This window comes from Aquarana catesbeiana, linkage group LG10 (assembly GCF_042186555.1).
Source record: "Aquarana catesbeiana isolate 2022-GZ linkage group LG10, ASM4218655v1, whole genome shotgun sequence".
NCBI classification, from domain to species: domain Eukaryota; kingdom Metazoa; phylum Chordata; class Amphibia; order Anura; family Ranidae; genus Aquarana; species Aquarana catesbeiana.
This window is the reverse complement of record NC_133333.1, coordinates 226,655,575-226,727,663: the sequence shown is the minus strand read 5'-3', so window position 1 is coordinate 226,727,663 and position 72,089 is coordinate 226,655,575. Positions and strand designations below refer to the sequence as shown.

Here is a 72,089-nt window from a genome sequence, read left to right as displayed (position 1 = left end):
GGGATATCTAGCATATATAAGATGTTGATTTTCCCACCTGATCATCAGGCTTTGTGGAGAGTTGGGAATGTGAATGTAAAATTAAACAGTGTAGAAACGTGCTAAATCACATCACAGGGTAGAGCTGATGTGTTTTGGGGCGCACAGCCTAGGCCTCAGCCTAGCTCTAAGGAAAGGGGTGAGCCCTTGAAACACATCAACTCTACCCTGTGATGTGATTTAGCACATGTTTCTACACTGTTTAATTTTATGGCTCATAAGAGTTGCTGTTTGTGAGTACCCACTTTTTATGAATTTTATCATCTATTAAATGAACTAGGTGTGTGCACCTTCCATTTTTGTCTTTTCAGTAACACATTCTGTACTAGGGTGACAATGCCCACTCAGGCCTGGTTCCCACTAGGGTGATTTCAGATGTGACTTGAGTCACACAGAATCTCATGACAAGGGAAATCACATTGTTTTCTATGGTGTCCATTCACATCAATGTGCCTTGGGGTAGAGTGATTTTGGAACAAGTTTCTGTACTACTTTGGTGCAATTCCAGTGCAGTTTTGACCCCATAGAATATGCAGAATTTATCCAAGTAGTACTACATAATCGCACTGAAATTCTAAGTCAGCGTTGTGATCCTAACCTCACTGTAACACATTGTTTCTCAACCAAGAGGCCCCCAGGGGTTCCACCATGATCTACTTGTTCATCACAAGCAAATGAACGTTGGATCACATCCCCACATAGCTGACAGGCTGCCGAGCGCAGAGATAAACAACTTGCATCACTGCCATGCACAGATCAGGACCTCCCCTTCTGTCTATCCTAGGTACCTACGTGTAACGTCACACGTACGAGATATGATTCAGCAGCTTCCCTGAGTTACTCTGCATAAGAAAGCCAGTACAAATCCCAGTATTGTGCCCTCCAGTTTCCTCCTGACCCTCCTGTGCTATACTGTTCCCTCCTGGCTCCCCTAGCCTGTTCTCTCCTGGGCCCCCCCTGTGCTATATTGTTCCCTCCTTGCCTCCCTGTGCTAAACTGTCCCCTCCTTGGTCCCCATATCCTGTTCTCTCCTGCCCCCCCTTGTGCTATATGGTTCCCTCTTTGCCCCCCCTGTGCTATACTGTTCCCTCCTGCCCCTATCATGTTCTCCCCTGGCCTCCTTGTGCTATACTGTTCCCTCCTGACCCTCCATGCTATACTTGTTCCCTCATGGCCCCCATGTGCTATATTTTTTGCCTATTGCCCCCCCAACTGTTCTCTCCTGGTCCCTCCATACTGTTTCCTCTGGGCCCCCTGTGCTATACTGTTCCCTCCTGACCCCCCATGCTATACTGTTCCCTCATGCCCCCCCCCCGTGCTATATTTTATGCCTATTGGCCCCCCTATATTGTTCTCTCCTGGTCCCTTCATACTGTTTGCCTCTGGGCCCCCCTGTGCTATACTATTCCCTCCAGTCCCCCTGGACTGTTCTCTCCTGCCCCCTGTACTGTTCCCTCCTGGTCCCCTTGTGCTATACTGTTCCCTCCTGGCCCCCTATACTGTTTCATTCTGGCTCCCTACACTATTCCTTCCTGCTCCCCTGTACTGTGCTCTACTGCCCCCCTGCCAATGGCTGAGAGCACTGACCGGTGTGCTCTGGCGGGGGTTAGTCCCCCTGTCAGAACACAATAGCTCAGGGAGATTGCTGTACTAACATCGGATAGTTATTGCAGAGGCTTCCCAACCCGCTGGGTTGAACGAAGAAAAAAAACTGCTATGTATGTACTAGTCTTAAAGTATCCTCCCAGTAGCCCTCATCAGGTGGGAGACTGATTACTGGAACCTGCTGCCTGGATGGGAGACACCCGCTGGTGGACAATGGAACTACAACTCTTCACTTCTGGGAAGCACAGTGCCACCAGCAGAGTGTGAACCAGGTCCTGAAAGGAATTTTTCCTATTATGGGAGTTGTCACCACAAGGTGCCTCTATTGGAAGATGTACTCTAACCAGGTCAAACAGAGTGGGGGGGAAACTACAAAGACATCAATAAAAACTTATGAGTCCCACTCTATCCAAACCTAAAAAAAGGTTTTGGCTTTACAGTAAACTCACAAAAGTGAGTACACCCTGCACATTTTTAAATATTTTATTATATCTTTTCAATGTGACAACACTGATAGAAATGACACTTTGCTACAATGTAAAGTAGTGAGTGTACAGCTTGCATAACAGTGTAAAATTTGCTGTCCCCTCAAAATAACTCAGCACACAGCCATTAATATCTAAACTGCTGGCAACAAAAGTGAGTACACCCTTACGTGAAAATGTGCAAATTGGGCCCAATTAGCCATTTCCCTCCTCGGTGTCATGTGACTTGTTACTCATCTTGCAAGGTCTCAGGTGTGAATGGGGAGCAGGTGTGTTAAATTTGGTGTTATCACTCTCACTCTCTCATACTGGTCACTGGAACATGGCACCTCATGGCAAAGAATTCTCTGAGGATCTGAAAAAAAGAATTGTTGCTCTGCATAAAGATGGCCTAGGCTATAAGAAGATTGCCAAGACCCTGAAACTGAGCTGCAGGAGTGGCCAAGACCATACAGCGGTTTAACAGGACAGGTTCCACTCAGAACAGACCTCACCATTACATAGTAGGTGAGGTTGAAAAAAGACACAAGTCCATCAAGTTCAACCTATGTGTGTGATTATGTGTCAGTATTACATTACATATCCCTGTATATTGCGGTCATTCAGGTGATTATCTAATAGTTTCTTGAAGCTATCAATGCTCCCCGCTGAGACCACCGCCTGTGGAAGGGAATTCCACATCCTTGCCGCTCTTACAGTAAAGAACCCTCTACGTAGTTTAAGGTTAAACCTCTTTTCTTCTAATTGTAATGAGTGGCCACGAGTCTTCTTAAACTCTCTTCTGCGAAAAAGTTTTATCCCTATTGTGGGGTCACCAGTACAGTATTTGTAAATTGAAATCATATCCCCTCTCAAGCGTCTCTTCTCCAGAGAGAATAAGTTCAGTGCTCGCAACCTTTCCTCATAACTAAGATCCTCCAGACCCTTTATTAGCTTTGTTGCCCTTCTTTGTACTCGCTCCATTTCCAGTACGTCCCTCCTGAGGACTGGTGCCCAGAACTGGACAGCATACTCCAGGTGCGGGCGGACCAGAGTCTTGTAGAGCGGGAGAATTATCGTTTTATCTCTGCAGTTGATCCCCCTTTTAATGCATGCCAATATTCTGTTTGCTTTATTAGCAGCAGCTTGGCATTGCATGCCATTGCTGAGCCTATCATCCACTAGGACCCCCAGGTCCTTTTCCATCCTAGATTCCCCCAGAGGTTCTCCCCCCAGTGTATAGATTGCATTCATATTTTTGCCACCCAAATGCATTATTTTACATTTTTCTACATTGAACCTCATTTGCCATGTAGTCGCCCACCCCATTAATTTGTTCAGGTCTTTTTGCAAGATTTCCACATCCTGCGGAGAAGTTATTGCCCTGCTTAGCTTAGTATCGTCTGCAAATACAGAGATTGAACTGTTTATCCCATCCTCCAGGTCGTTTATGAACAAATTAAATAGGATTGGTCCCAGCACAGAACCCTGGGGAACCCCACTACCCACCCCTGACCATTCTGAGTACTCCCCATTTATCACCACACTCTGAACACGCCCTTGTAGCCAGTTTTCAATCCATGTACTCACCCTATGGTCCATGCCAACGCACCTTATTTTGTACAGTAAACGTTTATGGGGAACTGTGTCAAATGCTTTTTCAAAATCCAGATACACCACGTCTACGGGCCTTCCTTTAGTTAGACGGCAACTCACCTCCTCATAGAAGGTTAATAGATTGGTTTGGCAAGAACAATTCTTCATGAATCCATGCTGATTACTGCTAATGATATCATTCTTATTACTAAAATCTTGTATATAGTCCCTTATCATCCCCTCCAAGAGTTTACATACTATTGATGTTAGGCTAACTGGTCTGTAATTCCCAGGGATGTTTTTTGGGCCCTTTTTAAATATTGGTGCTACATTGGCTTTTCTCCAATCAGCTGGTACCATTCCAGTCAATAGACTGTCTGTAAAAATTAGGAACAACGGTCTGGCAATCACCTGACTGAGTTCCCTAAGTACCCTCGGATGCAAGCCATCTGGTCCCGGTGATTTATTAATGTTAAGTTTCTCAAGTCTAATTTTAATTCCGTCCTCTGTTAACCATGTAGGTGCTTCCTGTGTTGTGTCATGAGGATAAACACTGCAGTTTTGGTTACTGAAGCCCCCCGATTCACTCGTGAAGACTGAGGAGAAGAATAAATTCAATACCTTTGCCATCTCCCCATCCTTTGTAACCAGATGTCCTTCCTCATTCTTTATGGGGCCAATATGGTCTGTCCTCCCTTTTTTACTGTTTACATACTTAAAGAATTTCTTGGGATTTTTTTTGCTCTCCTCCGCTATGTGTCTTTCATGTTCTATCTTAGCCATCCTAATTGCAACCCATGGTTGACCAAAGAAGATAAGTGCACGTGCTCAGCGTCATATTCCAGAGGTTGCCTTTGGGAACTAGATGTATGAGTGCTGCCAGCATTGCTGAAGAGGTTGAAGGGGTGGGGGGTCAGCCTGTCAGTGCTCAGACCATACGCCACACAATGCATCCAATTTGTCTGTGTGGCTGTCACCCCATAAGGAAACCTCTTCTAAAGATGATACACAAGAAAGCCTGCAAACAGTTTGCTAAAGACAAGCAGTCTAAGGACCTGGATTACTGGAACCATGTCCTGTGGTCTGATGAGACCAAGATAAACTTATTTGGTTCAGATGGTGTAAAGTATGTGTTGCGGCAACCAGGGGAGGAGTACAAAGACAAGTGTGTCTTGCCTACAGTCAAGCATGGTGGTGGGAGTGTCATTGTCTGGGGATGCATGAGTGCTGCCGACACTGGGGATCTACAGTTCATTGAGGGAACCATGAATGCCAGCATGTACTGGGACATACTGAAGCAGAGCATGATCCCCTCCCTTCGGAGACTGGGCCACAGGGCAGTATTCCAACATGATAACGACCCCAAACACACCTCCAAGACAACCACTGCCTTGCTAAAGAAGCTGAGGGTAAAGGTGATGGATTGGCCAAGCATGTCTCCAGACCTAAACCCCATTGAGCGTCTGTGGGGCATCCTCAAATGGAAGGTGGAGGAGTGCAAGGTCTCTAACATCCACCAGCTCTATGATGTCGTCATGGGGGAGTGGAAGAGGACTCCAGTGGCAACCTGTGAAGCTCTGGTGAACTCCATGCCCAAGAGGGTTAAGGTTCAGCTGGAAAATAATGGTGACCACAAAAAAATATTGACACTTTGGGTCCAATTTGGACATTTTCACTTAGGGGTGTACTCACTTTTGTGAGTACACCCCTTTTGCCAGCGGTTTAGAAATTAATGGCTGTGTGTTGAGTTATTTTGAGGGGACAGCAAATTTACACTGTTATACAAGCTGTACACTCACTACTTTACATTGCAGCAAAGTGTAATTTCTTCAGTGTTGTCACATAAAAAGATATAATAAAATATTTACAAAAATGTGAGGGGTGTACTCACTTTTGTGAGATACTGTATATACACTTCCATGTAACTAATTGCATTTTGTCTCTAAAAAATATTAACCTTCTATGAAGTTTTTACCTTTGCAGATTAAATGATGGAACCCTGGAATAAAAGTAGTGTCTCTGAGTTCATCCTCGTTGGGTTTCCAACTCTACATAGATATGGTCCATACCTTTTTGTATGTCTTCTTCTCATTTACCTTCTTACTATTGCTGGAAATGTGATTATTTTCTCCACTGTACAGCTGGACTCACAGCTCCATAGCCCAATGTTCTTCTTCATTAGCGTGCTGTCTTTCCTGGAGATTTGGTACACTGCAGTTACAATTCCAAAGATGTTGATCAATCTTCTAGTGCCAAGAAAAAGCATATCTTTTAAGGGCTGCCTCTTACAGACTTATTTTTTTCATTCTCTTGGAGCCAGTGAGTGCTATCTTCTGACTACTATGGCCTATGATAGATACTTAGCTATTTGCCAACCACTGCATTATGCTTCTATCATGACCTCCGAGTTGACTGTAAAGTTAGTAGCCCTCTGTTTTACTATTGGGTTTTTATGTCCAATAACTGAAGTAATCCTAATATCTAAGCTTCCTTTTTGTGGGAGCAATGAAATTCAACATATCTTCTGTGACTTTCCACCACTGCTCAGCTTGGCTTGCACAGACACCTCCATCAATGTCCTGGCTGATTTCATAATCAATAGTTTTATTATCCTGGTGACATTCTTCTTCATAATGATTTCATATATTAGGATCATTTTTGCGGTCTTCAAAATAAAAACATCGGTTGGGCGAGTGAAGGCTTTCTCTACCTGTATATCTCATCTGACTGTAGTATTGTTATTTTTTACCTGTATTATGTTTATGTATGTTCGGCTTACCACTAGTTACTCTTTGTACTATGATCGTGTATTGGCAGTCATTTATTCTGTGCTAACCCCTATCCTGAACCCTATTATATACAGCCTACGGAACAAAGAGATCAGAGAGGCTTTCAAACGTAAACTGTGCTCCAGAAGAGACTACAGCTCCAAATAAAGAACAGATTGGCGGCTAATTTTAGCCACTTCTGGCAAAAAAAACAAAAAAAACTCACTCTGTGGACTGTTAAATTGCAGGCTAATAGCTAAATTCCATTTTGAAATGCATATATGGGAACTGTGAAACCCATCAAAAGATTTACAATTTGTTTTCTGATCCAGATACCTCTGTTAGACAACATAGACAGTTTGATGATTGCACTTTTCTCAAATGGACATTAACCACTTGCATACTAAGCACTTTTACCCCCTCCCTGCCCAGGCCAATTTTCAGCTTTCAGCACTTTCGCATTTTGAATGACAATTGTATCGTCATGCAACACTGTACCCATATGAAATGTTATCATTTTTTTTGTTCCACACAAATAGAGCTTTCTTTTGGTGGTATTTGATCACCATTGGGTTTTTTATTTTTGCTAAACAAATGAAAAAAGACCAAAGAAAGATTTTTCTTAGTTTCTGTTATAAAATTTAGCAAATAGGTAATTTGTCTCCTTTACTGGTGTGCGCTGATGATGCTGCACAATGGGCACTAATAGCCAGCATTGATAGGTTTCACTGATGGGCACTGATGAGGCGTCACTGGTGGGCACTGATGAAGAGGCACAGATGAGGCTGCACTGATATGCGGCAATAATGAGCACTGATGGGCACTGATTGGCAGCACTGATTGGCAGCACTGATGGGCACTGATTGGGAGAAATGATGAGCACTAGTTGGCACTGATAGACAGCACTGATGGGCTCTGTTGGGGCTGCACTGATAATCAGGACACTGATGTTCAGTGCCCTGATTATCTGTGCAGCTGTCCCCTTTCACAATAGCCAGTTACCGTCTCTCTCCTCTCCTCGTGCTGTGACAGCGTGAGGAAAGGAATGCTGTTAATCGGCAAGTGTGTTTACATCGTGATCAGTGATTGCACACAGCTGATTGTGTGGTAAAGAGCTGCTGTCATTGGCTTTTTACCCCGATCGGTAATGCCCTGTGTCCTAGGGAGACAGCTCATCACCGATCGCCGCGCAGCGTCCCCGGGGGGCACACATGCCTGGCAAGAAAGGGAGGACGTTATACAGTTGTGCTCATAAGTTTACATACCCTGGCAGAATTTATGATTTCTTGGCCATTTTTCAGAGAATATGAATGATAACACAAAAACTTGTCTTTCACTCATGGTTAGTGTTTGTCTGAAGCCATTTATTATCAATCAACTGTGTTTACTCTTTTTAAATCATAATGACAACAGAAACTACCCAAATGACCCTGATCAAAAGTTTACATACCCTGGTGATTTTGGCCTGATAACATGCACACAAGTTGACACAAAGGGGTTTGAATAGCTATTAAAGGTAACCATCCTCACCTGTGATCTGTTTGCTTGTAATTAGTGTGTATAAAAGGTCAATGAGTTTCTGGATTCCTGACAGACCCTTGCATCTTTCATCCAGTGCTGCACTGATGTTTCTGGATTCTGAGTCATGGGGAAAGCAAAAGAATTGTCAAAGGATCTGCGGGAAAAGGTAGTTGAACTGTATAAAACAGGAAAGGGATATAAAAAGATATCTAAGAAATGGAGAATGCCAATCAGCAGTGTTCAAACTCTAATCAAGAAGTGGAAAATGAGGGGTTCTGTTGAAACCAAACCACGGCCAGGTAGACCAACTAAAATTTCAGCCACAGCTGCCAGGAAAATTGTTCGAGATGCAAAGAAAAATCCACAAATAACTTCAGGTGCAATACAGGACTCTCTGAATATATGTGGTGTGGCTGTTTCAAGAAGCACAATACGGAGGCACTTGAAGAAAGATGGGCTACATGGTCAAGTCGCCAGAAGAAAACCATTACTATGCAAATGTCACATAGTTACATAGTTACATATAGTTACATAGTAGGTGAGGTTAAAAAAAGACACAAGTCCATCAAGTCCAACCCATGTGTGATTATGTGTCAGTATTACATTATATATCCCTGTATGTTGCGGTCATTCAGGTGCTTATCTAATAGTTTCTTGAAGCTATCAATGCTCCCCGCTGAGACCACCGCCTGTGGAAGGGAATTCCACATCCTTGCCGCTCTTACAGTAAAGAACCCTCTACATAGTTTAAGGTTAAACCTCTTTTCTTCTAATTTTAATGAGTGGCCACGAGTCTTGTTAAACTCTCTTCTGCAAAAAAGTTTTATCCCTATTGTGGGGTCACCAGTACAGTATTTGTAAATTGAAATCATATCCCCTCTCAAGTGTCTCTTCTCCAGAGAGAATAAGTTCAGTGCTCGCAACCTTTCCTCATAACTAAGATCCTCCAGACCCTTTATTAGCTTTGTTGCCCTTCTTTGTACTCGCTCCATTTCCAGTACATCCTTCCTGAGGACTGGTGCCCAGAACTGGACAGCATACTCTAGGCGCGGCCGAACCAGAGTCTTGTAGAGTAGGAGAATTATCGTTTTATCTCTGGAGTTGATCCCCCTTTTAATGCATGCCAATATTCAGTTTGCTTTGTTAGCAGCAGCTTGGCATTGCCTGCCATTGCTGAGCCTATCATCTACTAGGACCCCCAGGTCCTTTTTCCATCCTAGATTCCCCCAGAGGTTCTCCCCTCAGTGTATAGATTGCTTTCATATTTTTGCCACCCAAATGCATTATTTTACATTTTTCTACATTGAACCTCATTTGCCATGTAGTCGCCCACCCCATGAATTTGTTCAGGTCTTTTTGCAAAGTTTCCACGTCCTGCGGAGAAGTTATTGCCCTGTTTAGCTTAGTATCGTCTGCAAATACAGAGATTGAACTGTTTATCCCATCCTCCAGATCGTTTATGAACAAATTAAATAGGATTGGTCCCAGCACAGAGCCCTGGGGGACCCCACTACCCACCCCTGACCATTCCGAGTACTCCCCATTTATCACCACCCTCTGAACTCGCCCTTGTAGCCAGTTTTCAATCCATGTACTCACCCTATGGTCCATGCCAACGGACCTTATCTTGTACAGTAAACGTTTATAGGGAACTGTGTCAAATGCTTTTGCAAAATCCAGCCACAAAGTATCCCGCTTACAATATGCCAAACAGCACAGAGACAAGCCTCAAACCTTCAGTTACAAAGTCATTTGGAGTGATGAGACCAAAATTTAGCTTTTTGGCCACAACCATAAATGCTACATTTGGAGAGCAGTCAACAAGGCATATGATGAAAGGTACACCATTCCTACTGTGTAACACGGAGGTGGATCGCTGATGTTTTGGGGATGTGTGAGCTACAAAGGCACAGAAATTTGGTCAAAATTGTTGGCAAGATGAATGCAGCATGTTATCAAAAAATGCTAGTGGAACATTTGCATTCATCAGCCGGGAAGCTGTGCATGGGACATACCTGGACATTCCAACATGACAATGATCCAAAACACAAGGCCAAGTCGACCTGTCATTGGCTACAGCAGAATAAAGTAAAGGTTCTGGAGTGGCCATCTCAGGCTCCTGACCTCAATATCATTGAGCCGCTCAGGGGAGATCTCAAACATGCAGTTAATGCAAGAATGGGCAGCTTAACCATCTGAGAAGATAAAGAGCCTCATCCACAATTACCACAAAAGACTTCAAACTGTCATTGATGTTAAAGGGGGCAATACACAGTATTAAGAACTGGGGTATGTAAGCTTTTGATCAGGATCATTTTGGTAGTTTCTGTTGTCATTATGATTTAAAAAGAGTAAACACAGTTGACTGATAATAAATGGCTTCAGCCAAACACTAACCATGAGTGAAAGAAAAGTTTTTGTGTTATCATTCATATTCTCTGAAAAATGGCCAAAAAATCATAAATTCTGCCAGGGTATGTAAACCTATAAGCACAAGTGTATGATGTCCACCCAGAGTTAGAGTGGTCCCGTCCAACCATCATTTGACTATACGGCAGGCGGAACTGTTTAAGCAATGCAGCTTGGTCACTGACCTGCCTGCTGATTAGGGATGAGCTTCATGTTCGAGTCGAACCCATGTTCGACTCGAACATCGTCTGTTCGCCCGTTCGCTGAATTGCGAACGATATGGGCCGTTCGCGCCAAATTCGTGTGGCGCGTCACGGCCCATAATTCACTGCGGCATCGCAGTGCATTGCTGGCTGATGATTGGCCAAGCATGCACTATGACCCGCATGCTTGGCCAATCACAGCGCCGTCTGAACAGAGAGCCGTAATTGGCCAAAGCCAAGGAGGCTTTGGCCAATTATGGCTCAGGGGATTTAGTACACGCCCCACACTATATAAGGCCGCCTGCACGGCGGACCTGTGTAGTGTGTGTTCCGGCGTTCATAGATAGAGAGAGAGACAGACAGTGTCATTTGATTTGAGTTAGATAGATTAGGCAGAACAGTCAGTCAGTTAGCTGCACTTACAGTGTATTGTGTATATATATATATATATGCATCCCAGGTGTTGCATATATATATATACACTGTATTCAGTTTAGCTAGATCTGTTCCTGTTATCTTCTTACTGACAGGCAGGCTTGTCTTGTTACAGTAATTACAGCTACCTGAAGAAAATTACTGGTGTTCTTTTGATCCTATTAGTACCACAGTCAGGCAGCTAGACTATTTACAGTTAGTGGGGTGCGTCCTGCTCACAATGTTCAGCTAAAACTACAAGTTAGTGGGGTGCGTCCTGCTCACAGTGTTCAGCTAAACCTACAAGTTAGTGGGGTGCGTCCTGCTCACAGTGTTCAGCTAAACCTACAAGTTAGTGGGGTGCGTCCTGCTCACAGTGTTCAGCTAAACCTACAAGTTAGTGCGGTGCGTCCTGCTCACAGTGTTCAGCTAATAACTACAAGTTAATGCAGTGCGTCCTGCTCACAGTGTTCAGCTAAAACTACAAGTTAGTGTGGTGCGTCCACCCCACAGTGTTCAGCTAAACCTACAAGTTAGTGCGGTGCATCCTGCTCACAGTGTTCAGCTAAAACTACAAGTTAGTGCAGTGCGTCCACCTCACAGTGTTCATCTAAAGCTACAAGTTAGTGCGGTGCGTCCTCCTCACAGTGTTCAGCTAGATCTGTTCCTGTTATCTTCTTACTGACAGGCAGGCTTGTCTTGTTACAGTATTTACAGCTACCTGAAGAAAATTGCTGGTGTTCTTTTGATCCTATTAGTACCACAGTCAGGCAGCTAGACTATTTACAGTTAGTGCAGTGCGTCCTGCTCACAGTGTTCAGCTAAAACTACAAGTTAGTGGGGTGCGTCCTGCTCACAGTGTTCAGCTAAACCTACAAGTTAGTGGGGTGCGTCCACCTCACAGTGTTCAGCTAAACCTACAAGTTAGTGTGGTGCGTCCTGCTTACAGTGTTCAGCTAAAACTACAAGTTAGTGCTGTGCGTCCTGCTCACAGTGTTCAGCTAAACCTACAAGTTAGTGCGGTGCGTCCTGCTCACAGCGTTCAGCTAAAACTACAAGTTAGTGTGGTGCGTCCACCTCACAATGTTCAGCTAAAACTACAAGTTAGTGCGGTGCGTCCACCTCACAGTGTTCAGCTAAACCTACAAGTTAGTGCGGTGCGTCCTGCTCACAGTGTTCAGCTAAAACTACAAGTTAGTGTGGTGCGTCCTCCTCACAGTGTCCAGCTAAACCTACAAGTTATTTTTTTGCGAGCCCTGCACAGTGTTCAGCTAAAGCTACCTGTAGAAGGTTGGTGGTGTTTTCCTGATCCTATCACTACCGCAGGCAGCTAAAAAAGCTACAAGTTAGTTTTTTGCGAGATCTGCACAGTGTTCAGTAGGGATGAGCCGAACACCCCCCGGTTCAGTTCGCACCAGAACCCGCGAACGGACCGAAAGTTCGCACGAACGTTAGAACCCCATTGACGTCTATGGGACTCGAACGTTCGAAATCAAAAGTGCTCATTTTAAAGGCTAATTTGCATGGTATTGTCCTAAAAAGGGTTTGGGGACCCGGGTCCTACCCCAGGGGACATGTATCAATGCAAAAAAAACTTTTAAAAACGGCCGTTTTTTCGGGAGCAGTGATTTTAATGATGCTTAAAGTAAAAAAAAAAAAAAGTGAAATATTCCTTTAAATATCGTACCTGGGGGGTGTCTATAGTATGCCTGTAAAGTGACGCGTGTTTCCCATGTTTAGAACAGTCCCTGCACCAAATGTCATTTTTAAAGGAAAAAATCTCATTTAAAACTGCTTGCGGGTTTAATGTCATGTCGGGTCATGGCAATATGGATGAAAATCAGTGAGACAAACGGCATGGGTACCCCCCAGTCCATTACCAGGCCCTTTGGGTCTTGTATGGATATTAAGGGGAACCCCGCACCCAAATTAAAATAAGGAAAGGTGTGGGGCCACCAGGCCCTATATACTCTGAACAGCAGTATACAGGCGGTGCAAACAAGACAGGGACTGTAGGTTTGTTGTTAAGTAGAATCTGTTTGTAATTTTGAACATTTTTAACGTGTTTAGCTCCAGCCAAAAAATCTTTTCTAAGCTTTTTGGAAAACATAGGGAAGGGTTATCACCCCTGTGACATTTGTTTTGCTGTCTTTCCTCCTCTTCAGAAGATTTCACCTCACTTTTTTGTCCCAATGAAAAATGTTTTTTGAAAATTTGGGTTTTTTTGTGGAACAAGGATTGGAAAGCATCAGTGGAAAGGAGAAATTGTTTTCCCATATTAACTCTTACAGGAGAGAATTTCCCTTCCTAGGGGTAGATTTCATCTCACTTCCTGTTGTCTCCTTCCGTTTGCAAGTAGGAGTCGTTTGTAAGTTAGATGTTTGAAAGTAGGGTCCTGCCCTATATACTCAGCAGAAATTTGGGCCTTAGGTGTTGCTGTGGCCACAACACTGTAAGCCCTCACAGGGCCCTGCTGTGAAATATTAGATCAAGAATTGTAATTACATGCCCCTGTTGAACAGGAGCTGAAAAATTAGGCCTTAGGCACTGGTGCTGGTGCCACAACACTGCAACCCCTCACAGACACTCTAGTTGGAACGCAGGAACGAGCCCTGCTGCAAAGTATTGCTTCAAAAATTGTAATTACACGCCCCTGTTAGACAGGGGCAGAAAAATTGGGCCTTAGGCACTGGTGCTGGTGCCACAACACTGCAACCCCTCACAGACACTCTAGTTGGAACGCAGGAACGAGCCCTGCTGCAAAGTATTGCATCAAAAATTGTAATTACACGCCCCTGTTAGACAGGGGCAGAAAAATTGGGCCTTAGGCACTGGTGCTGGTGCCACAACACTGCAACCCCTCACAGACACTCTAGTTGGAATGCAGGAACGAGCCCTGCTGCAAAGTATTACATCAAAAATTGTAATTACACGCCCCTGTTAAACAGGGGCTGAAAAATTGTGCCTTAGGCACTGGTGGTGGCGCCCAGAACCAAAAATGTTCTTACAACCTATCAGCGTGATGATTGAGGAGGAAGAGGATAATTACTCAGGGATAGTCACTCAGCATCAGCATAGGCAGTCTTTGAAGGGATCTGAGATTTCAAAAAAAATTATTCGGTTACATCAGCATCAGGTGCTTGGTAGCTGGTGGTGATCCAAGACTCATTCATTTTTATGAAGGTCAGCCGATCGACCGAGTCGGTGGACAGACGCACCCTGTGATCGGTTACCATGCCTCCAGCAGCACTGAATGTGCGTTCCGAAAGAACGCTGGATGCAGGACAGGCCAGTAGCTCAATTGCATACTGTGCAAGCTCTGGCCAGTGATCCATCCTCAAGACCCAGTAACCCAGAGGATTTTCGGTGGGAAAGGTGTCCAAGTCTGATCTTGCCCCTAGGTATTCCTGCACCATGTAAAACAGACGCTGGCGATGGTTGCTGGAACCGATCATACCTTGGGGCTGCGGACCAAAAAATTGTCTGAACGCATCGGTCAGACGGCCACCTTCTCCACCGCTCCTTCTTTGACTGACCGAAGCCTCAGCAACACGTTGTCCAGAAACAGGAGTTTGTAACCTCCCAGTCTCTGGGAACGCGTTGCACAGACCTTTCTGCAAGGCCTCCCGAAGATGTTTCATCCTCTGCTCCCTCTGCGATGGCAAGATAAGGTCCGCAACCTTACCCTTGTAACGTGGATCAAGGAGGGTTGCCAGCCAGTATTGGTCCTTCTCCTTGATACCACGAATACGAGGATCCTTACGCAGGCTTTGCAGGATCAGGGAGGCCATGCAGCGTAGGTTTGCTGAGGCATTCGGTCCGGAGTCCTCTGGGTCACTAAGAACGACATGGTCCGCAGCCACCTCCTCCCAGCCACGTACAAGTCCATGTGTTTCTTGGGACTGATCCCTTAAAGACTGCTGCTGATGCTGAGTGCCAGGCTCCACCTCCATACTGACACAATCTTCCTCCTCCTCCTCTTCCTCCTCCTCCTCTTCCTGTGTGATCGGCGGGCACGCAGGAACACTGTCTGGATAAAGGGGGCCTTGAGAGCTAAGGAAGTCCTCCTCTTCCTGCCTCTGTTCTGCCTCAAGTGCCCTGTCCATTATTCCACGCAGCGTGTGCTCCAACAGGTGGACAAGGGGGACAGTGTCACTGATGCATGCACTGTCAGTGCTCACCATCCTCGTGGCCTCCTCGAATGGTGACAGGACAGTGCATGCATCCCTGATCATGGCCCACTGGCGTGGGGAAAAAAAACCAAGCTCCCCTGACCCTGTCCTGGTGCCATAGTCGCACAGGTACTCATTGATGGCCCTCTGCTGCGTGTGCAGCTGCTGCAGCATGGCCAACGTTGAGTTCCACCTGGTGGGCATGTCACAGATTAGGCGGTTCTTGGGCAGGTTAAACTCCTTTTGGAGGTCCGTCAGCCGAGCACTGGCATTATATGACCGGCGGAAATGCACACAGACTTTCCTGGCCTGCCTCAGGACATCCTGTAAGCCCGGGTACCTGCCCAAGAACCGCTGCACCACCAAGTTAAGGACGTGAGCCAAACAGGGCACATAGGTCATTTGTCCCTGTCGGAGGGCAGAGAGGAGGTTGGTGCCATTGTCGCAAACCACCATTCCTGCCTTAAGTTGGCGTGGCGTCAACCACCTCTGAACCTGCCCCTGCAGAGCTGACAGAACCTCTGCCCCAGTGTGGCTCCTGTCCCCCAAGCACACCAGCTCAAGCACCGCATGGCATCTTTTGGCCTGCGTACTTGCGTAGCCCCTTGAACACCTACGGAGCACCGCTGGTTCCGAGGAAGAGGCCATGGAGGAAGAAGAAGAGGAGGGGGTGGAGGAGAGAGGTGTGTCACAATCAGCATTTTGGAGGCGTGGTGGCGGAACAACCTCCAACACTACTGCACCTTGTCCTGCATCCTTCCCAGCTGCCAGCAGAGTCACCCAATGCGCCGTGAAACTTAGGTAACGTCCCTGTCCATGCCTGCTGGACCATGAGTCAGCGGTAATATGCACCTTACCGCTGACCGCCCTGTCCAGCGAGGCATGGACATTGCCTTCCACATGCCGGTAGAGAGCCGGAATCGCCTTCCGTGAGAAAAAGTGGCGTTTGGGTACCTGCCACTGAGGAACCGCACATTCCACAAACTCACGGAAGGGGGCAGAGTCTACCAACTGAAAAGGCAGCAGTTGAAGTGCTAGCAATTTTGCCAAGCTAGCATTCAACCGCTGGGCATGTGGATGGCTGGGAGCAAACTTCTTTCGGCGGTGCAGCAGCTGGGGCAGGGAAATTTGCCTGGTACAATCTGACGTCGGTGTACCAAAAGCAGATTGCCCACAAGTACTTGGCTGTGACACACCTAATTCTACACCTTCATTCCTCTCACTGCAGGTCTCAGAGAGGACTGAAGGTCTAGTGGGGTTGGAAATCTCAGCTGATGAGGAGCAAGGAGAGATCCTCTTTGTTCTTTGGTGTGGGTCTTTTAGATACGCTTGCCAACGAACTGCATGGCAGGTCAACATATGTCTGGTCAAGCATGTGGTACCCAAGCGGGAGATGTTTTGGCCACGCGAGATACGCTTGAGACATATGTTGCAAATAGCAGCGGTGCGATCTGATGCACTCGTCTCAAAAAAGGCCCACACCAAAGAACTTTTTGAATAACGCGCAGAGACTGCAGCGCCCTGCACATGTGGAGCTTTGGGGTGTGATGCAGTCAATGTGCTGCCCTTAGGCTGGCCCCTGGAGGGCATCCTGCCTCGTTGGTGATGTGCCGCTGCCTCCTCCTCCTCCTCCTCCTCCTCCTCCTCCTCTCTCCTATCAGGCACCCACGTTGAGTCAGTGACCTCATCATCCCCTCCCTCCTCATCACTGGAGCAAACCTGGCAGTATGCTGCAGCAGGGGGAGCATGACTGCCAGATTGCTGTCCTTCTTGGGCACCCCCTCTGTCCATGCTCATGTTACTGCCTTCATCGAGCTCAGTATCGTCATCAGAGCCTTCCAAACGCTGGGCATCCTCCTGGAGCATGTACCCAACACTGTGGTCAAACAGTTCGAGGGAATCCTCATGAGGACATGGTGGAGCTAGGGAAGGAGTCACTGATGACATTGAGCTGAGGGAAAAGGCCGCTGCTTTGCCAGACAAAGCACCCTGGGCATGGGTGAGAGAGGATGAGGAGGATGAGGACGGCTTGGTCATCCACTCGACCAAGTCTTCCACATGTTGCGGCTCAACACGGCCAGCTGCCGAAAAAAAGGCCAAGCGTGTCCCTTGGCCACGTGCTGATGAGGATGCACCGTCTCCACGACCAGCACTAGACACAGAGCCTGCTTGCCCTCTCTTATTGGCTTGTGACTGTCTGCCTCTCCTTCTTGGCCTTCCAGACATACTAATGGCCTGTAGCTGCACTAAGCTGGGATAGAACACCTGTAATTTTCTTCAAGTAGCTTTATATACTGTAACCAGACAAGCCTGCCTGTCAGTAGGAAGATAACAGGAACGGATCTAGCTGAACACTGTGAGCAGGACGCACTGTACTAAATGTAAATAGTCTAGCTGCCTGACCGTGGTACTAATAGGATCAAATAGAACACCTGTAATTTTCTTCAGGTAGCTTTATATACTGTAACCAGACAAGCCTGCCTGTCAGTAGGAAGATAACAGGAACGGATCTAGCTGTACACTGTGAGCAGGACGCACTGCACTAAATGTAAATAGTCTAGCTGCCTGACCGTGGTACTAATAGGATCAAATAGAACACCTGTAATTTTCTTCAGGTAGCTTTATATACTGTAACCAGACAAGCCTGCCTGTCAGTAGGAAGATAACAGGAACGGATCTAGCTGAACACTGTGAGCAGGACGCACTGTACTAAATGTAAATAGTCTAGCTGCCTGACCGTGGTACTAATAGGATCAAATAGAACACCTGTAATTTTCTTCAGGTAGCTTTATATACTGTAACCAGACAAGCCTGCCTATCAGTAGGAAGATAACAGGAACGGATCTAGCTGTACACTGTGAGCAGGACGCACTGTACTAAATGTAAATAGTCTAGCTGCCTGACCGTGGTACTAATAGGATCAAATAGAACACCTGTAATTTTCTTCAGGTAGCTTTATATACTGTAACCAGACAAGCCTGCCTGTCAGTAGGAAGATAACAGGAACGGATCTAGCTGAACACTGTGAGCAGGACGCACTGTACTAAATGTAAATAGTCTAGCTGCCTGACCGTGGTACTAATAGGATCAAATAGAACACCTGTAATTTTCTTCAGGTAGCTTTATATACTGTAACCAGACAAGCCTGCCTGTCAGTAGGAATTTAACAGGAACGGATCTAGCTGAACACTGTGAGCAGGACGCACTGCACTAAATGTAAATAGTCTAGAAGATAACAGGAACGGATCTAGCTGAACACTGTGAGCAGGACGCACTGCACTAAATGTAAATAGTCTAGAAGATAACAGGAACGGATCTAGCTGAACACTGTGAGCAGGACGCACTGCACTAAATGTAAATAGCAGGAACGGATCTAGCTGAACACTGTGAGCAGGACGCACTGCACTAAATGTAAATAGTCTAGAAGATAACAGGAACGGATCTAGCTGAACACTGTGAGCAGGACGCACTGCACTAAATGTAAATAGCAGGAACGGCTCTAGCTGAACACTGTGAGCAGGACGCACTGCACTAAATGTAAATAGCAGGAACGGATCTAGCTGAACACTGTGAGCAGGACGCACTGCACTAAATGTAAATAATCTAGAAGATAACAGGAACGGATCTAGCTGAACACCGTGAGCAGGACGCACTGCACTAAATGTAAATAGCAGGAACGGATCTAGCTGAACACTGTGAGCAGGACGCACTGCACTAAATGTAAATAACAGGAACGGATCTAGCTGAACACTGTGAGCAGGACGCACTGCACTAAATGTAAATAGCAGGAACGGATCTAGCTGAACACTGTGAGCAGGACGCACTGCACTAAATGTAAATAGCAGGAACGGATCTAGCTGAACACTGTGAGCAGGACGCACTGCACTAAATGTAAATTGCAGGAACGGATCTAGCTGAACACTGTGAGCAGGACGCACTGCACTAAATGTAAATAGTCTAGAAGATAACAGGAACGGATCTAGCTGAACACTGTGAGCAGGACGCACTGCACTAAATGTAAATAGCAGGAACGGATCTAGCTGAACACTGTGAGCAGGACGCACTGCATTAAATGTAAATAGTCTAGATAGAAGATAACAGGAACGGATCTAGCTAAACTGAATACAGTGTATATATATATATGCAACACCTGGGATGCATATATATACACAATACACTGTAAGTGCAGCTAACTGACTGACTGTTCTGCCTAATCTATCTAACTCAAATCAAATGACACTGTCTCTCTCTCTCTCTCTATCTCTCAGCACACCGGAACACACACTACACAGGGCCGCCGTGCAGGCGGCCTTATATAGTGTGGGGTGTGTACTAAATCCCCTGAGCCATAATTGGCCAAAGCCACCCTGGCTTTGGCCAATTACAGCTCTCTCTACTGACAGCGCTGTGATTGGCCAAGCATGCGGGTCATAGTGCATGCTTGGCCAATCATCAGCCAGCAATGCACTGCGATGCCGCAGTGAATTATGGGCCGTGACGCGCCACACGAATTTAGCGCAAACGGCCCATAACGTTCGCAATTCGGCGAACGATCGAACAGCCGATGTTCGAGTCGAACATGGGTTCGACTCGAACACGAAGCTCATCCCTAGTGTTCAGCTAAAGCTACCTGTAGAAGGTTGGTGGTGTTCTCATACTACAGGCAGGCAGTTGATTTTGCTAGCTGCAGTATCAGTATATATATATATATATATATATATATATATATATATATATATATATATATATATTATATATATATATATATATATATATCCCAGCTTTGTGCAGCTACAGGCCATTAGTATGTCTGGAAGGCCAAGAAGGAGAGGCAGTCACAAGCCAATAAGAGAGGGCAAGCAGGCTCTTTGTCTAGTGCTGGTCATGGAGACGGTGCATCCTCATCAGCACGTGGCCGTGGGACACGCTTGGCCTTTTTTTCGGCAGCTGGCCGTGTTGAGCCGCAACATGCGGAAGACTTAGTCGAGTGGATGACCAAGCTGTCCTCATCCTCCTCATCCTCTCTCACCCATGCCCAGGGTACTTTGTCTGGCAAAGCAGCGGCCTCTTCCCTTGGCTCAATGTCATCAGTGACTCCTTCCCTAGCCCCACCATGTCCTCCTGAGGAGTCCCTCGAACTGTTTGACCACAATTTTTTGGTCCGCAGCCCCAAGGTATGATCGGTTCCAGCAACCATCGCCAGCATCTGTTTTACATGGTGCAGGAATACCTAGGGGCAAGATCTGACTTGGACACCTTTCCCACCGAAAATCCTCTGGGTTACTGGGTCTTGAGGATGGATCACTGGCCAGAGCTTGCACAGTATGCAATTGAGCTACTGGCCTGTCCCGCATCCAGCGTTCTTTCGGAACGCACATTCAGTGCTGCTGGAGGCTTTGTAACCGATCACAGGATGCGTCTGTCCACCGACTTGGTCGATCGACTGACCTTCATAAAAATGAATCAGTCTTGGATCACCACCAGCTACCAAGCACCTGATGCTGATGTAACCGAATAATTTTTTTTGAAATCTCAGATCCCTTCAAAGACTGCCTATGCTGATGCTGAGTGACTATCCCTGAGTAATTATCCTCTTCCTCCTCAATCATCACGCTGATAGCTTGTAAGAACATTTTTGGTTCTGGGAGCCACCACCAGTGCCTAAGGCCCAATTTTTCAGCCCCTGTTTAACAGGGGCGTGTAATTACAATTTTTGATGCAATACTTTTCAGCAGGGCTCGTTTCTGCGTTACAACTAGAGTATCTGTGAGGGGTTGCAGTGTTGTGGCACCAGTGCCTAAGGCCCAATTTTTCAGCCCCTGTTTAACAGGGGCGTGTAATTACAATTTTTGATGCAATACTTTGCAGCAGGGCTCATTTCTGCGTTCCAAATAGAGTATCTGTGAGAGGTTGCAGTGTTGTGGCACCAGTGCCTAAGGCCCAATTTTTCAGCCCCTGTTTAACAGGGGCCTGTAATTACAATTTTTGATGCAATACTTTGCAGCAGGGCTCATTTCTGCGTTCCAACTAGAGTATCTGTGAGGGGTTGCAGTGTTGTGGCACCAGCACCAGTGCCTAAGGCCTAATTTTTCAGCCCCTGTTCAACAGGGGCATGTAATTACAATTCTTGATCTAATATTTCACAGCAGGGCCCATTTCTGCACCCACGAAGAGCAAGTGAGGACTTACAGTGTTGTGGCACCAGCACCACCACCACCAAAGGCCCAATTTTTCTGCCCTTGTTCAACAGGGGCATGTAATTACAATTCTTGATCTAATATTTCACAGCAGGGCCCATTTCTGCACCCACCAAGAGCGAGTGAGGACTTACAGTGTTGTGGCACCACCACCACCAAAGGCCCAATTTTTCTGCCCTTGTTCAACAGGGGCATGTAATTACAATTCTTGATCTAATATTTCACAGCAGGGCCCATTTCTGCACCCACCAAGAGTGAGTGAGGACTTACAGTGTTGTGGCACCACCACCACCACCACCACCAAAGGCCCAATTTTTCTGCCCTTGTTCAACAGGCATGTAATTACAATTCTTGATCTAATATTTCACAGCAGGGCCCTGTGAGGGCTTACAGTGTTGTGGCCACAACAACACCTAAGGCCCAAATTTCTGCTGAGTATATAGGGCAGGCCCCTACTTTCAAACATCTAACTTACAAACGACTCCTACTTGCAAACGGAAGGAGACAACAGGAAGTGAGATGAAATCTACCCCTAGGAAGGGAAATTCTCTCCTGTAAGAGTTAATATGGGAAAAACATTTCTCCTTTCCACTGATGCTTTCCAATCTTGTTCCACAAAAAACCCCAAATTTTCAAAAAACATTTGTCATTGGGACAAAAAGTGAGGTGAAATCTTCTGAAGAGGAGGACAGACAGCAAAACAAATGTCACAGGGGTGATAACCCTTCCCTATGTTTTCCAAAAAGCTTAAAAAATATTTTTTGGCTGGAGCTAAACACGTTAAAAATGTACCCGTTAAAAATTACAAACAGATTCTACTTAACAACAAACCTACAGTCCCTGTCTTGTTTGCACCACCTGTATACTGCTGTTCAGAGTATATAGGGTGGCCCCACACTTTTCCTTATTTTAATTTGGGTGCGGGGTTCCCCTTAATATCCATACAAGACCCAAAGGGCCTGGTAATGGACTGGGGGATACCCATGCCGTTTGTCTCACTGACTTTCATCCATATTGCCAGGACCCGACATTACATTAAACCCGCATGCAGTTTTAAATGAGATTTTTTCCTTTAAAAATGACATTTTGTGCAAGGACTGTTCTAAACACGGGAAACACGCGTCACTTTACAGGCATACTATAGACACACCCCAGGTACGATATTTAAAGGAATATTTCACTTTTTTTTTTTTTTTTTTTTACTTTAAGCATCATTAAAATCACTGCTCCCGAAAAAACGGCCGTTTTAAAAAGTTTTTTTTTGCATTGATACATGTCCCCTGGGGTAGGACCCGGGTCCCCAAACCCTTTTTAGGACAATACCATGCAAATTAGCCTTTAAAATGATCACTTTTGATTTCGAACGTTCGAGTCCCGTAGACGTCAATGGGGTTCTAACGTTCATGCAAATTTTCGGTCCGTTGGCAGGTTCTGGTGCGAACCGAACCGGGGGGTGTTCGGCTCATCCCTACTGCTGATTGGCCAGTGAAAAATCATTATTACCCTAAAGTTATGACTTTGTTCATATTTCTCTCTCCTCAACGCTTCAAACTTCCACTGTTAGACTGACAACACTTTGCAATCAAGAGCTTGGCTTCCAATACTGTCTCTGCATCTCTCATTCTAAGGGGTCTAATTACAAGGGCAGCAAAAAAAGTAAGCAAACTCCTTGGAATTAACTGTTTTTCAGCAGTTATTTGCCATAAAATGCGATCTGCTCCTCATCAAGTCACAGAAATAGACAAACACAATGTGCTTAGAGAGGAACTGCAGTCTGCTCACATAATTTGCAATAAAAACATCTTTGCCGTTCTGAAGCTTCCCTCCAACCACTTTGCATATTATTTTATATATACTGTGACTCTGTACTTGCCAAATATGCTGCAGAAATCTCCCTCCACTGAGTCTGGCTGCAACCATTTTAACTGTGGGCAGCTGAAGCTGCTGCCTGTTCACTTCCTGGATTTACACAGACACACAGGGGCACACCTCCAGCTCTGCACCTCTCATTGGCCTTCTTATGACTCATCCCCCCTTCCTTCCTGGCAAACTCTCAGGAGAGTGAGAGCGAGAGCTGTGCATGATGTCATAAGCCTAGGCTTTTTACAAGACAAGAAACACGAAGTGAGCTGTATAAGGTATTTACTGGCAGAAAAAAAGTTAAAACAACAAGGGCAGAAAATTTAATAGATGGAAATATGAAAAAATTACTGAAGTTCCGCCTTAAACTGATAACACACAAACAATTCTAATTTCTGGTGTCTTTATTTATTTTAGGTACTTATATAGCGCCGTCAATTTACGCAGCGCTTTACATATACATTGTACATTCACATCAGTCCCTACCCTCAAGGGGCTTACAATCTAAGGTCCCTAACTCACATTCATACATACTAGGGACAATTTAGACAGGATCCAATTAACCTACCAGCATGTCTTTGGAGTGTGGGAGGAAACCAGAGTACCCGGAGGAAACCCACGCAGGCACAGGGAGAACATGCAAACTCCAAGCAGGTAGTGTCGTGGTTGGGATTTGAACCAGTGACCCTTCTTACTGCTAGGCAAGAGTGCTACCACTACACCACTGTGCCGCCCAAACATGGCTTCCCCTGGGATCACATCCTCACAGCACCTCAATCCTGGAAGAGCTAGGACATCCTCTGATCCCATACCTCGAAGTCTGACTGTAACGCTGTTACTTGCGGTAACTGGCTGCAGGTTATCCGCTCGGTCTCCTACATTTTCCCCAACAAGCAACACAGTAGGGGGAGCACTTTTCACACTTGCTGGTGGGCTAGGCCTCCTCCTCTTTGGACAAAGGCTTGAGTAATGTCCACCTTGGTTACAGACAAAACACTTCAAGGTTTCCACAGATGTAGGTCTGGCTCTTATAGTTCTTGATGCAGATGGAGGTGATGTTGCATTTCCAGGCTGGATTTGGGGACTGTTCAGTTTATGCTCTCTCTCTCTTTGCTTTATTTCACTCTGGTGGTCATCTCTTTCTATTTGCTTCATCTGCTGTAGTGATTTCTTCCGCTGAGAGGGTTTGAGAACAGAATCATGCTGTCTCACACAGTCATCTGGAATGGCACAGTCTCTGGGTTTAGATGCCATGGTGAACTGTTCATGGTCATCCTCTATCAACGCACATAAAAGTTGGGTCCTCGTCTTGCCGACTGTACTGATGCCTCTTAGCTCACAGAGGTCAATCGCGGTCTCTTCAGATTGCCTCTTGTACCAGCATATCATCTCGTGGGTTACCATCTCCAAGTTTTTTGCCCAAATAACAGATAGAAAAGAAAAAAAAAGGGGGTGGGGAGCAAATAGCCAAGTATGTCTTCTACAAAACAAAAATTATGCACTGAGTGAGCTTCTGTAGGTCAGTTGCGTCTAACAAGCTCCCAACCTTTAGTACACAGGTTAAATGAATAAACCATGTACTAATGTACTAAGCAAATCCCGCTCGCTGCCGCCAATCTGTCTGTAGAATTGTTTGTGTGTTATCAGCTTAAGCACATTGTGTTTGTCGATTGTTGTGACTTGAGGACCAGATCACCAGATGTCACAACCAGGGCCATCTTAACAGCATCATGGGCCCCTGGGCAAAGTAATGCTCTGGGGCCCCTACAAGCCTGTCCCAATTTTCGCACCTACTCTAATTAAAGTATAATTCCTCACTGTGCCCAACATTGCAGCCTCACTGTGCCCAACATCACAGCCTCACTGTGGCAACATTGCAGCCCCACTGTCCCAACATTGCAGCCTCACTGTGCCAACATTGCAGCCTCACTGTGCCAACATTGCAGCCTCACCGTGCCCAACATTGCAGCCTCACCGTGCCCAACATTGCAGCCTCACTTTCATTGCAGCCTCACCGTGCCCAACATTGCAGCCTTACTGTGCCCAACATCGCAGCCTCACTGTGCCCAACATTGCAGACTCACTGTGCCCAACATCTGAAGCCTCACTGTGCCAACATTGCAGCCTCACTGTGCCAACATTGCAGCCTCACTGTCATTGCAGCCTCACCGTGCCCAACATTGCAGCCTTACTGTGCCCAACATTGCAGCCTCACCATGCCCAACATTGCAGCCTCACCATGGCCAACATTGCAGCTTCACCATGCCCAACATTGCAGCCTCACTGTGCCCAACATCGCAGCCTCACTGTGCCAACATTGCAGCCTCACCGTGCCCAACATTGCAGCCTCACCGTACCCAGCATTGCAGCCTCCCTGTCATTGCAGCCTCACCGTACCCAACATTGCAGCCTCACTGTGCCCAACATTGCAGCCTCACTGTCATTGCAGCCTCACCGTGCCCAGCATTGCAGCCTCACTGTGCCCAACATTGCAGCCTCATGGTGCCCAACATTGCAGCCTCACTGTGTCAACATTGCAGCCTCCCTGTGCCTCATTGCAGCCTCACTGTGCCCAACATTGTAGCCTCACCGTGCCCCCATTGCAGCCTCACTGTGCCAACATTGCAACCTCATCGTGCCCCCATTGCAGCATCACTGTGCCCCCATTGCAGACTCACTGTGCCCCTTGCAGCCTCACTGTGCCCCCATTGCAGACTCACTGTGCCCCTTGCAGCCTCACTGTGCCCCCATTGCAGCCTCACTGTGCCCCTTGCAGCCTCACTGTGCCCCCATTTCAGACTCACTGTGCCCAACATTGCAGCCTCGCCAGGGCAGAGGAAGAGAGAGGGCGGCCGGATCATGACTGGAGGAAGAGGAGAGCCAGGGATCACAGAGCGCGAATAGCATGCTGTTACATTGAAACGCTTACATGAAATTGCCTCCGCTCTGCTCGCTATCACACCCAGCCCCGCCTCCTCCTGACCCCACGCCTGTGATAAACAGAACACATCCCAGCATTGGACCCGCATTCTGTCTATCACAGGCGCGGGGTTAGGAGGAGGCGGGGCTGTGTGTGACGGCGAGCAGAACGGAGGCAATTCCAATAGCTTTGCTCTAGATCTGACCGGCTCTGATGGGGCCCCATGTGCATCTGGGGCCCCTGGGCTGTGCCCAGGTGTGCCCACTCGATAAGATGGCCCTGGTCACAACTCCTGCCAGAAAGCAGCCAAAGTGGCGAGTTAACACTGGGGAGGAGAGATCTGGTAGGAGGTTTAGGTTGCTCTCTCCTTCTCAAGGAAGGATCTTGTGATTGGTAAAAGTGAGGGAAAGAAGAAAGTTCATGTCACCATACTGGCTGATTTGTGGGTGCAATATGTTGCTATGGAAACAATTTCCTTGGTAACCAGAAGTAGCTGGAAGTGAACTGATTAGATGGTAGGAAGGGAGATGTTTTAGGGTTGTGAGTGGCTGTGTGTATCAGGAAGGAAGGAACTTTGGGATGAGAAAATCACTGGTTGGACTTTTCTTGTTCTACTACCCTTAATTTTTTTTTATGAGGCCTTGCTAGGTTCTGGGTAAAGTGGTTGTAAAGCCTCAAGGTTTTTTCACCTTAATGCATTTGATGCATTAAGGTGAAAAACTTTCCATGCTGCAGCTTCCTCCAGACCCCCTCCCCCCCTTTTTCTTACCTAAACCGATCCGATCCAACTATGTGCATGAGTGCAGCGGCTTCAGCCGCTGTCACTCTCCTCATTGGACAGATTGATAGCAGCAAGAACCATTGGCTTCTGTCAATCAAGTCCAGTGACATGGGGGCGGGGACAAGTCCTGCTGTCTGTGTCAATGGACGCAGCAGCAGCACTCGGGAGCGAGCCCACATGGGTGCCCCTATGGAAAGCGGCTTTCTGTGGGGGCACCTGAGGAAGAGGAGCAGCCTGGAGTGCCCCGGCGGGGCACCCCAGAAGAAGAGAATCATGGCTGCTCTGTGCAAAACAATTGCACAAAGCAGGTAGTATATATAGTTACATAGTTACATAGTAGGTGAGGTTGAAAAAAGACACAAGTCCATCAAGTCCAACCTATGTGTGTGATTATGTGTCAGTATTTCATTACATATCCCTGTATTTTGCGGTCATTCAGGTGCTTATCTAATAGTTTCTTGAAGCTATCAATGCTCCCCGCTGAGACCACCGCCTGTGGAAGGGAATTCCACATCCTTGCCGCTCTTACAGTAAAGAACCCTCTACGTAGTTTAAGGTTAAACCTCTTTTCTTCTAATTGTAATGAGTGGCCACGAGTCTTCTTAAACTCTCTTCTGCGAAAAAGTTTTATCCCTATTGTGGGGTCACCAGTACAGTATTTGTAAATTGAAATCATATCCCCTCTCAAGCGTCTCTTCTCCAGAGAGAATAAGTTCAGTGCTCGCAACCTTTCCTCGTAACTAAGATCCTCCAGACCCTTTATTAGCTTTGTTGCCCTTCTTTGTACTCGCTCCATTTCCAGTACATCCCTCCTGAGGACTGGTGCCCAGAACTGGACAGCATACTCCAGGTGCGGCCAGACCAGAGTCTTGTAGAGCGGGAGAATTATCGTTTTATCTCTGGAGTTGATCCCCCTTTTAATGCATGCCAATATTCTGTTTGCTTTATTAGCAGCAGCTTGGCATTGCATGCCATTGCTGAGCCTATCATCTACTAGGACCCCCAGGTCCTTTTCCATCCTAGATTCCCCCAGAGGTTCTCCCCCCAGTGTATAGATTGCATTCATATTTTTGCCACCCAAATGCATTATTTTACATTTTTCTACATTGAACCTCATTTGCCATGTAGTCGCCCACCCCATTAATTTGTTCAGGTCTTTTTGCAAGGTTTCCACATCCTGCGGAGAAGTTATTGCCCTGCTTAGCTTAGTATCGTCTGCAAATACAGAGATTGAACTGTTTATCCCATCCTCCAGGTCGTTTATAAACAAATTAAATAGGATTGGTCCCAGCACAGAACCCTGGGGAACCCCACTACCCACCCCTGACCATTCTGAGTACTCCCCATTTATCACCACCCTCTGAACACGCCCTTGTAGCCAGTTTTCAATCCATGTACTCACCCTATGGTCCATGCCAATGGACCTTATTTTGTACAGTAAACGTTTATGGGGAACTGTGTCAAATGCTTTTGCAAAATCCAGATACACCACGTCTACGGGCCTTCCTTTATCTAGATGGCAACTCACCTCCTCATAGAAGGTTAATAGATTGGTTTTGCAAGAACGATTCTTCATGAATCCATGCTGATTACTGCTAATGATATCATTTCTTATTACTAAAATCTTGTATATAGTCCCTTATCATCCCCTCCAAGAGTTTACATACTATTGATGTTAGGCTAACTGTTCTGTAATTCCCAGGGATGTTTTTTGGGCCATTTTTAAATATTGGTGCTACATTGGCTTTTCTCCAATCAGCTGGTACCATTCCAGTCAAAAAATTAGGAACAACGGTCCGTACAATCACCTGACTGAGTTCCCTAAGTACCCTCGGATGCAAGCCATCTGGTCCCGGTGATTTATTAATGTTAAGTTTCTCAAGTCTAATTTTAATTCCGTCCTCTGTTAACCATGTAGGTGCTTCCTGTGTTGTGTCATGAGGATAAACACTGCAGTTTTGGTTACTGAAGCCCCCCGATTCACTCGTAAATACTGAGGAGAAGAATAAATTCAATACCTTTGCCATCTCCCCATCCTTTGTAACCAGATGTCCTTCCTCATTCTTTATGGGGCCAATATGGTCTGTCCTCCCTTTTTTACTGTTTACATACTTAAAGAATTTCTTGGGATTTTTTTTGCTCTCCTCTGCTATGTGTCTTTCATGTTCTATCTTAGCCGTCCTAATTGCACCCTTACATTTCTTATTGCATTCTTTATAAAGTCTGAATGCTGAGGATGATCCCTCAACCTTGTATTTTTTGAAGGCCTTCTCCTTTGCTTTTATATGCATTTTTATATTGGAGTTAAGCCATCCAGGATTTTTGTTCGCTCTTTTAAATTTATTACCCAATAGGATACATTGGCTAATGCCCTTATTTAATATGCTCTTAAAGCAAACCCATCTCTCCTCCGTATTCTTTGTTCCTAATATTTTATCCCAATTTATGCCTTTTAGCAAGGTTTGTAGTTTAGGGAAGTTGGCTCTTTTGAAATTCAGTGTCTTTGTGTTCCCTTCATGTTTCCTATTTGTGTGATTTATACTGAAACTAATTGACCTGTGATCGCTGTTACCTAAATTGCCCCGTATTTCCACATCTGTGATCAGGTCTGTATTGTTGGTAATCAGTAGATCCAGTAATGTTTTATTTCTAGTTGGTGCGTCTACCATCTGACCCATAAAATTGTCCTGCAAGACATTAAGGAACTGGCGGGCCTTAAACAAATGCGCGGCTCCCTCCGCCCAGTCTATGTCTGGATAATTAAAATCCCCCATTATGATAACACTTCCCATCCTTGCTGCTAATCCAATTTGTGATAGGAGATCCGTCTCCACTTCCTCCCTCAGGTTAGGGGGCCTATAGCATACTCCCAGTATTATTTTCCCCTTAGCTTCATCCCTTTGGAGCTCTACCCATAAGGATTCCACCTCCTCACTAGCTCCCTCAGTGATGTCATCTCTCACATTCACTTGTACATTATTCTTGATATATAGGCATACCCCTCCCCCTTTTTTACCCTCTCTATCCTTGCAGTATAGGGTATACCCTTGAATGTTTGCCAGTCAATCATGAGAGCTGTTGAACCAGGTCTCTGAAATCCCCACAAAATCCAAATCCTCCTTGTACAACAGTATCTCTAGTTCACCCATCTTGTCCGCCATGCTCCTGGCATTGGTGAACATGCCACATAGTTTAGACCGGTCGCATATTGTCCTCGTATTGGGTGTTTCAAGATTGCAACTAGGACTTGCTACTATACTCACCTTGTGTTTTTGTGCTTTGGTTAACCTACCACTAATGCCCCCAATACTACCCTCTGGAATATCTTCCGCGCTGGCTATCACTGTCTCTGGACCCTCCCCCCCATCGCCTAGTTTAAAAACCCCTCTAACTTTTTGGCCATCTTCATTCCCAGCAGATCTGCACCCTCCTCATTTAGGTGAAGTCCGTCCCTTCTATAGTACCGGTTACCGACTGAGAAGTCGGCCCAGTCCTCCAGGAACTCAAACCCTTCCTTACTACACCAGCTCTTCAGCCACTTGTTATATGCATATATGTTATATGCATGTTTGTTATTTTTATCTTTTTAAAAAAGGGTTTACAACGCCTTTAAGCACAGTGTAATGTATAAGATCTGGATGACAAGATGGCTTTCTAGAATGTTGTGGCTGACAGGCTTGAGTTACTTCCTCATCTTGTGAGTGTCCATTTGGCTGTTTTTTATTTGAATAAAGAATTCCTTATGCTACCCTTGAATCTGCGCCCTCTGCTTTTACTTGTGCATTTGTAAACTTGTGACCAAAATATATTTGCACCATCACGTGTGAAAAAAATAACTAATAAAAGTCTCTTGTGTCTACAAATGTGATGTTACTTAGTGTAGCGCACAGACGGGGTCAGTCTTGCAGTTTGATCCCAAGTTCCATTCCCTGATAGGCACATGGAAACTAGGCACACTGTATTTCCCAATCACTTGAGTCAGAAAACACTCACATTTTTTTTATTTATTTATTTTTTTGGGTATGAACCTGGATAGGGTGAGCCTGGGGATACTCCAATAACTGTAGAGCTTGCAAATGAGGACATTAACTCTGCACTAATACTTCAGAGTGAAAGCACCCCCTTTGAAGTGTAGAAGAACGGTACAAAACAGGGACTCTTTAGCAGTAATACAGTCCTGAACATATAAAAAGGAAAGCTCTCCGATAAGAGGCCAAAGAAAGCCTCTAGGTCCAGAAGGCTAGTACTCACTGTTTGCTGAGTAGCTGCCTGCTGTGTCAGTCAGTTCTTGTACTTGGATTTCCTGTATCCTGGATCCTTAGAAGAGCTCTCACCAACCTTCAGGAGGCTAGGACAGAGGTCCCCCAGCCAAAGCAAAAGCTGGCACCCCATAAAGGATTCTTTGAGCTGCAGGTGAACTCCCAGGGATACCACAGCCTTCAGGCTCGGTCTTTCTGCCCAAGGAACACGAGACTCTTGCTCTGGGTCTGAACACATTTATATCCCTCTCATCCCCCTGTTGATCACTCACCATACTGACCAGGGATTGGCTGAAGAGACATTATTTTGCAGGCCAGGGTCTGTATTCTTCCCCGCACCCTAAGCAATCTGAGAAAACAGGGAAAAGGAATCAAGTACTATACCAACAGAACCCAGAACTGACTTCACCAAATGATAAATGCTCTCCCTGGCCACAGAGAGGCCAAAAACTAAATTTAAAACCTAGTAGCCTATAGGGGCGCTACATAAGTATCCATAACTTAAAACAGTACTTTGACACTTCATGTCATTTCCTAGTAGCTTTTTCAGTGGGCTTTAATGCCAAGAGGCGGCGCTTCTTCTTTATCATATTACCACTGTGATTCGCTATTACAGTGGTCACATGATTGGGATCCTGTCCCAGTCCAGTCAACTTTTGCAAATCAGACGCAATTGTACTGACCTCCGAGATTTTTACATTCAAGCAGATATACTGAAATTAAGATTTTTAGACAGAGGCTACCAATCTTCCGATATAGATGATGAAATTCATCGAATATCACTAGTTGATAGAGATACTCTAATATCTGAACAACCTAAATCTAGACAAGACTTTACACATAAATGGTCCTTTTTCACTACTTTTTCTGTACAACATAGACAAATTAAAAATATTATTCACAAACACTGGAATATTCTGAAAAGTGACCATCTATTGGGCCCCCTTCTTCCTGATAAGGCAGGTATCACTTATGGAGGTGCCCTCCCACTAAGTGGGCAGATTGTGCCTAATGTGGTTGATCCACCCTCCATTCCAACTTTCTTTCGGCATTTGAAAGGATACTATCCATGCCAGAAATGCAAGGTTTGTATACATAACATCTGCGGGCGCAGAAAAACACTAACATTTAGATCCACCTCTACATCAATGGAATATGAAATGAAACATTTCACGACTTGCGCCACCAGATACATAGTCTACCTTATCACCTGCTCTTATGGGAAACAGTACGTGGGACATACCAAACGGGCTCTTTCCACAAGGGTAGGTGAACATATTACTAGCATTAAAAAGGGACGGACGAACCATAGTGTCCCAAGACACTATTTAGAGTTCCACAACTAAAACCCTGTAGGCACCAGCTTCCAAGTGATTGATAAATTTGTCCCGCACTGGAGGGGTGAACCTAATCTCAGAGGTGTTTCCAAACTCGAGAACCTCTGGATATACCAGTTAAAAAGCTATAAACCATTCGGATTAAACGTGGAATGGGATCTCAATGCATTCATCAATAAGGCTTGATCTCCCTATCCACGGTTATATATATGCCCACCTTCACTCTTCCTGATATTTATATATGCCCACCGGTTACATATATGCCCACTTTCACTCTTCTTGATATTTATACAAGCCTCTATACTAATGTCCTTGATAGAATAGAAATGAGGTATCCCAGGTGTTTTCTGATACCTTCTGTTTTGTGTTTTTCCTATTACAGATGTGTGTACAGATGTGCGTACAGATGTGTGTTGTTTTTTATACTCCTCAGTGGTCGCAATAATATTGTATCTAGTTTTAACTATTTTTTTTGCTTTTTTGGCTTTCCTACCACAACTTAAATAACTTTTTTTGCCTTATTTTAATATATTCTCAATACTGTAGTTGTATCCCGTTGTATACGCATGGGAAACTATGCTCCACTTACATCGGGCATGCTTTTACCCTCTTTTTTTGTTAATTTGTCCTATATACATATCTATCCTTGATTCACTAATATGCCGGACTGTCTTTCCCCTTTATTAGATACATTTCGGTGGTTAGACATAAAACTTATAGCTGTTCATGATATTATAATCTTTTTTTTGGCACTATGTACATCGTATACAAGTTTATGTGGCTCATATTCCCATTTTTTCTAACTAGAAAATTGTGAATATATATTTACCATTTGGCATCGGATTATTGTCTACAGTTTAGATCTGTATTTATATAGCCAACATTTATCCAACATGCGGTGTATAGGTAACATATAGTCTTTTCTTTGTTACTAGTAACCTTGGCTGTTTTCCCTGTGATGAGCGCTGTTCGTGGTGTCATAAACTTACTTCTTTGATCAGCACTATCGGGGATTTTATAGCTTTGTGCATATCTCCGTATTTTGCTGCTAAGCTGTATGTGGGAGTCTGACGTGGTGATCACGTGACTCGATACATGAACTTTACTGGCCACCTGGATGGAGGCTTGGTTACCGTCACCTTACCGACCGCACTTCCCTATTTTCTTGAGTTGTACGTAGTACCGTGATGTCTGACACTCGAGACGGAAGCGTCCCAACCTTTGGAACGCAAACGAGACACCAGAACAGGGAAGTAGCCACACAGGCTTGCAATTACAATATTTTTTAAATATATATATAGCGCAGCAAGTGAATGGCCGACATATACCCCAGTTGAAGTCTCTTAAGATGAAACGCGTAGGGTTAATATGCCAGCCTTGGTCAATTTTTACTGTTCCATTTTGTTACTGTTTTTATTTTACAATTTTATGGATATCCGTTTTACTTGATACGAATAAATCCCTACATACGGATTTACACTATGTGGAGACTCCTTTCTTTTTTCACATACTTTTTAATGACCCTTTGAGCTGGAGGAAGGCTCCCAGGAAGCTGACAGCGGTTTGGCAGATGCGGTCATCTTCCACCTATCTCTTTCGGCGGCTGTGAGATCCAGCTGGAGAGATCACTGTGCAGTCCAGCCCAAGATTTTTGTTTCAAGCCTCCAATACGATGCCTTACTGACCCACCACCGTATGGTGAGCTGGGTCCACCACTCCCGGTAAGGGTACCTTTTCCCCCTTCTACCCCTCCGATAGTGTCAGCACTCCCAGGTGTATACCCACCATCGAATTCACCTATTTTGGAGACCATTGATTTATGATCTTAGTTGAAGATACCTCCTCAGTCCTTCTCCCCAATTATCACTATCTTTTGAGACTTATTTATTGCCATTCATCATTTATTCACATATATTGCTTTATCTATGTTCTTTGCTTGTTTTTTATCAGTTGCTTATTTTTCTTGGTTGGCACTCCATTGTATTGAACGATATATACATATATGTTTGATCACACTTATGGATTATATTTAATATTGATTCACAATGTATACAATACCTGATGGTAGTTTGTAAGTGAGCGTTACACTTTTGCATGATAGCACTTCCCTCACTTTGCCTCACGGCGTTTATATAACACTCAAATATGTATGTTTTGGAGAGTAGCCACTTGCTTTAGGTTACCTCATTTTTTTATTCTTTTTATTTCTAGCGCCACACTTTTAGATATATATAGATATATATATATATATATATATATATCTAGATATATATATAGATATATATATATATCTAGATATATATATATATCTAGATATATATATATATATCTAGATCTATATATATATATATATATATATATATATATATATATATAAACAATATCTAATTTGCTGAGGATATAGATCTTTCTTTCTTCTAAAACATACTGTTTTTCTGTGCACATGCAATTGTTTATCCAACACGTTTTCCGGAACGGTGTCCACTTTATCAAGGATTTGTGTTCATTTATAGATAGTATATCTTACATAAGTAGAGGTAAGCTTGGGTGTCCTCTGAACTAATCTCTGATGCTGGGTCATTCACGAATCTGCAGCACATGTAGACAAAGGGGCAGGATGCTGGCGATGTTAGTGCCCTTATATGGACACATGCCCTTTTTTAGATAATGACAATGTATCTATATAAGTGAACTGACATCACCAGTTTTGCGCCCCTTTATTTACGTGTGGTAAGTGACCTGGTTTGCAGCTGATTGGACTCGAAAAAAGTGTGACTTTCATGTTCAGATAGAGATGAGTTTGGAGGATCCCTGAGCTCATCTCTAGTCAAAAGTTATGAGGATTTACAAATGTGTTTATGTTTGTTTAGTTGATATTTTGGGTGTTTTGTGTACTTTACAAAGCAGTACTTGTTTGAGATTTTCCGAATTTTTTTTGTTTAAGGAAATAGTGCAAATTTGTTTCTTTTTTGGATTATATGTAATCATAGTGTAATTATGAAAGTGGCACTGACATCTGCAAGGTAGAAGGGAACCCATCCCTCAAATTAACATGCCCGAGAAAAAGTCCACAATATCCATCCTATGATAGTTGCACTCTGTGCCAGTGGACCCTTAGGAGGATTTTTCAGGTATGATGAAATCTGACATGTACAAAGTAGGGGTGTAGTTTAGGTAGATCCTGATTGCTCTCATCACATCCAGGAAGGGTGACATTCTCCAAAAAGCAAAGCCCTTCCTCCTCTGCCTCCCTTTCATCCTCCTATCACCAATCCACCTACTGTTATAATGTTAGGAACCTTTAGAAGCCTCTTGTATCTGTGTCCCTTGCTGACACTGCTTCTGGGAGCAACAACTGCTCAATCCAGTAGCATTTTACGGCACCTGCCACGTCCGTAGCAACCAGTGACATCACCTGGCCAGATTTATTTACTTGCCAGGAATCCTCGGCCATGTAAACTATGAGGTAGAGATAGAGTTGACATCACTGACCAGTTATGGCCGCATTGCCATATTTGTTTTATGACATCACCTGAAAGACCCACTCCTTTGTCTACATTTAGCAGCAAGGACCAGAAGATGTCTCTGGCACCCAGTGTAGCGACGGAATCAGAGGTGTCCATTAGTCAGTGGTTTTTTTCTTGCAGCTGTTAGATAGATGATGGAATTAAGTCATGGGACATTTTGTTTTTATTAAAAAGGACTTATCAGAACACGTGCATCTTCATTTAAACTTTTTCACATTTTTTGTGTGACATTATATGGGTACTATGTACTATCATCAGGGCTTTTTTTTCTCAGGGAATAGGTGCAGGTACTCCCTCCTTAAAAATCACCACTTTTTCTGCTACCTACACACCTCTGAACAACGTCCCCTGATTCAACCCCCTTCCACCTCCTAGTTCCTCCCCTTTAGAGAATATGAAACCAAGTATCATTTTGTGGTGATGTCATTTGTATGGAATTTGTTAATGATAACAAGAAAAGTAGTAAAATAGATCCCCTACAGCCAGCAACTATAAACCCCTCCAGCAGCAATAGGTCACCCTAGGAACAATAGACCCTCCCTCAGTAACAATAGATCCACCCCAGCAACAATAGACCCCCACCAGTAACAATACACCCACCCAGCAACAATAGATCCACCCTAGCAACAATGGACCCCACAAGTAAAAATTGACCCCTGCCAGTAACAATAGACCACCACCACCAACAATATATCTCCCAGCGGCCAGCATCAATAGACCCTTCAGCAGCCAGCAACAGCAGACCCCTCCCTGGACAGTAGATCCCTCCCAGCAACAACTGATCCCCAGCAAAAATAGATCCTCCTTGAAGGCAATAGATTCCCCAGCGGCCATCATCAATAGACTCTCCAGCACATCGCAACAACACTTGCCAGTACACACATTCAGTGTTAGAGGTGCCGTTCCACCGTGTTCCCGCTGAAAAAAAGCCCTGACTATCATAATATGATACATTACTTTACATATTACAAGACACTAGCAAATTACATACATACAGTACCTTGAAAAAGTATTCATACTCCTTGAAATTTTCCACATTTTGTCATATTACAACTAAAAATGTAAATGTAAAGACGACGTTTTAAAAAAGGTTTTTGAAAAAATGGCACAACTGCCTGATGTTCCAACAGTGATAATTGGGGACTTTAATAATGTACTAAATGAAGAGTTGGACAGGCAAAGTAACAAAAAGAGTAATGGGAGGGGAAATGTCACAAGATGGGCCAGCCAGATACAAGAGATGGGTCTATCAGATATATGGAGAGTAAGATTCCCGGTTAGTAAAGAATACTCATGCTATTCAAGTACTTATGGATCACTATCCAGAATTGACATGGCCTTGGGAAATGGTCATTTTCTCCCATTAGTAAAAATAATTCAGTACGAAGCACGGGGAATCTCGGATCACTCTCCATTAACTGTGACTTTGGAGTGGACAGAACACCTGATTCGGCCAATGTGGAAAGTCAATCCACAGTGGCTATCCTTGATCCCAGAGAGCAGTCAAATAAAACAACTGCTAATGGGCTTTTTTGGAGATAATAAGGGCTCAAGTTCCGCGATGATGGTGTGGGATACAATGAAAGCATACCTTAGAGGCCTAATAATTAAAGAAATATCTAAAATTAAATTAGCCACAAGACAGTGGGAGGAAGAGTTAACCCAGAGAGTTAAGCAAACAGAACAAGAATACACATCAGATCCCAATAGGGAGAAATTTGGAGCATGGCAGGACGCGCAGAATCTATATAAAAAGTTGGTCTTAACCAAGGCAGAGAATAATAGATTCTTGCAGAACCAAAAGCACTATGAAATGGGGGAACAGGTGGGTCATATGTTAGCAATGATAACACGGAACCAGGAAGGCCCATCCACTATAGCTGCTATTGAAGACAGAAAGGGGACAGTAAAGTATGATACAGAGGGCATCCAAAAGATATTTGTAGATTTCTATTCACAGCTGTATGAATCTGAAAACTTAAATGTAAAGGAAAAGACTGAACAATTCTTAGATAATCTAACTATGCCCAAGCTGACCTCAATAGAAAGGGAATCCTTGGATATTCCTATAACAATGGCAGAGCTGGAGGAAGCGGTGGGACAAATTCAAAACAACAAAGCTCCAGGGATGGATGGACTCCCCGTGGAGATATATAAACTATACGGTCAGATCCTGATCCCAGAACTCCTCGAAGTACTCAATGAAGCATATGTCACACGGGAACTCCCTAAATCGATGATGGAAACAATAATAATCATAATTCTAAAACCGGATAAAGATCCACTAAAGCCCGGTTCTTATCGCCCAATATCTCTCCTTACATCTGATGTTAAAATACTAGCTAAGGTCTTGACAAATAGGTTATCCAGACATATTGATACTTTGATCCATAGGGACCAAACAGGTTTCATCCCCTCCAGATCAGCAGCAACAAATATTCGCAGGCTCTTTTTGAATCTGCAATTGCCAATGGACAACGGGGGAGCTGGTGCCATTCTGTCATTGGATGCCCAGAAGGCATTTGACATGGTAGAATGGGAGTATCTATGGATGGTATTGATTGCCTTTGGTATAGGTCCAGGCTTTATAACCTGGCTAAAATTATATAAAGACCCTAGGGCAAGGCTGCGTATCAATGACACTATGTCACCAGCTTTCCCGTTATCCCGGGGAACTAGACAAGGCTGCCCTCTATCCCCGTTGCTGTTTGCATTGGCGGTGGAACCATTGGCCGCCGCAGTTAGACAGTCTTCGGGGATAGAGGGATTCCGACGTGCAGGAAGAGAGGACAAAATATCCTTATATGCAGATGATGCCTTAATCTTTCTGAGCGACCCCACAAAATCCTTAGAGGAACTCATGGCACTTGTATCTGCATTTGGACAGTTTTCTGGGTTTCGCATCAACTGGGAGAAGTCGGTATTGATGCCACTACATAAAGCCAAAATTTCATTACCAGACTGTGCAAAACAAATTCAAATAAAACATAAAATTAAGTATTTAGGGATCCAGGTAACTCGAAAAGTGGGGGACTATGTGGACCTTAACCTTAGACCACTATTGACTAGGCTTAAAGATAAATGTCGGACCTGGTGCAAACTCCCACTAACTGTGATTGGCAGAGCCAATCTTATAAAGATGATCTGGGCCCCACAATTATTGTACATTTTTCATAATTGCCCGATGTGGATAGCCGCATTTTGGTTTAAAAGGATAGAATCGCTCTTTCGCGAACTCATTTGGAAGAAAAAATATGCACGTATTAAATTAACAACCTTAATGCTGGCTAAAGATGAGGGGGGACTCTCTATCCCACATCCAAAAAATTATTTTTTGGCTTCACAAACCCAGCAATTTTTTGGCTGGACAGAGGTAGATGAGAATGATCCCATACAGGGGTTATTACTTCCACTGGGTAAGGGATATTCACTGATGTCCCTACTAGAGACAAAAACCTTTCAAAAAGATAAGAAATTCATGACAGGTGAGCTATTCAGTAAGGTATGGCTAGCAATAAAAAAGATTACTAACATTACAGGTTATACTTCCTATACACCAATATGGAATAACGCAAATTATGAGGAAGTGCAGAGATTGGAGGGATTTGGGCTTTGGCAAACTCAGGGGCTGAGACATGTGGAACAACTGTTTTGGAACGATAAGATAAAATCATTTGCGCAAATATCTGAGGAATTCGGGATTCCAAGACAGAGGTTCTTTCAGTATCTCCAGCTTAGACATGCTTTTCATGTCCAGGCCCGTATATCTGTATTTAAGCTTAATGTCCCTAAAATAACAATATTGTTGAAGAAAAGGGATCAAAAGAAGGGACTTATCTCTGAAATATATGAGATATTGCAGTGTAAATTTAAGGAAACTATAGTGGTACCGGCCAGGTCGCAGTGGGAACGAGACCTGGGAGCACTGACTGACGCTCAGTGGTCGGAGGTCTTGTCTGCGATCCCAAAGGTATCTCTGTCAGCTACTCAAAAATTAACACAACTTTTTATTACACATAGATCATACTACACCCCCGAAAAACTATTTAAATGGAAACGCAGGGAATCCCCCTTATGCCCCCGATGCAGTGGTGCACCGGCTAATCTAATACACATGTTGTGGAAATGCCCCAAACTCCATCGTTACTGGCAGGATATAATTAAAAACATAAATAGCGCATTGGGTATAGAAATTTCACTAGATCCAAATGTATGTTTATTAAATATAGTGGAGGAACCAAATATTTCAAAACATACCCATACCGCAATGACGAGAGGCTTGTTTCAGGCACGAAAGCTAATTGCTCAGAAGTGGATATCTAAATACCCCCCAACGGTCGAAGAATGGAGAACACAAATAAAAGAAGCCATAATAAAGGAGGAATTTATTTATACACATAGAGGGAGCCAAGATAAATTTGACGCCATCTGGAAAAGCTGGGTAGAGGCCTGGGACAATGAAAATAAAAGATGAATCAATATGGGAGAGGGACAATGTTGGGTCTGGGTAGAGGATGGGAGGATGGGGGGGGGGCTTTTGGGGTCGCGGGGGGGGAGAGAGATACAGCAGGGGGAGGAAATCTATTTTTGTTGTCGTTGGGTTTTGCCCCCTTCTTTTTTTTTTTAGTTTTTTTGTTTTTTTTTTTTTTGTTTTTTTTTTTTGTTTGTTTTGTTTTTTTGGGGCGGGTGAATGTTAGAAGCAAGATTATGTATCTGGAATAAAATGTATGAAGAAATGTATAACTTGTACTGCTATGAAAAGAATAAAAAAAGTACTGAATTCAAAAAATGTAAATGTATTTTACATATTTTATTGGGATTTTATGTGATAGACCAACACAAAGTGGCACATAATTGTGAAGTGAAAGGAAAATGACAATTGGCTTTCAACATTTTTTACAAATAAATATGTGAAAAGTGTGGAGTGCATTTGTATTCAGCTCCCCTGATTCAATACTTTGTAGAACTACCTTTCGCTGCAATTACAGCTGCAAGTATTTTTGGGGATGTCTCTACCATCTTTGCATATCTAGAGAGTGAAATTGTTGCCCATTCTTCTTTGCAAAATAGCTCAGGCTCTGTCAGATTGGATGGAGAGCGTCAGTGAACAGTAATGATGCTGCCCCCACCATGTTTCACGATGGGGATGGTGTGTTCAGGGTGATGTTCAGTGTTAGTAATTCACTACACTACACATAGCGTTTTGCTTTTAGGTCAAAAAGTTCAATTTTGGTCTCATCTGACCAGAGCACCTTCTTCTACATGTTTGCTGTGTCCCCCACATGGCTTCTCGCAAACTGGACTTCTTATGGCTTTCTTTCAACAATGGTTTTTTTCTTGCCACTCTTACATAAAGGCCAGATTTGTGGAGTGCACGACTAATAGTTGTCTTGTAGACAGATTCTCCCATCTGAGCTGTGGATCTCTGCAGCTCCTCCAGAGTTACCATGGGCCTCTTGGCTGCTTCTCTGATTAATGCTCTCCTTGCCTGGACTGTCAGTTTAGGTGGACGGCCATGTCTTGGTAGGTTTGCAGTTGTGTCATACTCTTTCCATTTTCAGATGATGGATTGAACAGAGCTCCGTGAGATGTTCAAAGCTTGGGATATTTTTTTTATAACTTAACCCTGCTTTAAACTTCTCCACAACTTTATCCCTTACCTGTCTGGTGTGTTCCTTGGCCTTCATGATGCTGTTAGTTCACTAAGGTTCTCTAAACAAACCTCTGAGGGCTTCACAGAACAGCTGTATTTATAATGAGATTAAATTACACACTATATTTACTAATTAGGTGACTTCTGAGGGTAACTGGTTCCACTAGATGCTAGTTAAGGTATCAGAGTAAAGGGGGCTGACTACAAATGCACGCCACACTTTTCAGATATTTATTTGAAAAAAAAAATTGAAAACCATTTATCATTTTCCTCTCACTTCACAATTATGTGCCACTTTGTGTTGGTCTATCACATAAAATCCCAATAAAATACATTTACGTTTTTGGTTGTAACATGACAAAATGTGGAAAAGGTCAAGGGGTATGAATACTTTTTCAAGGCACTGTATACTTGACTAATGATAAATGATTGCAGGTGAATCATACAATAATTGTTATTCCCATTTGAATTTTTCTCTTTGGCATAAATCATGTCATGGGAATTACATTGCACAAGTATTTTCATTAAAATTGTACCAGAGGAAGTCAATTCCCAGCACTGTTCAGTCTATTTAAAGGAATAAAAAATACATTTGACACGGCCTGAATAAGCGGAGCAACAAGATACCACATGACATCTGAGATTTCCACTTTAGCATACAGTCACAATATATACATTTTCTTTTAATGAATTTTTAAACATTTTTTTTTGTTATTTTTTATTCTAGCAAATTTCATGACAAAGCAAATGTACGGATTGGTTCTTAGCAACACAACAGTGCTGGTTTAAAAAACTGGCCTTACACTAGCAGATCTTCAAACTTAAATATTTGTACGAACATTCATACCAAAATTTTTGGTACATTTTTTTGTTTTTATGTAATCTGTATTTGGTTTTATACATAGAAAACAAAACAAAACAAAAAAAAAAACAGTATAGCAAGAACAGACGCTAAGTTCCATTGTGTAAAGATCAATCAGCTCCACAAAAGTGCTATGTGCCAAACAGAATTAAAAAATATTAAAATATTCTGCAAGTGCACAATTATAAATTATAAATTAAATTTCTGCAGCTGCTGAACACTCTCAGTGTATCACTTCACCATCTAAAATATTTATTATATAAATAATGCAGCTCGTTTGTGAGTTGGAGCAGGAGATCTGATATTGAAGTGGAGAGAAAGGAGGGAGCTTCCATTCAGAGCTTTTATGGTTCAGTGTTGAGGTAAGAAGGTGTAATGGAAATTTGTAAGTTCTGTATATAATTGCATTCTATTTTGTATGTATTGCACACTACCCTCACTGTGCACACAGCACTAATAATGTTTTCAGTACATGTTTGCATTCTTTCGAGTCCTGATTAGAATTAGCCTGCCTATGTAACGCCCCTTGTTACCATAAATGTACAATTGTAATATTAATGTGATACCTACGTAATCATGTGTATAAAAACCTTCAACTGCGTCATAATAAGGCAGAACAGTTATTTGGAAAGATGCTGAGCGTATCTTTTGTGTCTGTTCCCTACTGCAGTAGTTATTATTAATTTGGAACCACTAATCAATATGAGGATAGTAGTTGCCTATCATCAATTTAACCGAGTCAGCATGGCGAGCTTTGCCTTAGGAGGGGTTTCCAGGTGACCCTGAGTATCCGAAACGAGGAGCTTGAGACGATCCGGGAATTTCTGATAATCAGCCGGCTGAGGTAAGCCTTTTGCTTACATTTGAGTTATCAGACTTCCTTGATCGGTAAGGCATTTTCGGGACAAAGGGTACCTATTTTACTCCCCTTAATCGAACTGTATTGATTGGTGGTTATATGTTATGTTGTCACTGTCTATTGTCCATTGGAGTGTTATAGATAAGAAAGGGAAGAATAGTGCTGTTCACAGGTATATGTAGTACATCTGCTAGATAAAGTAGTTTAGAGGCAAGAGGGTATAGGCACACGTAGAGAAGAGAGAAAACTGGCCAGTCATTATGGGCATTGAATTAAGTAAGGGAATGAAGGGTAAGAGACCCTCAAAAATGCCCAGCGCAACAGGAGCGCTATATATGAACCGAAGGTGCGGTTCCACCTATACTGAGCCCCTAGATTAATGGTTAAAGTGGACAGGGATCCACAATGGGTAACTGAGTTACCAAGGTCCACAGGGACTAAGAATCACGCAGAGTAAACAGCTAGAGAAACAGCTATCTATGTGAGCAGGATGGATCAAGGGTGACAATAACACTAAACAGAAAAGGACATTTTCATGTTAAGTTGTGGGATGAATTTGGGGTCAGGCACTACAACTATTAGAGAAATGAGAATTAAAACAGAATACTTTATATGTTGTCAGAGAGGGAAGATGGGATGAGCACTCTGGCTGACCGTCTGATAATAGAAGCTAGATATAAAAGATATCTGAACAAAATAAGGAATGCGGAATTTAAGGCAGGGAAATATTAAAGAGTTAAAATAAAGCGAGAGAATGATATGCATCTGTTGTGTACAAATGGGAAAAAGTAAGCGATTTTAGAGAGATATTGGTGTATGTGTGTGCAAATGCTGGGACCTTTAGTTCTATTGCTTGTGTGTGTCATGTACGCAGATGTGACCCCCCTCCTTTGTGCTCTCATGAACGAATGTGACTGATATGAGAGGTCAGTGATAAGCTGGAAGGACACAATGCCAATTCCAGTTTTTTAGACAAAACATTTATAACAAAATGTGCCGGGTTAACGAATCTAATGGTAAACAATGCAAACACAATTATTTTTTGAATCTGTTTTCCAGACATGGTAAAATGAAGGTTACATTTAACCTTGTATTACACAAATTGAACATCCTTTGATAGTGGAAACAGTGCATTTAAAAAAGGGAGATTAAGTAAAATTAAGTAATAATGAGTATTCATTTCTAATATGAGTTTAACAATTTTATTAATAATATAGATATATTGAAACTGGTTTAGACAACCTTTGGTTGGAAATGAAATTTTAAGGTTTTTGATAATAACTTGATGTGCGGTCCATGATGTGAGAGTAATAATAAATAAAATATAAATATAACAGACCCATCACATCAAGTCCACACACCCTGTTAGGATAGATGCCACCTTCAGCCAGTTGTTTTATAGTTTTTGATGCTTTCTAGTCCATCATACAGATTGTTGATCCTTTTTGTTTTTATTTACCAGTATTTTCATTTTTGAAATCCAAAGCAGAATGTGTGGATTGTGAAATGATGTAATATATTTATGCAAGCTGGACCCAGTAATGAAGGGTTCACCATGATATATCAGATCTGTAGCTTTTATGCAAAGGTGCTATTAGACAAGGTTAGATATTGTTTTGGTCAAACATTTAATTTTTAATGATCCGACATTCTGTGCAGCAAATATACAGCTAACTAAATGTTTGTCTAATGAAAGGTTTAAAATATGAGTTTATGTACAAATCTAACAATGAAAAATGCGTACATTTGAATCCAGCCATCTTATTGCCTCTATTGGAGGAGGCTGGAGACAAAGGAAGACACATGTGTTACATTGATGGAGTAGGAATCAGCTGCATTGAGCCCAGTGCGGGACACACTCCCTGAAGACCCCGATATTACATTTTTTGTAGATTTGAGTATGCAGTTTATCACCCAGAAGGATACTCTGTATTTAGAGTCATTGGATCTTTTTTCCCCAGCTCAAGAAGCAGAGCTCCATGTTTTAGCAAAGCCTGTGAGTAGGGATGAGCTTCCAGTTCGAGTCGAACTCATGTTTGACTCGAACATTGGCTGTTCGCAAGTTCGCCGAACAGCGAACAATTTGGGGTGTTCGCGGCAAATTCGAATGCCGCGGAACACCCTTTAAAAGTCTATGGGAAAAATCAAAAGTGCTGATTTTAAAGGCTTATGTGCAAGTTATTGTCATAAAAAGTGTTTGGGGACCCGGGTCCTGCCCCAGGGGACATGGATCAATGCAAAAAAAAGTTTTAAAAACGGCCGTTTTTTCAGGAGCAGTGATTTTAATAATGCTTAAAGTCAAACAATAAAAGTGTAATATCCCTTTAAATTTCGTAGCTGGGGGGTGTCTATAGTATGCCTGTAAAGGGGCGCATGTTTCCCGCGTTTAGAACAGTCCGACAGCAAAATGACATTTCGAAGGAAAAAACCCATTTAAACTACTCGCGGCTATTGCATTGCCGACAATACACATAGAAGTTCATTGATAAAAACGGCATGGGAATTCCCCACAGGGGAACCCCGAACCAAAATTAAAAAAAAAAATGACATGGGAGTCCCCCTAAATTTCATACCAGGCCCTTCAGGTCTGGTATGGATATTAAGGGGAACCCCGGCCAAAATTTAAAAAAAAAATGACGTGGGGTTCCCCCTAAATTCCATACCAGACCTGAGGGTCTGGTATGGATTTTAAGGGGAACCCCGCGCCAAAAAAAAAAAAAAACGGCGTGGGGTCCCCCCAAAAATCCATACCAGACCCTTATCCGAGGGCCTCATCCCCACAACCCTGGCCAGTGGTTGTGGGGGTCTGTGGGCGGGGGGCTTATCGGAATCTGGAAGCCCCCTTTAACAAGGGGACCCCCAGATCCCGGCCCCCCCTGTGTGAAATGGTAAGGGGGTACTTACCCCTACCATTTCACTAAAAAACTGTCAAAAATGTTAAAAATGACAAGAGACAGTTTTTGACAATTCCTTTATTTAAATGCTTCTTCTTTCTTCTATCTTCCTTCATCTTCTTCTTCTGGTTCTTCTGGCTCTTCTGGTTCTTCCTCCAGTGTTCTCGTCCAGCATCTCCTCCGTGGCGTCTTCTATCTTCTTCTCCTTGAGCCGCTTCGCACCCATGGCATGGGGGGAGGCTCCCGCTCTTCTCTTCATCTTCTTCTTCATTTTCTTCTCTTCTTCCTTCTTCTCTTCTCTTCTTCTCTTCTTCATTTTCTTCTCCGGGCCGCTCCGCACCCATGCTGGCATGGAGGGAGACTCCCGCTGTGTGACGGCGTCTCCTCGTCTGACGGTTCTTAAATAACGGGGGCGGGGCCACCCGGTGACCCCGCCCCCCTCTGACGCACGGGACATGACGGGACTTCCCTGTGGCATTCCCCATGACATCACAGGAAAGTCCCGTCAAGTCACCGTGCGTCAGAGGGGGCGGGGCCACCCAGTCATCGTTATTTAAGAACCGTCAGACGAGGAGACGCCGTCACACAGCGGGAGCCTCCCTCCATGCTAGCATGGGTGCGGAGCGGCCCGGAGAAGAAAATGAAGAAGATAAGAAGAGAAGAAGAGAAGAAGGAAGAAGAGAAGAAAATGAAGAAGAAGATGAAGAGAAGAGCGGGAGCCTCCCTCCATGCCATGGGTGCGCAGCGGCCCGAGGAGAAGAAGATAGAAGACGCTGCGGAGGAGATGCTGAACGAGAACGCCGGAGGAAGAACCAGAAGAGCCAGAAGAACCAGAAGAAGAAGATGAAGTAAGATAGAAGAAAGAAGAAGCATTTAAATAAAGGAATTGTCAAAAACTGTCTCTTGTCATTTTTAACATTTTTGACAGTTTTTTAGTGAAATGGTAGGGGTAAGTACCCCCTTACCATTTCACACAGGGGGGGGCGGGATCTGGGGGTCCCCTTGTTAAAGGGGGCTTCCAGATTCCGATAAGCCCCCCACCCGCAGACCCCCACAACCACCGGCCAGGGTTGTGGGGATGAGGCCCTTGTCCTCATCAACATGGGGACAAGGTGTTTTGGGGGGCAACCCCAAAGCACCCTCCCAATGTTGAGGGCATGTGGCCTGGTACGGTTCAGGAGGCAGGGGGGGCCGCACTCTCACCCCCCCCCTCTTTTCCTGCGGCCTGCCAGGTTGCGTGCTCGGATAAGGGTCTGGTTTGGATTTTTGGGGGGACCCCACGCCGTTGTTTTTTTTTGTTTTTTTTGGCACGGGGTTCCCCTTAAAATCCATACCAGACCTGAAGGGTCTGGTATGGAATTTAGGGGGAACCCCACGTCATTTTTTTTTTACATTTTGGCCGGGGTTCCCCTTAATATCCATACCAGACCTGAAGGGCCTGGTATGGAATTTAGGGGACTCCCACGTCATTTTTTTTTTTAATTTTGGTTCGGGGTTCCCCTGTGGGGAATTCCCAAGCCGTTTTTATCAATGAACTTCTATGTGTATTGTCGGCAATGCAATAGCCGCGAGTAGTTTTAAATGGGTTTTTTCCTTCGAAATGTCATTTTGCTGTCAGACTGTTCTAAACACGGGAAACATGCGCCCCTTTACAGGCATACTATAGACACCCCCCAGCTACGAAATTTAAAGGGATATTACACTTTTATTGTTTGACTTTAAGCATTATTAAAATCACTGCTCCTGAAAAAATGGTAGTTTTTAAAACTTTTTTTTGCATTGATCCATGTCCCCTGGGGCAGGACCCAGGTCCCCAAACACTTTTTATGACAATAACTTGCATATAAGCCTTTAAAATTAGCACTTTTGATTATTCATGTTCGTGTCCCATAGACTTTAACGGTGTTCGCGTGTTCGAACGAACTTTTTTCCTGTTCGCATGTTCTGGTGCTAACCGAACAGGGGGGTGTTCGGCTCATCCCTACCTGTGAGCTATAAAAAGAGTGTATATTTATATAGATAGTCGAGATATAGAGAGCTTTTGGTTCCATTTAAAGGGTCAGAAGTTTGGTTTTACTTCGGCAGGTAAACCAATAAAGCATGCCAAGTTAATTTGATTGGCTGTTTTCAGCCTTCCAGGTTCTTGCTGAGGTAGCCATATTAACTTTCACACATGGAAGCAGACCAGGTGACTAAGGATGCTGTATTTACAGCCCCGGACACTTGATGGGTCTGTGCAACTCACAGATTCCACCCTAGTTCTGGCCCAGTTTAGCTGGGATTAATAATTCAACTTTAAGTACCCCAGAACGAGAAGAATAAGTGGTCCACAGGGGGCAACTTCTTATGAAACAGGACTTTGGAAAAGGTGGTCATTTATGTCTGCCAGCCACTCTTTTCCCTCCAGCTTGATACATGGACCGTGACATCAGTCACAAGAAGTTATGGTTGCCTTAGTAAATGAGCATGGGATAGAGCCAGGGTTCTCCACAGTTGTTTTTATAACATACCACTTCTTGTTTTACCTGTTACCAAAGGTGTTACCAAAAGCTGAACATCCCTTCCAGAGATTACAAAAAGATATATCCAGATGCCCAAGTTAGGATCTTACGAGTATGCATTTTGTCTGTATGGACATGTTTTTTGGATGTCCAGTGGCAAATGCTACTGCAAAGGCCACAGTAAAAAGTGTTATCAGAAATAGTTTGTAAATACAGAGTGCCAGAAAGTACAGAGAGTAACAGAGGAAATCATTTTTATAGGAGAGTCCTTACTATAAGTTTTGAGGTTTTATTTTTACACCCCCTACTGTCTACAATGTAGCGGACAAAGTAGAGTAAGAAACTAGAAAACTTTTGCCTGAATGTTTTCTTATATTTTATCAAGCCTCTAAGGAGGATGTTGGACTCTCTCCCTATGGGATTTGGTTTGGGAGTGTGTTACTCACTTGCTTATATTTTGTCTCAACAGCTGAAGTCCTCCATTCGGATCTCACAGAGAATGTTGCTGATCTTTTAAAGTTTTTGACAAACTAATTTCTGTGTTTTCTCCCCAATTCCAGATCCTAAAAGTTTGGAAGGATCTAAAACTAAGGCCCGGTGACTTGTGGATTGTTAAGAGACATTTATATATAAGGAAATGTTTGGAGACTCAATGCAAGGGAAAAACAAAAAAACTGCAATATGTTGGTGACAGGGTCTCTTTAAAAAACTTCCACTGCATAGCGAGCGCAGAGGACTTCAGAGTCGGCACGGAGCTTCTGCAGCGCATCGGATTTGTCAGTATCAGTAGGAGACACGAACACAATGAATAGAGCCAGTTCTGCTGTGCGCACCATCTTCAGAGTCTGCGGTTCTATATACAGTACAGCCACCTTTCCTTCTTTATGAATATCTGTTAAAGTCTGGAACTTCGTCCCGAACATGTAGCCATTAAAACTACCGAACTCCATAAAGAGATTTTCAGAGATTGCTTTGCTCATGTCATCCACAGACACAAAATGATACGCCGCCCCATCTTCTTCTCCACGCTTAGGTGGCCGGGAAGTTTGTGGTGCAGGATAAGCAAATCTTTCTGGATATTTGGTAAGTAGAGTATTTTTTATGTGACTACAGCCGACTCCACTGACACCAATCAGCACCAGAGTTTTCCGTGTGAAAGCCGGGAGGAACACCACTTCTTCATACAACACCACGTCAAGCTGGTCAAATATGGAGCTGTGCTTCGCAAGATACTTATCCTTGCATTTCTACTTCTTGCTGAAGGGGCTGCAGCTCTGAGGTATGTGGTTGTTTGTATTGGAACTCGCCACACGCCACTCTTGCAGCTCAGGGGAGGGTATGAGGCCAGCAGTCTCCGCCCCCTGCAGCTTCCCCTGCCACCAGTTGGCGTCGTCTTTGTTTATGATTTGCAGCACATTTCCAGTGCGGAATCGCAGCCCGGCCTCCCGGCAAGGATTGAGCGTGTCCGAGAGAGGGTCGTAATCAAACAGCGCTCTCACAAACATCTGTAGGGGCGGCTTGCGGTTACTCTGTGTGGGCGACACCTTCAGCATCACCGTTCCTTTACCTTCTTTCAATACACTCTGCAGGTGATCTACACTTTGGCTTTGGACGCTCTTTCCATTGATCTCAAGGATTTCATCCCCCACATGAAGTGAACCTTGTCGATGAATAAGGCCGCCGTGTAGGATCCGTGCAATAACGCATTTCTGCTGCGAATTCAACTTGAGAGTGATACCCATGGGCTCCTCGGTGTTCCTCTGGAACTGGACCAGTCTGGCCTTCCTCCTCTCCTCCGGACATCCATTGGTGGGGAGACATTCCTCGGTGAGAGGAGGAAGGCCAGACTGGTCCAGTTCCAGAGGAACATCGAGGAGCCCATAGGTATCACTCTCAAGTTGAATTTGCAGCAGAAATGCGTTGTTGCACGGATCCTACACGGCGGCCTTATTCATCGACAAGGTTCACTTCATGTGGGGGATGAAATCCTTGAGATCAATGGAAAGAGCGTCCAAAGCCAAAGTGTAGATCACCTGCAGAGTGTATTGAAATAAAGTAAAGGAACGGTGATGCTGAAGGTGTCGCCCACACAGAGTAACCGCAAGCCCCCCCTACAGATGTTTGTGAGAGCGCTGTTTGATTACGACCCTCTCTCGGACACGCTCAATCCTTGCCGGGAGGCCGGGCTGCGATTCTGCACTGGAGATGTGCTGCAAATCATAAACAAAGACGACGCCAACTGGTGGCAGGGGAAGCTGCAGGGGGCGGAGACTGCTGGCCTCATACCCTCCCCTGAGCTGCAAGAGTGGCATGTGGCGAGTTCCAATACAAACAACCACATACCTCAGAGCTGCAGCCCCTTCAGCAAGAAGAAGAAATGCAAGGATAAGTATCTTGCGAAGCACAGCTCCATATTTGACCAGGTTGACGTGGTGTTGTATGAAGAAGTGGTGTCCCTCCCGGCTTTCACACGGAAAACTCTGGTGCTGATTGGTGTCAGTGGAGTCGGCCGTAGTCACATAAACAATACTCTACTTACCAAATATCCAGAAAGATTTGCTTATCCTGCACCACAAACTTCCCGGCCACCTAAGCGTGGAGAAGAAGACGGGGCGGCGTATCATTTTGTGTCTGTGGATGACATGAGCAAAGCAATCTCTGAAAATCTCTTTATGGAGTTCGGTAGTTTTAATGGCTACATGTTCGGGACGAAGTTCCAGACTTTAACAGATATTCATAAAGAAGGAAAGGTGGCTGTACTGGATATAGAACCGCAGACTCTGAAGATGGTGCGCACAGCAGAACTGGCTCCATTCATTGTGTTCGTGTCTCCTACTGATACTGACAAATCTGATGCGCTGCAGAAGCTCCGTGCCGACTCTGAAGTCCTCCGCGCTCGCTATGCAGTGGAAGTTTTTAAAGAGACCCTGTCACCAACATATTGCAGTTTTTTTGTTTTTCCCTTGCATTGAGTCTCCAAACATTTCCTTATATATAAATGTCTCTTTGTAGAAAAACTTCTTATGTATCCTATCCATCTTGGCTTTGTTAAATATTATGGCAGCTGTATTCCAAATAACAACCTCATCGTAATCTTTTTTTCTCTCAATAAGGGCTTATTGTATAAATGTAAAATGACAAAATTTTATCTTAATCTAAACTAATCTCATTCATTACAAATTTCCCCAATAACCTGGATTTCATTTCCAATGGCGACCCAGGTGGGACCAAAGTAGTGCAGGGACTACTTTAAAGTTGCACAGAGATGAGAAGAGTTATTTGGAAAGATGCTGAGCGTATCTTTTGTGTCTGTTCCCTACTGCAGTAGTTATTATTCATTTGGAACCACTAATCAATATGAGGATAGGAGTTGCCTATCATCAATTTAACCAAGTCAAAGGCATAACAGCTGGTGGAGGTGTGCAGAGTTTAGAATACCTGAGAAGTGTGGGGGAAGCACATCGGTGGAATATTTTTGCACAGCAATTAAGAAATTATAGAAGTTGTGATATATTGAAACTTTTTTTTTATTTATAAATTTCTTATGGACATTTGATGTTATATTTTTCAGTGTTTAGATTTATTTAATTAAAAAATCACATGAGATGTTCTGCCAGTCATAACATATTTCAAAATTAATTCCAGGGTTCGTCTGCGGGACTTACACGGTAGCTTATAAAAACATACATTCTCGGTACATTTGATGCTTTGACAAATGTTGTCCGAAAGTACTTTGAAATGTAATTTGCTTTTAACATTTGATTTTGGAATAAAAGGACTTTACCGAACAAAAACCACATACACTGTTAGAAATTCTTTAGTTGGTGGCAATTGACCCCACTGATGATTTGAAAATCAAATAGACATTCTTCAACCCAAAAATGTCAAACAAATTGCTACTAGTGTATGGACATCTTTAGGCTGCACTCACACCTGTCTATTGTTTTCAATGCATTCAAAAAAAGCCTACTGCATGATTAAGGTGGTCCTCAACCAATTTTATCTTTGACGGGTATGACTAATGCTGTGGGTAAGTCTCCATTCACATTAGCGTGTCTTTACATAGTTACATATAGTTATATACTTGGTAAGTTTGAATAAGAAACAAACAAATGGCTCCTGCCCCCACCTATAACTGACCTTCACAGCAAGGAGCACATGGAAGGGCTATCACATGTAAGACAAAAACAGAACATTCCATAGCTCGACTCACCAACCAGTCTGCCAACTGACCAAATTAACCTGTCCAACCTGTTTTTAACGCAGACTGTTGGACAGGTTAATTTGGTCAGTTGGCAGACTGGTTTGTGAGTTGAGCTATGGAATGTTCTGTTTTTGTCTTTTAAGGTTGAATAAGGACAACAGTCCATCCAACTCAACTCTGCCTCCAATCTGCCAAAAAAAAGCTCATGTACTTTGAGTGACAGCCATTTTGCTACAGGTGACAGGATGCTCAGATGTGAACAGGGACATGGAAATGAATGGGATTTCCCTTGCCGAGTATTTTAGAGCTTCAGGTGTGAATGGGGCCTAAACAGAAAGTTATTTTTACAGGAGGAGGTGAGATGCAGCGGGATCGATTTATTAAATGAGTACAGCCTGTTCAATTTGCAAAGAATACCCAATAATTCAGAAGACAAAATAAAAATACTTGATTTTTGCTTGCATGTGATTAGATAAAGCCTTCTCATTCCGAAAGCTAATTGAATTTTGACTTTGAAAAATTACCGTGCTCTTCTCCTTTCGAAAATTAGCTCCAGTGTACAAACCATAGAAAGCATATACAGTGTACAAAGCATATAAAGAAGCTAAGTTTGAATTTTTTTGGACAGTTTTATACAATCTTTAGAGCTGAATTGGACAAGTAACTTATATTAAAACTAAGCTAAAAAAAAAAAAGATCTGTAGCAATATATATAAATATTTTTTCAATTTATTCTTAAGAAAATTGAATTCCAAGTTGTATATTTTGTTATATGCCTCACTGTGTTATTTGCTAATGCACATCTTTTTCTACAGTTTGCGGTAAAAAAAAAATATTATTATACATTTATTTCATATTGTTCATTGTCTTTCATTGACCATTGTAATCCTTTACTCCTTTCCCTTGTTTCTTGGATCATTCTAAAAGAAACTTTGTGACTTATAAAGAAAAAAGCTATGCAGTTCCCCAATCACAGTAAGGTTAATGAGATTATACTAGTTGGATTCCCAAGCCTACAACGGTATAGCGTTTTATTATTCATAGCTCTTCTTTGCATCTACATATTTATCATTGCTGGAAATGTTCTCATCTTCTTTGTAATTCGAAGAGAGCCACATCTTCACTTTCCCATGTACTTTTTTATTGGGACGTTATCGATTGCAGAGATTTGGTATACTGCTATCTTGATTCCAAAGATATTGACTGACCTCCTTGATGACGAGAAGAAGATTTCCCTCACTGGGTGTCTCCTACAAGCCTATTTTGCACATGTACTAGGAGCATCTGAAGCCTACATCCTCACTGTAATGGCCTTTGATCGATATCTGGCCATCTGTAAACCATTACACTACTTGTCTATTATGAATACCAAATTATATGTTAGTTTGATTACTGGATCCTTTATTCTTGGCTTTTTATTGCCCATTATTGAAGTTGTGTTAATTTCCCATCTCCCCTTTTGTGGGCCAAACCATATTGAAAATGTCTTGTGTGACTTCCCTCCCTTGATCTCTATAGCATGTACAGATCCCACATTCTATGTTTTGGTTGAGTTTTTCGTCAGCCTTTTTATAATTTCCACAACTTTCCCTTTGGTCCTACTTTCTTATATCAGGATAGTTTATGTTATTTTGAAAATGAAATCCAAAGAAGGGCGTCGCAAGGCATTCTCCACTTGTGGAGCCCATCTCATTGTTGTCGTTCTCTTTTTTAGTAGTGCTTCGTTTATGTACATACGAGTTTCAAAAAGTTCTTCTGTAAACTATGACAGGGCTGTTGATCTCACCTATGTTATCTTTACCCCCCTAGTTAACCCTATCATATATGGTTTGAAAAATCATGGAATAAAAAAGTCAATACACAAATATTTATACCCTTGCTAGTTGTAAATTTTTTTAGACAATAAAGTTTTATTTATATTCAAAATTAACAGGTGTACAATCATACTAACATTTGTACATGAAGTTTGGTATGTAAGGTAAGTACTTAGTATAACTGAGTTTAATGATAGAGTATTTTCAATAAAAAAAACATTATTTAAGCACCTCACGGTTTGAAATTGTATTTTCTGGGTTCAGTAAAGGTGCCGTAACTAAACAAGAATATTTTAGCAAACAGCCTAAAACTAGATTGAGTAATGTAATCAAGGGAAATACTCTGAATTTGTGTATATATATCTTATAATAAACTAAAAAGAAAAAAGAGATGAGTTAGCCCTTAAAGAAGGTGCCTTTAAAAAGAAAAAAGAAAAAGGATAGAATAAGAATAAATACGAAAAAACAGCAATGATTAATCAGGATTGCCTGTGTCTTAATGAAAGTGTCGTAGGATTCTAAATGTTTGAAGATGGTCCACGGTTGCCAAATTTTATTGAAGTTGTCTGTCTTTCCTTGTGCTATTTCCCTGATCTCTTCCATTCCATTGAGAAGATGTACCTCTTCTAGCCGTTCCTTGGTCGTGGGCATGGTGGCATTTCTCCAATATCTGGGTATTACTGTTTTTGCTGCTGTGAGTAGGAATCTTATCAATGAATTTTTGTATTTTCTTAGTGAGCAATTAGTGATGTTTAGAAGACAGCATGCAGCATTTAGTTGAAAAGTTGTAAATTTTAAAGTATAACTGAATACAAATACAGTATATATATATATATATATACGCTCACTTTATTGCTAAAATTACTCTGAAATGTAATACGTAGCTGGGTGTAGTAAGATGTCTGCTGCCGCCTTCTTCTGACTGCAGGTGTTCTGGCAGATGAGCAAATCTGGTAGTGGTGGACACATGCGCAGGTGACAGAACGTCACTTCCGTTACCTAATCTGATGGGTGGCTAATTCTGATGGAACACCGGAACCGAGGGCTCCTGTGCGCTTCACGGGAGTGACAACATCGCAGCTCCAGCCACTCACCGCGAACCCCAAAGGAAAGGCCAGGGGGAAAATGTAAGCTTTGTTCTAAGGTAAGTATTTCATAATGTGCTAGTATGTGATGCATACTAGCACATTATGCCATTGTCTTGCAGTTTTTTTTGTTTTCCAGCAGTTTACTACCACTTTAAATTCATGAAAATTACACAGCATATATTCAGGAGGCAGACCCATCCACCCCAAATATAAGGAGCTCTCTTGTATATGATTGCAACGGATGACAGATAATTCTGATTTTAGCAGAGGGTCAGTTTTCATGGAAGGCATTATAAGGCCTCATGCACACTTTTTCTGTATGCTTTTCTCCTGGCAGGAGAACAGCAACATTAAAAATGTGTCTAAAGCCATGTTTAGGCGTGTTTATATGTGTTCAGGTGCATCAAGCATTTGGGAGTTCATTAATTTCTTTGGCTAGAATATTAATTTATTCTGGCCATTGAAATGAATGAACACTCATGCGGTAAACCCCGCTATCATTTAGACGCATTTAGACACCTTTAGGCCTGATTCACACCTATGCATTTTTTAATGCGTTTTCAGCTTTACAGAAACACACTACAGTCCATTTAACATGGTTTTCTATGGAACACGTTCTGTAGTGCAAATCTGCAAAATTCAAAAAGCACTAAAAATGCATAGGTGTGAACCAGGCCTTAGGCACGTTTACACGCGTTTAGACTTGTCAGGTGTTTTTTTTCTTGCCCAATAGCTCCCCTGCCTCCAAATGCCTGTAAACACCTACAGTATGTGTGTATGGACACATAGGCTAACATAGAGGGGCGTTTAGGGGCAGAAAAAAAAAACGTCAAACATGCCTGTGGTGTGCAGGAGGCCTAAGTTCATTAAAAAAAATGTTTTCATTAAACAATTTTACTTTACTATATATATATATATATATATATATATATATATATATTTTTATATATATATATATATATATATATATATATATATATATATATATATATATAAAATATATATATATATATATATATATATATTCCTTTTTTTCCAGAAAGAGTAGAGTTGGATCTTGTAGATCATCTTGCATCAAACGTGGCAACAGCCTGCTGTTTAACAGACAGCTGGACATTGCCTAACTTTCCAGAACATCACACAGTACAAAGTCACACGTACTGTTCATTTTCAGAACTTTAAAGTAGTATCTGTCCACAATTGTCCCTTTCAGGTCATCTAGATAAACCTTTTGTCATTCCAGCTGGGAATCAAGGGAAAGAGGTTACTGCCTGGATCCTAACAGGCTTGGTTGTGCATATAGGACTAGGCGTCGCGAGCCTCCGTCAGTGATGGCGGAGCATTCTACCAGAGCGTTTGAAGCCTCATAGGCAGCACATTCAAGAGAATCTATGGTGCCCATCTGTAGAGGGGTATCGTGGTCGTTCCAACATTCCTACTCAAACTTGACCCGGGGGCCTTGTCATCGAAGGAAGCAGGGCCGTCTTTAATTTTGATTGGGCCCTGGGCAAACATTTTCTTGGTCCCCCCCTCCATTCTGAGACATACAAAAAACAGCAGGTAGACTCAAAATCAGTTTACTGCAGCAGATCACGCAGCGATTGCAATTGTTTGTCAGAGGTTACAGCCTATCCTTACTGCTCACTGGCTGGTTGCTAGAGGTTACAACACACAATTTCTGCTTGCCGATTGGTTTCTAGAGATTAATGCACATTATTAGCGCTCACTGATTGGTCTCTAGAGGTTACAGCACATCATTACCACTTACTGATTGGTTGCTATAGATTAAAGCAGATCACTACTGTTCGCTGATTGGTTGCTAGAGGTTAATGCACATCATTACCTCTCACTGAGCAGTGGAGCAATCCCAAATAATTGCGCAAGTAAAGGGGCACATTAAAACACATACTACAGGAAAGTGTCAGAGAGTGGAGAAATACTACAGGAGAGGTTCGGAGACTGCGGACATACTGCAGGAGACAATCAGAGACTGCGGACATACTGTAGGAGATTACCAGAGACTGCGGACATACTGCAGGAGACAATCAGAGACTGCGGACATACTGCAGGAGATTACCAGAGACTGCGGACATACTGCAGGAGACAATCAGAGACTGCGGACATACTGCAGGAGATTACCAGAGACTGCGGACATACTGCAGGAGATTACCAGAGACTGCGGACATACTGTAGGAGATTACCAGAGACTGCAGACATACTGCAGGAGATTACCAGAGACTGCGGACATACTGCAGGAGATTACCAGAGACTGCGGACATACTGCAGGAGATTACCAGAGACTGTGGTCATACTGCAGGAGATTACCAGAGACTGTGGTCATACTGCAGGAGATTACCAGAGACTGTGGACATACTACAGGAGACAATTAAAGACTACGGACATACTACAGGAGACAATCAGAGACTGCGGACATTATACAGGTGATGGTCAGAGAACTTTCAGCAACGCACAGCTTTACAGTTTAATAACACAGCTCAGGGTTTAAGCAGTCAGGCATTTTATGGGTGTAAGGACATACCTGGTCAGCCAAACTCACTACAAACATTCAAAGGTCCGTGGGTGGCTCTTCCACTCTCTGCTCTCACTACAACAACCGGCAGCTCCACTGATGCTTTGTTGGGGGGCCCATGCTACCGGTGAATTGGGGCCCCCGATGACGGCTTTGCAAAGTGCACAGTGGACACGGGAGGCTGTATTCTTGCGCTAGCCAGTGGAGAGGGGCGGGGTCGGGAGCTCCACTGACGCTCTGACCCCGCCACCGTGCAGCCTGTATGCTCGGGAAACAGAGCAGCTGTGGTGAGAGCCAGTGATCGGAGTGGGAGCGTCAGTGGACCTCTGTATTCCCCAGCCAGTATAGAGGGGGCGGGGCCGAGAGCTCCACTGACGCTCCCACTCCGATCACTGGCTCTCACTACAGCCGCTCTGCTCTGAGCAAACAGGCTGCACGGAGGCGGGGTCAGAGCGTCAGTGGAGCTCCCAGCCCCGCCCCTCTCCACTGGCTAGCGTGGGAATACAGCCTCCCGTGTCCTCTGTGCACTCTGCAAAGCCGTCACCGAGGGCCCTAATTCACGGGTAGCGCGGGCCCCTTAACAAAGATTGGGCCCAGGGCAAGTGCCCCGTTTGCCCTGCGCTAAAGACGGCCCTGGTAGGAAGGACTATTCAGTCCTCTGTCTCATCCTAATTAGAAGATTGGTTTGAAAAGTAGATCCCACCCTGTCAGCTAGTTATTTATCACTAGTATGCTGCCATGTTGGCGTCAGGAAAACGCAAAATTGTATCAAATATTTACCGTAATTTTCCCTTTCCTGACGCCAAACCATGGCAGCATACGGTCCCACCCTTGTATGTTTCAGTATGTAGCTAATTACAGAGAATAGGGTGGGGCCTAACTAGGCCTTTCATTTATGCTATTCACTGGTCCTGAGGGAGTGGTCAAGAGGGGGAGCTCTATCACTAGTTTCCTGCCATGGTTTGGCGTCAGGAAAGGAAAATTACGATAAGTATTTGATACAATTTTCCATTATTTTGCTGTTTGTTCCATCACTATATACAGTACTGTGCAAAAAAAAATTTAAATGTTAGTCTGGTGTAAAAAAAAAAAAAAAATTGCTGTAAATAAGGAACGCTTTCAGAAATAGAAATGGTAATAGTTTATTTTCAGCAATTAACACAATGGAAAGTAAATGGACAGAAGAGAAATCCAAATCAAATCTATATTTGTGAACACCCTTTGCCTTCAAAATAGCATCAGTTCTTCTAGATACACTTGCACACAGTTTTTGAAGGAACTTGGCAGGTAGGTTGTTCCAAACATCTTGGAGGAGAACTAACCACAGATCTTCTGTGGTTTCCCAGTCCCTATGCTTTTGTGCATTGGACATGGAAACAAGGCTAAACGACTCAACTATGCATGAAAACATAGAAACTTAGGTGCAGAAAAATGGCAGCAGGTGCTCTGGACTGATGAATCAAAATGTTAAATATTTGGCTATAGCAGGAGGCAGTTTGTTCACCGAAGGCTGGAGAGCGGTACAATAATGAGTGTCTGCAGGCAACAGTAAAGAATGGTGGAGGTTCCTTGCAAGGTTGGGGCTGCATTTCTGCAAATGGAGTTGGAGTTTTGGTCAGGATCAATGGTGTCCTCAATGCTAAGATATACAGGCACATACTTATCCATCATGCCAAACCATCATGGAGGCGTGTGATTGACCCTAAATTTATTCTGCAGCAGTACAACGACCTCAAACACACAGCCAAGCCAATGTCATTAAAAACTATCTTCAATGTAAAGAACAAGGAGTCCTGGAAGTAATGGTTTGACCCCCACAGAGCCCTGATCTCAACATCACGGCATCTGTCTGGGATTACATGAGGAGACAGAAGGATTTGAGGCAGCCGACATCCACATAAGATCAAAAACAGTGTGCAAGTGTATCTAGAATTAATGCTGTTTTGAAGGCAAATAGTGGTCACACCAAATATTGATTTGATTTGGATTTCTCTTCTGTTCATTTACTTTCTGTTTTTTTATTGATAAAAATAAACTATTAACATTTCTATTTCTGTATTTCTGAACACGTTTTTTTCACACCTGCCTAAAACGATTGCACAGTAGTGTGTGTGTGTATATATACACTATATTACCAAAAGTATTGGGACGCTCATCCATATCTTTATGGACTTTGCTTTGTGCGATGGTCGAAATAATTTGGTGGAGGGGGGATTGTGGTGTGGGGTTGTTTTTCAGGGGTTAGGCTTGGCCCCTTAGTTCCATTGAAGGGAACTCTTAAAACATCAGCATACCAAGACATTTTGGACAATTTCATGCTCCCAACTTTGAGTCCTGACCTCAACCCGATGGAACACCTTTGAGATGAATTAGAGTGGAGACTGTGAGCCAGGCCTTCTCGTCTACATCAGTGCCTGACCTCACAAATGCGCTTCTGGAAGAATGGTTAAACATTCCCATAGACACACTCCCAAACCTTGTGGACAGCCTTTCCAGAAGAGTGGAAGTTGTTATAGCTGCAAAGGGTGTGGCTGCACTACTGCTGATCTCCTGAGCTCCAGAGAGGCCTACTGATCCAGGGAGCTTGATTACTCCCTATACCCAGAGTGGATGCAGGAATCTGGGGTGGACCCCGGGGAGGATCCCCCGGATGGCCAGAGTACCGGTCCTCCCATACCAGTGTTTGAGGACCTGGGAAATGGCCCAGCTAAAGGTGAAAGCCTGTCAGCCTACAGAAAGAAGGTTTGTTCTAGGATTGCGAGAATTGCCAAGGAGGAGGAAGTACTGGCGAAGTTGAAGTTTGACTTCAAACATAAAAAAATTGCAAATGACCGGCTTCACAGTTCTAAGAGAAGATAGATGCGGCCTGAGTTAATGGCTTTGGAGGCTAAAGTGGAAAAGCAGAGTCTGCTGGTGGCTGCATTGAAAGAAACCAGCGGAGCTTTCAAGGAGAAATATGGCAATGAGGATCGCTTCCGTACAATGCGCAGAGGGGCCATAGAGTCCAGTGGAGGAGAAGCATCACCAGAGTGTGAGAAAGAAAGGTCAGTACAAAGCAAAAAAGTTTCTTCTGGCTTGGACTGTGTTTCTGGCCAGCACGCTGGAAAATCTTTACATTCTGAACCAAGTATCAGTATGCCTGCAGAAAGTGGAGAAAGCTCTGGCACACAGGCTGCGGGTGATCAGCAGTCAGGTGTTTTGACTGCCAGTATGTCATCGGGTCAAGCAAGTTCTGTGCCCTTGTCACCGCAGCAGGAGGCTATGGAGCAAGATGATCCATCTGAGTCTGTGAAGGGAGCAGGAATGCTTAAGTTTATCACAGAAATGGAATCCCCTTTGCATGGTCGCAAGTTTGCAGTGTCAGGATCATCTGAGGATGAAGAAGAGGATAGTGATGTCCCCACAAAACCTTTGAAACATCGGTTGGCTGAAAAAGCTGTTTTTGTTAAAGATTTGCCTATACAACATAATGGAGATGTAGTTCCTATAGATGGTGCTGTAGAGGGCAGTGGAGAGCAAGCTCATCTCCTGGCTGAGACTTCAACCTGTGTACAGAGAGCCAGTGAAGGGTGTGCAGACTCTGCTGTGAAGAGGGCTGATAAAGACATCTCCGCTGTTAGTAACCCTTTAGTTACTGGTAATGAAGTAAGAATTACCAAGGGTAATGTAGATGATATTTCTGTGTCAGAAGTCTCTGTTCCATCTGTTGATGATAATGTTGTTTCTAACTTATCTAAAGAGGGGTCTGTAACTAAAAGTGATGTGCAGGATGTTGCAAGGAGTGCAGTTATTTCCTATGCTGCAGCGGTGGCTGCACCTGTCCCAAGGGTGAGTAGGGCCAGTTATTCTGAGGTCACTAGGACCGATGTGAACGAAGGTCAGGCCAATCTGACACCATCTGGTAGCTCCTTTAAATGCCGCAATGTGGTCCAATTGAGGTGGACTGGAGAAGGCCCCCCCCCAAATAGGAGAGATGTGGTGGACCGTATTCTGGGGATGGGTTTTAAAGCGGAGGAGATTTTTGCCCTTATCAGCCCAGTTGGGTCATATGAGTATGACCTCTCCTTTGTCAAGGTGGAAGGATTGGATGTCTTTTGGGAGAGATATGAGCAGAGGTGGAAGGAGTCCCCAAAATGGGCAGGTTTGTCACCCAAAGTAATCTCTCGCCAGCCATTATATAAGAACGTCACCATTCTAGTACGCAATGAGTCTATTCCTGCTGCGGATCTGGTGGTGTGGTTGGGGAGATATGCTGATGTCCAAGCTCCCTTGAGGAAAGTTGTAGATGATAGGGGGATTTGGACAGGAGGATGGACGGTGTTGGTAAAACTGCATGTCACGGGTAATGTTGTTAAGCACATCCCTTCGTCTGCCTTTATAGGTCGTGACAGGATTATTACTTTTTATGCAGGGCAACCAAAGTTGTGTCATCGCTGTGGTGAAAAGGGGCATTTTTCACGCTCATGTTCTGTGCAGAAATGTTCCCTCTGTCAGGGCTCAGGGCATGTTGCAAAAGATTGCAATAGTATTCGTTGCAATCTTTGTAACAAATTAGGTCACCCCTATAGTCTTTGCCCTGAAGCCCTCCATAATCAGCCAGAGGTGGTGGAAGAACTTCTGAGGATGGAGGAGGAGGAACGTGGGGGGCAGCAAGGGGTTGGTGGAGCTGTTTCAGCTAGTCCTGAGGGCCCCCCCCGGTGTCAGTTTCCCAGCCTGAAGGTGTGATCCCTACTGTGTCTGCTCCCCAGTCTGTGCTCCCTACTATGTCTGTGTCTACTTCTGTTGTGTGTTCTTCCCCAGTGTTTCAAGTGCCCAGTGTTCCAAAAGTAAATAAGTCATCCAGATTGACTGAGGCTGCCAAAGGGGCAGATTCATACAGATCTGAGGTGGCAGCTTCATCAGGGCCTTCCCTAAGGCAGCGTAAAACCTCTAGTGGAGGTTCTAAGGTGAAGAAGGGGGAAGTTGCCACTGCTAATAATGTAGATGAGGTCTTTCAGGGTAATGTTTTAGGGGAGGAGGGAGAGTGGACCAAGGTGGGGAGAAGGAGGAATAAGGTAGTCCTGACCTCTGCCTCCTCGGTTTCATCTTTAGAGGTAGATGATCTACCGTTGGGAAACAAGTTTGGGTCCTTATCTGAGGGGGAGGAGGAGTCTTCTAATTCCGTGTCTCAGATGGAGGAGGATGAGGTAGAGTGTTCTCTAAAGAGGTCAAGGTCTCCAGTAAGGGGGGAGGGAGCTCAGGCTAAGAAACGCCTACCTCAATCATCCTGATGGCAGTTCCCACTCCGATAAAGTTGGCAAGGATTAATGTTGCCAGCATAAAATCTGTAAGGGCTCGTAATATGGCCTTATTTTTGCTCAGCGAGATGGATGCTGATATTTTATTTTTGCAAGAGACCCGGCTAAATAGCCTTGCCGATGTCCACCTGGCAAAGAGGGAGTGGAGGCGTGGGCCCTCCTTCTGGTCTCTTGCGGCTGAGCCTTACAGCGGAGTTGCAGTACTTTTTACTGGCATGGTAACGTGTCGGCGGGTTATCGAGGTAGAGATTGGAAGGTGTATGGTCCTGGACGTCTCTGTGAAGGGGCATGATCTGTGTTTAATAAATATTTATGGACCACAGACTAGATGGGAGAGGAAATGCCTCTTTACAAAGATTAAGCCTTTCCTTTTTACATCTCGGCAAGTTGTCTTTGGAGGTGATTTTAACACCATTACTAGGCCCAAAGACAGGAAAGTCTCCACTGACAGCCTGAGATATGATAGCGCTTTTCCTAATACGATAGCCAGGGAAGCAGGTCTGGAAGATGCGCATATTAAGCGTTGCCCAGACAGCACGGGGTACACATTTAGGCGAGGCAGTTGTGAGAGCAGGATAGATAGGTTTTTTTTAAAAGGGGACTCTGCCTTTTCGGCTCCTGAGTGTCGTATGGTGGAGTTTTCTGATCACCTTTTGCTGTCTGTTATTCTCAATGCTTCAGATATACCACCTAAAGGAAAGGGTATTTGGAGGATGAATTCGGCTCTGCTGGATGACGAGGAGGTAAGACAATCTTTTGAGGATTTTTTTCAGGCTCAGGTAACCATCCTGGATTTCTGCAGCAGTAAGTCGGAGTGGTGGGAGCTTGCCAAAAGCCGGATTAGTGGGTTTTTCAAGGCCATAGGAAAAAGGAAACAGCTTGGTAAGTACATTGTCTACCAGCAGCTGCGGAGAAAACTTGATCGCCTTGTCTCGAGTGGTGGAGATTCTGGGGCAATCTCTGAGGTGAAACTTCTCCTTAGGAAGTATCAGTATGACCGGCACGCTTCTTTGGTTCTGGAAAGGGACTACGGGAAATATCACTCGCCCGACCCTTATCAGAACTGCAAACAAAGCGCAGCAGTTAAGACGGTTGTTGGGCTAAGGGATAGTTCGGGCTCTTTGACGAAATCCAGGTCAGGGATCCTGGAGGTCTCAAGGTCTTTTTATGTGGATCTTCTGGGGGAGAAGTACCTCGATCGGGCAAAGATGTTGAGTTTCCTGGATTCTACACCAGGTCTGGGAAATAACATTCCGCTTGCAAGTTTGACAGGGGGAATCACAGCAGAAGAGGTAGTCCAAGCTATAGATGGTCTGGCTATTAAGAAAACCCCTGGGCCAGACGGATTGACGGCTGAATTTTATAAGATTTTCAAATCCAGCTTGGTACCTTATCTTGTGGAGGTATTTAACGGCTGTCTGCAGGAGGGTTCGCTACCTCCCTCCATGAGACAATCTGCTGTGATTCTGTTGTCAAAAGGCAAGGATCCCTCGATGATTGAGAATTGGCGCCCCATTAGCCTTCTCAATGTCGATAGAAAGATTCTGGCGAAGATAATTTTCTGGCACTTGTCGTCAGTAGCAGACAGATTGCTTTCTCGTCAGCAGCACTGTTCGGTGCAGGGCAGGAGCACTTTTTCAGCGGTGTTAGCTGTCCGGGAGGCTCTGGAACGTTGCAGGGCTGAAGGCTGGGGAAAGTATTTGCTGGCACTGGATCAGGCGAAGGCTTTTGATTGTGTCAATCATGAGTACCTCTGGCTTCTCCTTGACAAGTATGGCCTGGAGGGTGGGTTTATTGGATGGCTTAAGACTTTATACAGAGAGGCAGAGAGCTTCATGCTTGTTAACGGTTGGGTTGGACAGCCCTTCGAGGTTGGATCGGGGGTGCGCCAGGGGTGTCCGCTGAGCCCTTTGCTATACGTGTTCGCAATCGACCCCTTCATCAGAAGGCTAGAGAGCGGACCGTTGTGCGGGGTGCCGGTGGGCATTACTGGTGAGCCGCCCTTGAGGGTTGTAGCCTATGCTGATGACATTTCTGTCTTTATCTCTGGGACAGAGGAGGTACAGGAGGTGGTTTCAGTTATAGAGCAGTATTCCGAGGCATCAGGCTCCAAGGTCAACCGTGATAAAAGTGAAGTTTTTTAGATGAGCGAGGGAGGTGAGAGCTTTGCACTTCCGGACACCTTCCCGAGGCCTCAGCAGAAAGTCAAAGTATTAGGCATCGAGTTTGGCCCTGATGACTACAGTAAGTCAAATTGGGAAGCCAGGCTGAATGATGCTGATGTCAAGGTGAAATGCTGGAAAGGGTGGTGGCTCTCCTTGAGGGAAAGGGTGGACTTGATTAAGACCTACCTGATTCCTACCTTTTTGTATGTCAGCTTTGTTTGCATCTTGCCAGAGTCTTGCTATACCAGGATTTATAGTTGTTTCTTTCAATTATTATGGGGGAACAGGCTGAATCTTGTGAAGCGGAATGTGACTTACCTATCTAGGTGGAAGGGTGGCCTAGGGATGGTCAACCCGGTTGTGTTCTTCTCTCTGATGTTTTTGAAACATAATTTTGGTAACATGCTAGCAGAGAGACCGCCTGGATGGGTGGGTATTTTCCAGATCTGGTTTAGACCTTTTCTGGGCTGTTGGGAGAGTGGCGGGCCAGTGAAAAGCCTAAGGATCAAGCATGGTAAGCTCCTGGCTTATGTTGCCCTGTGCCTGAAAATTCTTAAACGGTGGCATGTGACAGCAGAGGATATCAGGTCCCTTCCTAGGAGACTCCTGGGGGAGAAGATCGTGGGTACTGTCTTTCATGCGCCACTGGCCTTAAGGGATTGCCCAGATCATATTATGAGGGAGGGTTTACGTTTAATAAATTCTGAGCGGATTCCCTTGAAATTTAGGGACCAGGCCTGGCTCGCTTTCCACGGTAGGCTCTATGTGAAGGGGAACGTGAAGTGCCGCTCTTTGGACAATCGTGGTTGTCCAAGAGTGGAGTGTCAGGGTGAAGTGGAAACCATGGACCACTTCTTGCTTCAGTGCCCTTTCAACATAGAAGTCTATAAAAAGGTGGGGAGGGCTCTGAATATTCCTTTCCTGCCTTGCATGTCTTATGCTGAGTGGGTGTATGGAGCATTGCAGAATCACAAGGGATTTGATTTGGACACTCTTTTTCTAGTCAGCTTAGTAGTCCGATATTACACCTGGAATGCACGGTGTCAGGTATCCCTTCGGCAGAAAGTCCTTCCTGTTCCAGTGGTGGTGTGTGAGATTCTTGGTGAGGTAGGGAAAATTCGGGGTCTCGAGAAAGAAAGATGGCGGCAAAGGGTCTGGATAAAGGCGTGGAGGAATATCAGGCCTGTAGCTGCTGTTTGTTGATCTCTGGGTGTTGGGTTCTTTCCCTGTTTTCTCTTTGGACACTCCTTTAGATTTTCAAGGATATACATAATTTTGAAGAAAGGCTACATACACATGATAATCTATGTTTCTTGGTCTGAATGTTAATCAAGTTGAGTAATGTGTAGAATTGTTGAAGATGTCTGTGCTATTTAGTGATATATGTATATATGTGTGTGTATATATATATATATATATATATATATATATATATATATATATATATATATATATATATATATATATATATAATACAGTGATATTCCTCTTGGTTGGAAAAAAAACAAACCCTTTTGTTCATATATTATAGGTTGAAGTAAGCCTTTATTATTATGTTTAGTCGTATATACAATATGTTATGTATATTAAAAAAGAAAAAAAAAAAGGAAATATATGTATGTGTATGTATATGTATGTGTGTATGTATGTATATATATGTATATACGTATAATATTTATTTTTTTGTATTTTTGTATAAAAAAAAAAAGTTGGAATGTGTTTCTTGTTTGCAAGAATCTCAAATAAAAAAAATTGCCAACTCAATATTGAACCCTATAGACTAATGCCCCGTACACACAGTCGGATTTTCCGATGGACAATGTCCGATCGGAGCGTGTTGTCGGAAATTCCGACCGTGTGTGGGCGCCATCGGACATTTTCCATCGGATTTTCCGACACACAAAGTTGGACAGCAGGAGATAACATTTTCCGACAACAAAATCCGATCGCGTCAATTCCGACTGTGTGTGGCCTGTTCCGACGCACAAAGTGCCACGCATGCTCAGAAGAAATTCCGACACGGGACAGCTCGTTCTGGTAAACTTAGCGTTCGCAATGGATACAGCACTTTCGTCACGCTGCAATGTAAAAAATGGTTTAATACAGCGCACTCTCTTCTTCTTTATAATGTGACAAGAATTAAGTAGTTTTGCTGCTCATATTCACACACACTTCTCACAAACTTTTATTTGTGTTTTTTTAGTGGGATTCCCTCAATATATTGTTATTAGTTGTCACATCTGACAGTTTTATATTTTTTAGGTTTTTTTTTTTTGGTTTTTAAGCCTTTTTTTTTTTTTAATGTTTGGATTTTTTCCAAGGCTGATCTTTGTTCAATGTTATTTTTATTTTTACTCCAGAATATTTTTGTGTGTGTTTTGTGTGTCAAGTTACCCCAACACCATTGATATCTTTTATTATTTAATCTCCAGGAGATTGTTTGGTGTTGGTGTCCCTTGTTCATTTCACATTGTATATTTGAAATGTACCTGAATCCTCACAAACAAACCATCATTTTTGAAGTAAAACACATAGGAGAGTATAATTCAAAACAAAAATCCTTTATTAAGGGATCAGAACCAAACAAAGAGGAAGGCAACACTGGATCAACAAGAGAAATTAGCGAAGCCTGGGACCCCCACGGCAGACATCAATTCTTCAACATCAAAATTGGTGGCCTGAGGAGTCCATATGTAAGGGAGGGCAGTCTGGTCCGGGATTCTCAGAGACTCGGATAGCAGCAGATGACATCTGTGTCCCCAGGCTGTGGTACCACAAGAGGCTGCATCTTTTGGCCGACCAGACTGAACCCAGGGCAATCACTCTCTGGTCTTCCTTTCACACTTCCTTCCGGGCTGTGGCTGTTCAGTTGGAGATGTGGCAGGAGGAGGAGTAGGACCTGGAGGAGGAGGAGGACTAGGGGGACCTGGAGGAGGACTGGGAGGACCTGGAGGAGAGGGAGGAGGAGGAGGAGGACCTGCAGGAGGAGGACCATCCCAAAGCTGTGTGTGAGGTGTAATTTGGCCCCTCATACCTTTCTCCAGAGCCTCTGATATGAGGGCCTCACACATGGCTTTTTGGCCCTCCTCCATCCTCTGCATTTTATATGCTATGAATGCAGCAATGCTCTCCTGCCTGGTGTGCTCCCAGGACCTCTGTAGCCCTCCAAAAGAATCTGATAGCCGCCTCCTCTAGGGCACTCCTCCTACTGCCACTTTCTGTTTTCAGGGGGGGTGGAGGGACCTGCAGATCAGCCAGCCGGCTCGGCCCGGCCACCTCCTGGCTGAGACTTCCCTGTGTATGAAAAAGGACATGGTTTTAGTTTTTGCATCATCAATCCCAATCTTAAATTAGTACTCCCAACTAACATCTAGTTAACATCATTGATTGGACAAGCAGAAATATTTAGAGGAATGCTATACCTGGCTCAATCTGGGCTCCTCCACATGTGGCCTGGAAGGCCCAGGTTGGGCGTCAGAAGCCTCAGCCAGGGGGGAAGGAAGCGTGGAAGGAAGACTGGAGAGGGATGGCCTGGGTTCAGTCTGGCCTGCCAGAAAGTGCAGCCTGTCATAGTACAACATCCTGGGGACATAGATGTCATCTGCTGCTCCGGATCTCTGTGAATCCAGGACTTTCTTGCGCTCCCTCAGATATGTGCTCCTCAGGCCACCAATGAAAATCTTTAAATAAGTGATGTCTGCCGTGGGGATCACCTGCTTCACAATTTCACACAATTGCTCCAGTGCTGCCTTCCTCTTTGCTTGGTTCTTGAAATGGGGGTGGGTAATCTCCCACAGACAGGGCAGCTCACTTAGCATATCAATGAATAGTGACATGAAGTCAGTATCTCTCATTAAGATATCCATGTTCACTGCAAGACACAACACAAGACAAAGCCTAATGTCAGACAAAACTCTCCTAATCTTGGTACAATATAGGCCTCAATCTAGAAGCAGTATAGGCACAAGTTTGTCTCTTACCTTCGTTCTTACGATCGGCGCGTCCAATGCTCCTTCCTCCGCTCACAGATCGTACGTAATACGCACGCGTGTTACGCTTTATACACACTGCGCATGCGTGTAACTCCGCCCGCCCCTGACGTTCTTTCTAGTGTATTCCCCGCCCCTTTTCGTTCGGCGCAGTGGGTGAAGAGCACATGGCGGAGTTACAACAGGTGCGGGCTAATTGTAGCAACGAGGAGGAGGAGGAGGAAAGGCCGGATCCAGGCACGTCCCGATCCAGAAGGAGACGTTTTAAGGCCACAAATATGTCGTTTGGGGAGATGTTGGAGATGGTACACATCATGAGGAAGTCCGACTATGATGGAAAATATGGGCCTTACCCCAACCCCAACATCCGAAAGGCAAAAATCATTGGTAAAGTGGTCAGGAGTCTAGAGCGGAATTTCGGGGTACGAAGGTCTAAAGATCAGCTCAGGAAGCGGTGGTCGGACCTGAAGTTGAGAGAGCCAGAGCAGTACCGAAAGATCTGGAGAGTGCTGCAAAAAAGTAAGTAATTGTGCTGTGTTCATATTCTTTCTGTCTTTATTACGTTCGTTCTGCTCCATATGCTTTTATTAATTGTAACGTTTAAAAGGGCAACTTTAATGTTCATGGGCCCATTATTCCTTCGTATCAAACATTTTTATTTCAGCCTCTAGAACACCATTGTTTAGGCCATATGCATTTTCCCACATTTTTTTGGGCCTACTTGGATGCCAAAGATTTGTTTGTGTAGATGGGTTTGTTACTAGAATGAAATGACAACTAGATTGTGTGTAAGGAGAGGACACTGAGCAGCTGTTTTCACATCTGGACACTGGAGCACTAGTGTGGGACCCCAGAACACCATTTTTATTAGGGGGCCACACAGGTGCTCCAGTGTATACTATAGGGGGGTCTCCATCTGTGAAGCTTGTACCAAACAGGTAAAGTATTGCAGCTTGACAAAGGACAATAAAAAAAATATACATCTTGGAACTCTGCTAAAATAGACAATTGTACCCCACTTCCAAGCAATGTTTCCTATTTCTAGTTCGGCCATCAAATATCTGTGTGCTAATTATACCATTTTTGTTTTACATAGGGGAGAAAAGACTCGGACACCCCTCATCCGAGGAGACCAGAGACCCCCCCCCCCCCCCCCTGGAAGAAGGGGAAATCCCAACCCAAGAAGCTGAGCAGGAGGAAGAAGAAGATGTGGTGGAGATTGGCACCACAACAGGTGAGTGTCTGCGACCACAGGCTCAGGTAAAAGAGATGGATGGTGGCAGATTTTTGAGACCTTTTTTTTTGTTCTTTATCTCTTTTTAGGTGATCGTGATGTGAGGGATCCTGAACGCTTTACTTCAGAAAGTGCCCAGATACTTATCGGGGAGATCATGGGGTGTAATTTCCAATTGCATAACATCCAGAACCAAATCAGTGATGTTATTAAAAAAAATAATAACATCATTGATGTTTTGGGGCGAATTTAAACCCCACAAAATCACCTGTTTTAGTAATGTGGTCCAATCTTCCAAAATTTTTTAAAATGTTTAGAAAAGCCAAATTTGGAGGATGCACACAGTGTGCCAACATGTGCTATCTGCCATCACGGGAGATCAATGGACGCGTTTTGGGGGTGCAACACCTTCCTCAATTATAAAGTCGCATTGAGGAAAGGCTTGCTCCCCCAAAACACGTCCCTTGATCCCCCCTGATGGCAGATAGCACATGTTGACATTCGTAAATTGGTGTGCATCTTCCAAATTTGGCTTTTCAAGGGGTGATTTCCCCCCATCTGAACGCTAGATCAAACCCAGTTCCTAAATACTGATGTCTGATCTAGCCTTCAGGCTTTACCATATGTGAACTTTGTAAGTTCAAGTTTTTTCGCTTTCTTGTTGGTTTTACACATACCTGTTTTATCTGAAATGGATATTTTTATTTTTCATAATGCTACTGCAAACATTGTTATACAACAAACATGTTGGTTTGTTTTAAAAACCTTTGGTAAATGCGCATGTGATTGTGCAGGTATAAAAAAGTGCCTTACTCAAGAATGTGTGGATTATTGTCTCAACACTACAACACTTTTGGGGTGATGTAATTGTTGTTTTATGCACAAATGGGGGTTATTTCCTAAGGGCAAATCCTCTTTGCACTACAA

General features: G+C 43.9%; 2 protein-coding genes and 2 pseudogenes across 2 annotated transcripts; 3 read left to right on the top strand and 1 right to left on the bottom strand.

The window, feature by feature from the left end:
* Window positions 1-5,692: 5,692 nt before the first annotated feature.
* On the top strand, window positions 5,693-6,640 carry LOC141111244 (olfactory receptor 6N2-like). The gene has a single exon (XM_073603385.1). It carries the CDS (start codon window positions 5,693-5,695, stop codon window positions 6,638-6,640), a length of 948 nt encoding a protein of 315 aa, XP_073459486.1.
* A 42,902-nt stretch (window positions 6,641-49,542) lies between these two features.
* On the bottom strand, window positions 49,543-50,796 carry LOC141109898 (55 kDa erythrocyte membrane protein pseudogene; annotated as a pseudogene).
* LOC141109897 (55 kDa erythrocyte membrane protein pseudogene) lies at window positions 50,677-51,813 on the top strand (annotated as a pseudogene).
* Window positions 51,814-54,001: 2,188 nt separating this feature from the next.
* LOC141110152 (olfactory receptor 6N2-like) lies at window positions 54,002-54,928 on the top strand. Its single transcript, XM_073601364.1, has one exon. It carries the CDS (start codon window positions 54,002-54,004, stop codon window positions 54,926-54,928), a length of 927 nt encoding a protein of 308 aa, XP_073457465.1.
* The last annotated feature ends 17,161 nt before the right edge of the window (window positions 54,929-72,089 follow it).

Excerpts from the sequence above, each read along its gene's own strand:
- LOC141110152 (XM_073601364.1), top strand. The coding sequence starts at position 54,002 with ATGCAGTTCCCCAATCACAGTAAGGTTAATGAGATTATACTAGTTGGA.
- LOC141111244 (XM_073603385.1), top strand. The coding sequence starts at position 5,693 with ATGATGGAACCCTGGAATAAAAGTAGTGTCTCTGAGTTCATCCTCGTT.